The 72,089-nt window shown below is 33.7% G+C and overlaps 5 protein-coding genes and 2 long non-coding RNA genes across 11 annotated transcripts in view; 5 read left to right on the forward strand and 2 right to left on the reverse strand.

The window, feature by feature from the left end:
• Positions 1-10,418: 10,418 nt before the first annotated feature.
• On the reverse strand, positions 10,419-22,162 carry LOC109618332 (kappa-type opioid receptor). 2 transcript variants are annotated; one of them, XM_066079949.1, is made up of 3 exons: positions 21,917-22,162; positions 17,548-17,686; positions 10,419-12,272 (listed from the first exon to the last, which is right to left on the reverse strand). In XM_066079949.1, the coding sequence occupies exon 3, from the start codon at positions 12,245-12,247 to the stop codon at positions 11,276-11,278; it is 972 nt and encodes a 323-aa protein (XP_065936021.1). In that variant the 5' UTR covers positions 12,248-12,272; positions 17,548-17,686; positions 21,917-22,162; the 3' UTR covers positions 10,419-11,275. The 2 variants fall into 2 exon arrangements, with proteins under 2 accessions (XP_065936021.1, XP_019921353.3); XM_020065794.3 differs by lacking the exon at positions 17,548-17,686 and having other exon boundaries at positions 10,420-12,272; positions 21,917-22,161.
• A 6,913-nt stretch (positions 22,163-29,075) lies between these two features.
• On the forward strand, positions 29,076-30,572 carry LOC136273458 (uncharacterized). Its single transcript, XM_066077883.1, has 3 exons — positions 29,076-29,827; positions 30,061-30,445; positions 30,548-30,572. Exons 1-3 carry the CDS (start codon positions 29,551-29,553, stop codon positions 30,570-30,572), a joined length of 687 nt encoding a protein of 228 aa, XP_065933955.1. The 5' UTR covers positions 29,076-29,550.
• LOC136273999 (uncharacterized) lies at positions 30,571-31,485 on the forward strand. Its single transcript, XM_066079950.1, has 2 exons — positions 30,571-30,591; positions 30,798-31,485. Exon 2 carries the CDS (start codon positions 30,835-30,837, stop codon positions 31,363-31,365), a length of 531 nt encoding a protein of 176 aa, XP_065936022.1. The 5' UTR covers positions 30,571-30,591; positions 30,798-30,834; the 3' UTR covers positions 31,366-31,485.
• Positions 31,486-31,497: 12 nt separating this feature from the next.
• LOC105329775 (signal recognition particle receptor subunit beta) lies at positions 31,498-39,150 on the reverse strand. The gene is made up of 7 exons (XM_011431193.4): positions 38,988-39,150; positions 34,940-35,031; positions 33,558-33,638; positions 32,982-33,064; positions 32,345-32,404; positions 32,060-32,191; positions 31,498-31,811 (listed from the first exon to the last, which is right to left on the reverse strand). The coding sequence occupies exons 1-7, from the start codon at positions 39,091-39,093 to the stop codon at positions 31,595-31,597; spliced, it is 771 nt and encodes a 256-aa protein (XP_011429495.3). The 5' UTR covers positions 39,094-39,150; the 3' UTR covers positions 31,498-31,594.
• A 3,778-nt stretch (positions 39,151-42,928) lies between these two features.
• Positions 42,929-44,198, forward strand: LOC105329776 (uncharacterized). The gene is made up of 2 exons (XR_010711587.1): positions 42,929-43,069; positions 43,493-44,198. It is a non-coding gene; the product is annotated as an uncharacterized lncRNA (long non-coding RNA).
• A 1,503-nt stretch (positions 44,199-45,701) lies between these two features.
• Positions 45,702-48,868, forward strand: LOC136274000 (uncharacterized). Its single transcript, XR_010712250.1, has 2 exons — positions 45,702-46,030; positions 46,636-48,868. It is a non-coding gene; the product is annotated as an uncharacterized lncRNA (long non-coding RNA).
• Positions 48,869-57,643: 8,775 nt separating this feature from the next.
• Positions 57,644-72,089, forward strand: part of LOC105340406 (sodium-dependent serotonin transporter) — a 24,378-nt gene continuing 9,932 nt past the window's right edge. The window contains exons 1-2 of one of the 4 annotated variants that reach the window (XM_034443046.2): positions 57,644-57,733; positions 66,751-67,448. In XM_034443046.2, the coding sequence (XP_034298937.2) occupies positions 66,893-67,448 (556 nt within the window). In that variant the 5' untranslated portion in view covers positions 57,644-57,733; positions 66,751-66,892. Of the gene's footprint in view, positions 57,734-58,767; positions 58,861-63,066; positions 63,198-64,072; positions 64,202-66,750; positions 67,449-72,089 lie in introns of those variants that run through there. The other 3 variants (XM_066079951.1, XM_034443042.2, XM_034443043.2) reach the window with 3 other exon arrangements.

Here is a 72,089-nt window from a genome sequence, read left to right on the forward strand (position 1 = left end):
GTGAGCTTTTCTGATCAAGATTTGTCCGTTGTCTATCGACGTCGATGGCGTTGTCCGAAACTTTTCACATGTTCATCTTCTCTAGAACCACTGGGCCAATTTCAAACAAAACTTGGCACAAAGTATCCCTGTGCGAAGGACTGTACACTAATTAGGAGTAATGAAAAATAATTGACATTTTGACAAAAAAATCTATTTTCTAAATACCATTTGGGCACAAAGGTTGAAACTTATGTGGAAGCTTCCCAGGTAGTGTAAATTCAAGAGTATTTAAATAATGATCCCTGGAGGTAGGGTGGGGCCACCATGGAGAATCAAATTTTGATAAAAAAAAATTTTATGGAACATCTTTAAAAATCTTCTAAAAAAACCCTTTTTTTTTTTCTTTTTTTTTTATCTTTTATTAAAGTTTACAGAAAAGTTGAAATTCATGTTGTTCAAATCATCATTCCTGGAGGTAGGGTGGGGCCACAATTGGGGTTGGGTCAAGTTTTTACATGGGAATCTGTAAGGGAAAATCTTTAATACCATTTGGCCAGAAAAGTTTAAGCTTATGTGAAAACATCCCAAGGTAGTGTAGATTCAATTGATTTTTTTTTTCAAATCTTGATCACATGGGGTAGGGTGGGCCACAATGAAGGTGGTGGGTGTCAAATTTTTACATAAGAATTCGTAAGGAAAAATCATTAAAGATTTAAATCTCTAAAACTATTTGTCCAGAAATGTTATGTGTGAAAACTTTATAAGGTATTGTAGATTCAGGATTGCTCATAGCTTGATCACTGGGGGTAGGGTAATGATCACATTTTATTGGTGGGGGACATTTTTTTTTACATTTTTAAATCGGAATATATAAGGGGGGAAACTCTCATAAAACATTGCCAGAAACGTTGAAACCAATGTGGAAGTATTCTCAGGTGGTGTAGTATCAGGTTTGTTCAAATCATTACTCTTGAAGTTGAAGATAAGGTGGAGCCACAATGACATATATAAAATTGAGGAACGTGTCGTCTGACCTTAACACGCATAATTTAATTGCTACATTAAACTTTTCTAGTCAGGTTTTAGATCGGAATATATATAGAAGAAAACCATTCGAAATCTTCGTCTTTTCGGGGGTGTTGTAAAAAATGTGCCAGAATTTTTTTTTTAAACTTACTCTGCTAAATTGTACAGATATTTTTGTATATGATTTATTAAAATCGGAGATGTCAGTTTGCTATTATTGCTCAGGGGAGCTATGTGGCCCCTTGCCTGCTTGTTGAATCTTATGATAGCGTGAGTGACATGAATTATTAGAAAACCTTCTTTTTTCCGTAACAGCTAAACCGTCTACGTGGTTACTGGTTAAAATAAAGGAAGTCGTTTAGGCGAAAATTGTGAAATTAGATCTATAGTCTGTCCCAAGATATTTATGCTGCACATTTGGACGATTTTTAAAAAAAATACACATACCTGTGAAAGAAGTGCAATTGTAATAGTTGAAAGGGATAATTTCCAAGATAATTTCATTGACACATTTTCAACTGTCACTCAGAAAAATTCAAAGGAACGAAAACAGAATCCTTACGGAGATTTATAATGGGGAATGTTTACATATTTTCTCCATTCGGAATACACTCGGAATACATCGCGCAATTTTTCAACGTTATCATCCGGGCTTGCTGCAATACAAAATCTCCGTAGACATCACATTTTTTAGCATTGTATTGAAACCTGATAAGCTAACAGGGGCGTTTCGACTAAGAAATCTTGGAAATTTTTTATACTTTTGAATGAACATCGTTTGAACCCTGAGGTATTTATAAATATCAAGCAATTAAGCAAAATGTGAATCCAAGATATCTTGGGACAGACTTATATGATGAATATTGAGTTTGTGCTAGTCGCTAAAAAGGGGGTGGGGGGTTCTTACTGATCAAAAGGGGGGGGGGGTCATGTTGTGAAAAAGTACGATATGTTATGTAATGCAGCTTTTAGATCATCTGTTCAGACCCTTATTATACACTGTTAACCAACTTTTATTCGCGTACGAGAAATCGCGAGGTTCGCGAGAGCCTTGTCGTCGGGAATATTTCTCGTCGCGAACCAGTCCTTGTCAATATAAAAGAGGTTTGGAGTATAAGCAGCGGTCTGAGCAGATGATCTAAAAGCTGTATTGATCTAAAAGCTGTATTACATCATATATCGTACATCTCTCATTGTTAATTCATACATACATTATGAAATTCCTTCATGTAGCCCGTAATTGTTGACGTTGACTTCGTAATATAATCTCTCTCCTCTCTCTCTCTCTCTCTCTCTCTCTCTCTCTCTCTCTCTCTCTCTCTCTCTCTCTCTCTCTCTCTCTCTCTCTCTCTCTGACGATTTCTTCAATTATTTACATAAAGTGAGAAGTACGTTTATTCTATCAATATAACTTACTGAATGACAATAATGACAATACAGGATTGACTGTTCCTTCTGTGTTACGAACTGATCGACGATAAAGACGTTATTGTCATTCAGTAAGTTACATTGATAGAATTTATTATTTTTAAAAATGTTACTACCACTACTCGGAACTATTCCGAGCTTGACGACGTCCATGGAGTTCTTGCTTCCGATGTTTCTAAAGTTTTGATCAATGGCATTTAATAAAAAAAAAAACCCCACAAAATCTACATTCATCAAAAGTGTTAAAAAAGAACGTAAACGACGTTATTCATTATAATGAATTACGAATTTTTATTAGCGTTGATATTTTAAAATGAGCTATCAAAAGTTAAATGAATTAGTGTATGCATGCATACGCAGATGAATTGGATTTCTTACAAATATCGTGTAGAATATACTCAGTTAGTGTAAAAACTATTGAAATAATCTATTGAAATAAATATCAGGTATGTCATTCATCATTGCATAAGAGGTTTGTATGAAGTCCATAGGAGTATTAATGTTTTTAATATTTCAAATGACAATGCAGGTGTAGAATAGTCAAATCAACGTTGCATTTTACGATGAATTTGCGTTTCTGGACAGATTTCTCGAAGAATAATGGACAGGTGTATCGGTGTCACGTGAATCTCCGCCGAGTCCACCCACACGGAAAAATTTATACAGGATGTACCGAATCTCATTGTTCATCAAACCATAAAGAAACACATTGGAAACATAGTAGAGAAACGATAAAATCAGGAAGCTATGCATTATTACACTCACTTGGGACAAGTCTTGATTGTAAAAAAGGATCCCTAATCGAAAAGAATGCAAAGGAATATTCAATATGATGAACAGGACAACCATGACGAGCAAAAGACGCATGGATCTCCTCTTTTTCTTGGTGTGTAACGAAGCGTGACTTTGACTCAATGTTCGGAATGGTGTTCTCCTTAAGGTCTTGGACACTTTGACATTGGATATGATAAGTACCAAAGATGGAAGAATAAACAGCAATATAAAGTCGACAACCACAAACCCGAGGTGGATATTAAATGTATTATCAGAAACCATGCACGTGTACATTGTTTCTGTTGTATTTCCCTTGGTCATTTCCTTCTCGACCGGCTGATACAGAAGGAGACCACGGAGTCCATACAAAAGAGAAAGGAACATTATAGCACCTATCACAAACAGGTAGTTCCCCCGTCTCCTGAGTATTCTTGACTTCATTGGAAACCGGATTGCCAAAAATCTGTCCAATGCCAGTGCAGTTATGGTAAGGGTATGTGCTACCACTGCCATGTATTCCGCGAACATACACGCTTTGCAAATGTATCCACCCACTAGAGAATTGTTCAACGTCAGAAATATGACATTTGGAATCACAAGTACGCCAATCGCAAGGTCCGAAGTAGCAAGAAAAATCAGCATGAAATTCCGAGGATTGGTGAAGTTAGATTTTCGTGTGATGACAACAATTGACACAATGCTGAGAACTACTATCAAACACATTAGAATGGCACATAATGTTATAAACACAACAAGTTCCCGCGAATCCATGTAGATCCAATGACTGTCCACATAAATTAAGCAGCGTGGTTTTTTTTTTCTTTGTCTAAAACATTAAAACAGTATAGTTTGTTTCTCTGTCAAGTATCGGTTTTTCCCTTTGGTAAGAAAATGAACAATTCAACTCTTACTTCTCTGATTCGGTAATTGTTTACAGCGTGCTTCCTTTCCAGTTTAATTTGCTTTATTGTTCCCTATCCATTGGCTTACGTAACAAAACAGTTGATAGCGGTCTTTGAGTAAATATTTGTTTTGCGGCGACTATTCGGAAATCCTTTTTTTCTATATCCTGTTAGTAATATTCAAAGTTTATTTGTTAACTAATCAAAACCTGTGATAAAACATGACTGGAGGTTATATACTTACTTGTACATGTACAACAGTCAGAAATTTACATCCGTCCTTCTTTCAAAATGCATTATTCATTGTATAGATCCTGACATCTGAGTAAATCTAAATGAATTACCTCAGACTTACACCTCTTCGAACTGTTTAATGTCTGTAGTGATTTTAATTCTTTAAAAATGTGAAAAGGTGAAGGAAATCAATTATACTGACAGCAGATTAAATACTCACAATGAACAGAATTTAGTTTATCTCAGTTTAATTCACCCAAAACCATAGACTGGTACACAAAAATAGCGTATTTAGATATGTACAGTATCACTGTGAACCTCTTACAGAGAGTAAATGGGATACACAGACAATTTGATTAATTCTTATAATAAACATACACAATTTACTTTATGTTGCATCTTTAAGAAAAACGCTAATTATTTTCATAATTGTAAATGTGTTACATTAAAAGTTTAAAATCAGGTTTCTAAACCAGCTTCTATGAGAATATAAATTTGATTTTTTTTCCCTCAGATACGGTAAACGTACGTAATATTGTGTAAAAAAAACCCCCCAAAAAAACAACTTTGGTTCTTGCATGTGACAAATAACTTAATACCATTGACACTAGACTTTGATATATACTTAAGTTAATCCCCCGGCAAATTAAATAATTGCTGGACAATAGAAGTTCAAAAATATCATTAAAGCTAGATGTGTGAATGTTTATTTTTCTGGCATGTCTTTACCATTCTATTATTATAAAAAAGAAGCAATCAATACCTGTCAAAAAATGTAAAAAAAACAAAAACAAACAAACAAAAAAACAAACAAACAACAAGAGGCCCATGGGCCACATCGCTCACCTGAGGAACAATAGGTATGATAAAGTCAGCTTAATGGAGTCATAATACAATCTGAACAATGTACATTAATACATGTAGATCCTGTATAAATAAAATCCATTTTTCCCCCTTGGAACTCGGATAGCCCTGATTGCTGAAAATATTTACAAGAGCAGACTTTAATCACCGCTCCTGCACATATATAGGGACTCAACGTTATGCAGGCAGGGATGACCGCACACCTACGCAACTCAACAGGTACCAACGTTAATGCAAGCAGAGATAACGCAAGCAGGGATGACCTCACACTTGCGCCAACAGCTCAACCTAACGCAGGGAGTGCCGCGCACTTGCACTAGAAAGGCCAGAACACCAGCAGGGATGACCATACACTAGTGCTCCGCCGCAACCACCACCAATACAAGCAGGTATGACCGCACACTTGTATCAATGCGATACAGGGCAGAAATGACTGCACATTCTGCATCGTTGGTTAGAAAAACACGAAGACTAGAAAGAGCAGGGATGTCAACACCCTCAATCTCTCCGTACCTGTTCAAGTTTAACCCCAAACAGTCACTCATTGCAATGCAATAGACACTGTCCCTATATATGTGCCAGCCTAAAATAATTCATTGTATCTAAAAATTGGAAATCAAAAATAAACAAACTAATCCAGCCTAACCCAAAACTACTTATGCAGAACAACTAATATACATTGAATATTTATTATTGTATAAAAATAATCATCACATTAATTGGTTAACAGTGGATGCATTAATTAAAATAATCAAGAATCAATAAATCAAGGGCAATAACCCAAAACAGTAATACAAAAAGATTCTAATGAAAAAATAGCTGCCTGCTTCAATTTTATAGTCATATCACATGTTGAGTATTGCAGTTCTCAAAAAGATCCTTTACAATTGTTTATATATGGGATATTTAGCTACATCAAACTCTGAACCTTCTTGTGAGGCCGAAGAATTGTCCTGGAGCCAAAGTCTTAACAATTAAAAAGAATCATCTTGCTGATTAGTTTCTGAGAAGAAGATTTTTAAAGATTTACTCTTTATTCCTATGTAAAACTTTAACACCCCCCCCCCCCCCATGTGGCCTCACCCTACCCCCAAGAGTCATGATTTTCACAACTTTGAATCTACACTACCTGAGGATACTTCCCACAAGTTTCAGCTTTCCTGGCTGATTAGTTTCTGAGAAGAAGATTTTTAAAGATTTACTCTATATATTCCTATGTAAAATTTTAACACCCCCCCCCCCAATGTGGCCTCACCCTACCCCCAGGGATCATGATTTTCACAACTTTGAATCTACACTACCTGAGGATGCTTCCACACAAGTTTCAACATTCCTGGCTGATTTGTTACTGAGAAGAAGATTTTAAAATATTTACTCTATATATTCCTATGTAAAACTTTGACCCCCCATTGTGGCCCCAACCTAACCCCAGGGGTTATGATTTTCACAACTTTGAATCTACACTACCTGAGGATGCTTCCACACAAGTTTCAGCTTTCCTGGCTGATTAGTTTCTGAGAAGAAGATTTTTAAAGATTTACTCTATATATTCCTATGTAAAACTTCGACCCCCCATTGTGGCCCCAACCTAACCCCAGGGGTTATGATTTTCACAACTTTGAATCTACACTACCTGAGGATGCTTCCACACAAGTTTCAGCATTCCTGACTGATTTGTTACTGAGAAGAAGATTTTTAAAGATTTACTCTATATATTCCTATGTAAAACTTCGACCCCCCATTGTGGCCCCAACCTAACCCCAGGGGTTATGATTTTCACAACTTTGAATCTACACTACCTGAGGATGCTTCCACACAAGTTTCAGCTTTCCTGGCTGATTAGTTTCTGAGAAGAAGATTTTTAAAGATTTACTCTATATATTCCTATGTAAAACTTCGACCCCCCCATTGTGGCCCCACACTACCCTCGGGGGTTATGATTTTCACAACTTTGAATCTACACTACCTGAGGATGCTTCCACACAAGTTTCAGCATTCCTGACTGATTTGTTACTGAGAAGAAGATTTTTAAAGATTTACTCTATATATTCCTATGTAAAACTTCGACCCCCCATTGTGGCCCCAACCTAACCCCAGGGGTTATGATTTTCACAACTTTGAATCTACACTACCTGAGGATGCTTCCACACAAGTTTCAGCTTTCCTGGCTGATTAGTTTCTGAGAAGAAGATTTTTAAAGATTTACTCTATATATTCCTATGTAAAACTTCGACCCCCCCATTGTGGCCCCACACTACCCTCGGGGGTTATGATTTTCACAACTTTGAATCTACACTACCTGAGGATACTTCCACACAAGTTTCAGCTTTCCTGGCTGATTAGTTTCTGAGAAGAAGATTTTTAAAGATTTACTCTATATATTCCTATGTAAAACTTCGACCCCCCATTGTGGCCCCAACCTAACACCAGGGGTTATGATTTTCACAACTTTGAATCTACACTACCTGAGGATGCTTCCACACAAGTTTCAGCTTTCCTGGCTGATTAGTTTCTGAGAAGAAGATTTTTAAAGATTTACTCTATATATTCCTATGTAAAACTTCGACCCCCCATTGTGGCCCCACCCTACCCCCGGGGGTCATGAATTTCACAACTTTGAATCTACACTACCTGAGGATGCTTCCACACAAGTTTCAGCTTTCCTGGCTGTTTAGTTTCTGAGAAGAAGATTTTTAAAGATTTACTCTATATATTCCTATGTAAAACTTCGACCCCCATTGTGGCCCCACCCTACCCCCGGGGGTCATGAATTTCACAACTTTGAATCTACACTACCTGAGGATGCCTCCACACAAGTTTCAGCTTTCCTGGCTTTCTGGTTCTTGAGAAGAAGATTTTTGAAAATTTCTCGAAATTTTTCATTAATTTCTAATTATCTCCCCTTGAAAACGGGTGTGGCACTTAATTTTCACAACTTTGAATCCCCTTTGCCTAAGGATGATTTGTGCCAAGTTTGGTTGAAATTGGCCAAGTAGTTCTTGAGAAGATGTTGAAAATGTGAAAAGTTTACGGACAGACGGACGGACAGACGGACAGACGGACGACAGACAAAATGTGATCAGAATAGCTCACTTGAGCTTTCAGCTCAGGTGAGCTAAAAACCGGAAGAATGGTTTAAAATGTGCTGGAACCCCGCACGTTAGCATAGTGTGTGTTATATGTTGGGCTAACTGTGCTGAAGCCCAGCACGTTAGTCGAGTGTGTGTGGCTTGCTGTGCTAGATTTCCGCACCTTTGTGTCGCTAATTGTGTACAGAATTATATCGGACTGTCCGTGATGGAACCTCCGCACGTTATTAATTTATCGGAATTCCGAGAATCGGTTTCATTAGAATACCAAGTACCGTTATTTTATCCAACCTAAATACAACTTGTTGAACTTTTGTTTCGTTTTGGATTTTTTATTCAGCGTAAATTTAAGCGAGTATAACGAATTGGATTTCAAGAACTTATACGTTAACAATTTACAGTTTACAATTCAAATAAATACAAGATAGGTTCGTGAAAGTTCAGTAGTATCTCAGTAGAAAGCCGAGTGGCATCCTACCGGGCTAACCACATTTTCACGAAAATGGACGATAAAAAACTATACGCTTAGAATTCATTGATGAAATATTTCCAAATTACGTTGCAAAGTGAAAAGTTGAATAAAACTTGATTAAAATAGAAGTAAATGATGACAAACATAAGGTTAGATAAGGCTCCATTTCACATTTTAAAGACTTCTTACTCAATACTTTGATTAACCATGCGTATTTCCAGCAAAGAAACTAACTTAATTCTGGTCGTAAAAATCCATTTCATTTATTACATAATCAATAGTACTCCTTACCATTGCTTAGAAATCCCACCCATCGACGCCAGATTTTCTGCAGTTTCTCATCCTTTTATTGCAACCAGTCGCAAGATATTCAGTAAAGTTTTGAAATTATTTGCATATTTTATACCTTAAAAGAATGGACTTTGGAGGTTGGAAGGAGTGAAACATTTCGCAATCCAAAACCCCTTTTCTTTACACGATCCCATAAAAGTAAGGGGGCCAACTCCATGTCAATCAATTTTTTGTGTGTAGGTCCATTCTCGGATCTAGAGGGGAAATGGTCAAGGGTGATTACAAAAAAAATCCCTTCGAACCCACCCCCCCCCCACCCCCCCCCCCCCCCCCCCAAGCAAACTCAATTAACCGTCGGACGCCCCTCCCCCCTTCCTGGAAAAATTTTCTGGATGCTCGCATGATGTCTATTACAAAAGTACCTCTATTAAAGTCGTGCCTCTTTTTATAGTTTTTCGAGGACCTACATATGTAGACTACTCGAAGTGTTATTCCAAGTTTGGGACAAACAGTGCATGTACTTGTACATATCTTGGTATTCACCATGATGTACACAGGTCAGTCTAAAGGAATGGCAATTGCCGCTTTCTTTGAAGCGGATAAAACAAAGAGAAAGTGAAACAAATAATTATATCATATCCACGAGAGTACATGTATAAGCGAGGTTAAACCGGATGCTATGGGGAAAATTTAGCCTGCGCATGAGCTAGCCTGGTTCCTGTGCGTAATGGGTAGCTCAGGGAACTAGGCTAGCACACGTTTATCTGAAACGGGATCGGGATTCCGTGCCATATGCACACATAAGTTCAAAGGCGCTGTAATTGTAAAGTTGTCGGTAAACAGTACAGAAACAAAGTATTCCTTTCAAAGAAATGATTGGCATTAGATATGAACTATCGATATTATGAAATAAGGTAAATAAATGTTATGCCGAAACTACAACATGCATCAAATAACATATATTGTTATACTTTCATGTTAAATACTGAAATCTGATTGGTTAAGACGCAGTTAATAATATTTTATATTACCCTCAGCGTTAGCAACGCACTTAGCAACGGGTAACATTAAAAAATGTTACATGCGCGAAAATTATGCGCGTACGGTTCGCTGTAGAATTCACGTTATTCCTATATAAAAGCAGTAAAATTTTCTTAAAAATTTTAAAAAAGACATTCAGTATAACAAAATAAATAGTGCCTGTTTGGGAGGATAACAGTTGAAATTGACACCCCTCGAAAACCATTGTCAACCTCCGCTTCGCGTCGGTTGACAATGGTTTTCTCGGGGTGGCAATTTCAACTGTTACCCTCCCAAACAGGCACTATTTATATAATTTGCAATGTTTTGTTGTTTTCCAAATACACATGTAACTTTACTTTTATAGTAGGCAAGGCTAGAGACTTCCCGATTAAACTTTTTTAAGCATTTAAGTATGATTGAATAATTATGTCACTGTATAAAAGTTTAAATCTCAAGAAAAATGCATCAAAATATGAATTTTTTAATTTACACAAAGATGTCACTGCATAACGTTAGTTAACAAAGTAGTGCAAATCGTAATGTGTGCGCAAATAGTAGAATTTACCGAATGCCTGATACTATACATGCAAACTTCATTCATATATAGATCATAATTATTTTATAAGTCAGGGCTATACACACATGTATACGTAATGCAACGTACAAATTTAGTGGTTAAAAGCAGAGGGCTAGAGTCGGTGGAATCTCTGATAATCTTATGGCTTTCACGCTTTCGTTGGAAACACATGCAAATGGTCCACGTATTGTAGCCTTTTTTTTAAAGGACAGCAACTTGTTTTCTCTATTTATTTGGTATTAAGAGGGGAAATATGAAAAAAAGAAATCTCGGAACATCGATTGCAACTCTTCTTTGATGAATACCTATTTTTTAAAAAAAAATTAAACGGAAAGCATAATCTGGGACAGTCGATAAATATTTTTGATTTCTTTTGAAATCTCGACTTCAGTGTATCGTAAAGATCACAGGGAAGATTACAGTGTTCATCTGTCGACAAGTTACATGTATGAAGACGTGATATGCACTGTATAACATTCCTGTTTAAAATATTTATTTAAGTGTCGTCGACATTCTCCATTAACTACGGTTATCAACTTTGTACTTTAAAGAAAAAAATCTCTAGAGTCATATTTTTTTACAGTTCTAATTGGATTAAAAATACACAATCAAATCAATGTGATAAAGGCACAGTAATCTTTGTCATTTTTGTCCTCGTCGTCTTCGAGTCCGCTGTTGGCGCTACTCGGTTCTCCTTATAACAGATCGGACAAAAGCTCTTCATGTTCTCGTTTAGCAACCCGTAAAAGAATACATTCAAACAATTGTTGGTAAAAGTCAGAATTAGGAAAACATGGCCAATGGTGGAGGCCCCAGATACCGACTGTTTGAAAACATGCCTGGCCATTCGGAAATAATGTAACGGGAAGTTAAGGACGATAAATATCAGAATCATGATGAGTAGCGTGCGGACGGCCCTTCTGCGGCGTTTGTAAACCGATTCCGGCATTGCCGAGGAAACGGTGGTTTTATTGCTTAACTGTAACGAAACCTTAACATTGCAGGCAATCAAGATGAGCGCTGGTATGACAAACAGAAGAATAAAGTCGAGAACAATAAATCCAGAATGTAGGTCCAGGAGAGACTCCGGAACAGCGCAGCCATATTTCACGGTCGTGGAGTTCTTCCCAGTGCCAACTAGAAACATCCTTCCTCTATAAACGACTGGTGCTCGAACCGCGTATAGTAAGGAAAAAATCCAGATGAGAATGATAGCGCCGTATAAAACCTCCCGCTTTGAGTCCTTGTTCTGCAAAGGAAATACCAAAGCCCTGAATCTGTCTATAGCCAGAGTTGAGATCGAGAAAACATTCGCAGCGCTGGCCATGTATTCCGTATAGAGACAGATCTGACACAAAACTGGACTTATGGCCGAGTTTTGCACCTTCAAGAAAATAACATTCGGGATAACGAACACTGCAATAGCGATGTCTGACACTGACAGAGACACAAGCAATATGTTTTTTGAGTTCTTCTTTGACCTCTTCATAATGAGGACGATTGCAAATATGTTGGTGGAGATAATGATCAGAACCATCAGAATGTCTACAACAACCAGTGCTGCTGTCGTGGCGTCCATAACCATACCGCTTCCTGTTAGATATCTTTCTCTATTAAAACAAAACTATATTTTAAAATACAAGAAAACTCATGGTGATTTTGAAAAGTTTGCATTGTCAGTTTTAACACACATGTACTTAAGAACCAAGCGTTGTTAACGTTGCTTTTTGATAACTTCTATCGACATGATAGATCTCTCAAGATGCCATATACCAGCTTAAGACATGAAATTAGTAAAGGGCTAAAACAAATGTCTCTTTTGCCATCATTACGGGCCGCCAGGAGGCGGCTATTATTTGATACACATTTAAATATTGTAACTGCGTTTCTGCGGGATAGTTTTTTTTTTATTGAAATAATATTATGCTTATTTTTATGAATTAAAGGTAAATTTGCATGTAGAAATATGTTTTATGCCTTTTAAAACATTACATATTTTTTGTTTTACTCGTAAATGAAAAGTTGGTCATAGACTGTCGTGTTAGACGCGTTTTTATCGAGACGTTTATATATTCGGAAAGTTTCGGAGTTTTTCAATCTTTTCAAAACATGTATCGGGATCGGTATATGGGACATCCTTAAGACCTGAAATACTAAAGACCCGAATGATATGAAATTTTATATGTATTTCAATTTCTATGTGCTGCGTCTAAAAAGAACTTTGTGTGTATATTTATTATATTTCCATGTGGTATGCGTTAGAAAAAATAAAATCATGAAATGACATCCATATCAATTATTTACGCAAAAATATGAGAGAACTGAAATTTGAATTGACCTGAAAATTTGAGCTAACCTGATTTATTTTTAATTCTTTTGAAATAACTAAGATTATCTTTACAAACTGAAGTGTGGATGAAATTTATAATTCCATTTAGGAAAAAAATTATTCGGCTTATTTTTTACCCTTAAAATTGTGCAGATTCTACCGGATGAGTATGATCTTACACTGTACATGTACCTTTAATATAATCCATTTCTATATTATTATATGGTCCCTTGAAATCATATTAACTAATGCATTAAGTTTTAATCCAATATAACGCAACCAAAAAAATCGAAACGGTTTGAAATACATAATCTCCACAAGAATAATGATGAGTTGAACTTTGTATTCGAATAATGTACAAATCAATGTGTTCTGCATTACTTCATACTAAAGCAATGATCATACCATTACCGTTAGAAATGCTTATAGTAACGAACTCTATTCTTAATGATAACAGTAAAATGTAAAAACTCAAAACGTGTTGCTGAAAATATAGTAATTAGAATTTACCATTAAAATTATTACAACGTTAACCAACTCGTATTTTCTTCTTTGTGGTGTGTTTTTTTATGTTAACAACCAATGATGATTCATACAACAATAATATTTTTTGCGGCCCATTTGACGCTTGCGTCAATCTGATTTCTTGTTGTTTATTCATCATGCATGCACGAATCTTAAGAATGAGAACTCGTTCGCTTCAACCCCGGTCACATTTCTAAAAACACCAACGCCGACGGTATTTGAGGCAAAAATGGGATTATTTGGGCGACAGTCGACAGATCATAGCCTTTGTCGCGGTTGATATCGACCTCTTTTGTCGTCGGCCAACCAATTTTGAGTCCGTCGGGTCAAGTCATATTTTTTTCTGCGTCGGTGGCCGACTTCTTCAGTTAGAACAGTTGTTTTAAAATAGTCTGTCAAGCAAACCTGGATTATCGTCTGACCATCAGTAGACAATTTTTATGTCTGTCATCGGTTAGTCGACATTTAGGTATTTGGGTTTTTCTTGAATGTCGACAGGCTGACACCGATTGACGACTGAAAATCGACCGAAGAATTTTTTTCGCGTGTCTCTTAGACTAAATCTGCGAAAATTGGGAAAATAATGAATTCTTTTTTAATTTGCGTCAGTTATTTTTGCGATAATATTTTTAATTTTTGAACAGAAAATATTACGGAATATTATTTCTGTGTTTTCAAAAATTTGCTATGCAAAAGTGAGGATAGCGAAAATTTGCCTTTATGCTTTATAGAGAGGAATATCAGTATGTTGGGTACAGTTTAAAATTGTGAAATTGTTCATTGGTCAAACTGCGGTTCAACGTTCGATGATCAAGCGACGAGTCACTGACTAATAAACATTCAAACTTCTGAAGATTTTGGTGTTCCTAAAAATGTGACTGCTCCACTTCGTCCGATACCAGAGTCGGGCGATCATGTTTCTTTAGCCAACGGTACGAGGAAAATTTGTTCGCCCGACCATCGGTAAAGTGACCTAGGCATTAGTAGAATTTGAGTATGACTAAAACGACATAACATCCTTAGACCAAGCCAAATGGTCCTTACCGTATATCAAGGTTTTTTCTCGTGTCACTAAATCTGCAAAAATGGGAAAATGAGGAAAAAATGTTTTGCGATTATAAAAGGTTTTTTAATGGAAAATAATACGGAATAAAATATCTGCGTAATCAATAATTTATGATGTAAAAGTAATCGCGAAAATGTCAAAAATTAGACCATCGCAAAAATTACCGGATATACGATATTATTAGATAGATTTGCCTTTTTCTTTTTTTTAACAACTGTTTTTATTACCCCAGAACATGTAGAAGTATTCTTATAGCCGAGGTTGGGGAGCCTTGGAATCTATAAGTTGACTATATATAATGAATAAATTTTGATACAGGGTATTTTTACAAATAGCATCATTCATACACCCACTCCTTCAGTTGCATGTATATGCACATTACTCTGCATCATAATCAAGTACAAAAAATCAGCATTTTACAATGAAACAAAAATAAAGTACTTTGTAATATCGAAGATCATAGGGGCAAAAGGATCAACAATCATTATTAAAGGTCAGCCTCGCCCATCTTACATGAAATTTCTCTAATTCACAATTTTTCGTGTAAATAAATTTTTCACATTTGTAATAATAAAGTATTTCACGTTTGATTCCAGTAAAGGAGGGTAATTCTTTTCTACTCCTTTTTCTATATATATGTCTCTTTACAATACATATTATTATATTGAAAATGTTATAATATTTGTAGTATTTACCAAATATAACATCAGTTTTGTTCAATGGTATATCTAATTCAAATTCTTCCTTCATCCAAACTAGTAAATTATCCCAGTTTTCACTTACATATTCACATTCCCAAAAAAGATGACAAAGAGTTTCTGCATTACATCTACAAAATGTACATAACTCTGATTCAACAATTCCTATCTTACGTAAATAAGTATTAGTCGCAATAATTCGATGTACAATCCTGTATTGAAACCATCTTAGTTGCACGTGGTTAGTTATTTTGAAAAATAGTAAATTTTGTCTTTTCCACCATATGTTATTTACATTCATGTCTAGTTCCTTTTCCCATTTCAATTCTGATTTTGGTTTTTTCCATTTCTCGTCAATAAAAATGTCATAAAAGTCTCTTGAGCCATGTTTATTTTTCCTAATTATCCATAAAAAATCTGGATAATATGGAATATTTTGAAGAATAATTTCTGCATCATAGTTTAACCGTAACTTTTTCATACAATCTACAATTCCTAAAAAATGTGTAAACGGAGGTTTAATATCAAATTGGTTACAGAATTGTTCGTATTTCATTATTGTACCATCATTGTTGAAAAAATTTAGTATTTGATGCACACCTTTTAAAAACCATTGCTTATAAAAGACATATTTGTTATTAATACATATAGACTCATTAAACCATATCGGGCTTAAAAGAGATAGTTCACTGTCAGTACATTTTCTCAGTTCAAAGAATGACAAAAAAACATCTTTCCAAAATAGATTTTTACAAGTTTTTGACAGTTGATATAGTATTTGTCTTCCAACAATTGTCATATTTAAAATATTTGGAAAAGTACTTATTATCAAGTCTTTCCAACTTGACTGACAAGCATCATTAAAAAATCTACGTATCCAAGTGATTTTCAAGCTTTTGCAAAAAGAATCACGACATATCATTCGTAGCCCACCCTTTTCATAACTTTGAATAATGCTACTTTTGGCTACTCTTGATGTTTTTGAATTCCATATGTAATTATAAAAAATTGTTTCAATTTCGTTTATATGTTTTCTTGGAGAATTAGGAAGACTTATTAAGAGATGTGTAATTTTTGGAAGAATCAAATTTTTAATTACTGTGATACGTCCTGCTGTGGATAACATTCTTCTAGACCATGGGCTTATTGATAGTTTCATTTCATTGATTTTTGGTTTAAAGTTCAACTCGTACATATATGTATTATCTAAGTTTACACATTAAGTAATGCCTAAAACTGTAAATGGTTCCTGAGAACACTTAACTTTTTCAAAATCCTTGAAATATTCATTTGATTTGTGCGATAAGGGTCCTATTTTTACACACTTAGTTTTATCATAATTTGGTTTTAGTCCCAAGAATTTTGCATATTCATTAACCAGAGAAAGTGCTTACCTTATTGAATTTTTCGAACCTTTTAATAGATTTGCCTTTTGTGACATTACCCAATTGACAGAAAAAAAAATGCTTAGAGAGGAATACTAGTATGTTGGGTAATTTTTTGGTTTATTTCCAACAAATTCTCAAAAGGCCAAAAGTAAAAATTACAACTCCTGAGATAACCTACTAGAAAATCGAATTGGTAAACGTTGGGGGTTTTTCCATTTTAAAATATTACCGGTATACATCAGTATAGGTACTTTTTAAGAAAAATTAAAAAATATAAGGTAGAAATAATTGGATTCGGTCTCGTTATTTAAAAAGACAGTAGGGATAAACTTCATTGTTTTTAAATACATGTAGAGAAATTTTAGTACCCTAACTAACCACAGTAAAAATGATTGAAAGAGTTCACATTGGCCGTCTCTTTGAAGGTAAGCGTCTTCTAAAAAAAATTCAATAGATGATGTTTATAATTATACGTAATGAGTCTCATAAAATGCCAAGTCTTGATAAAATCGATAAAAAAGGATATAATTACCGGTACGGTATCTCATTAGTGACGGATACCTGCCATATTTCATTTATAAATGAATAAACAAGCACTCGTAAACACAATTGTGTATGAAACATCCAAAGAGTCAGGAATTACATGAACATGATCGAAAATAACAACAATCCGCCTACCTAAAATTTACACATTAATTACTAAGAGGAATATGAAATAATAATAACTAATGTACTTGCATAATCAGCAAGAAAACGAATCAAACACACTTCAAGGAAGATCATCAAGAAAACGAATCAAACGCACCTCAAGTAAAATCAGCAAGAAAACGAATCAAACGCACCTCAAGCAAAATCAGCATGAAAACGAATCAAACGCACCTCAAGTAAAATGCAGTTTACCCAGTTCTTGTATGTCGAACTGCATCAACAGCCGATACATCAATAGACGGTGTTTAAAGTGAAATGCTGTGGTCGTCTTCGCTTGTAATTATTGAATACCAATTGAAGCGGCTAGATCCTGCAATTAAAAAGTTGTTTCGGAGCAACTAAATGTATATTTATTACAGGTTAATTACGTACGTTAAGGGAATTGTGCAGATAAAAGGCACGCGTTGTTTGCTAACTAATTGTGCATCACTGTCCGAATTATTCCGGCTACATTATTATCATGAAATGTCATTCTGGTGTTGTAAATGTCGACATTACAATAGTGCGAATATGTATAAGGTATTACATGTATATGTTAGTAGCTGATGACATCTGTATTTCGTCCAAATAATATAAAGTATTTAACTGTCATTTATTCTTCTGATTTTCTTTAATGCTACAAAATAAAATGGCATTGATTTATTTTGTTGAAAATACTTTTATTCAATTTTGTTCATGAGTATTGTAACATTGTGAGAACCAAATAACAAATACATGTATATATAAAAATACTGAAACTGTATCTGTGCGTTTGTGTTTTCTTTCGAGTTTTTTCGTCCCTTTGTCAAACAGGTATCTATCAATTTTATATGTCATAATAAGATAATAAAACTGTATTACGCTATCTCTTTCAAAATTATTTACTATTAATTTTAACGCATCTGAAACTAATTTAGCTTATAAAGGCAATATCTGCTTCTATACAGGTTAAGTTTTGAGCATAATAAAATATGCACGATTGTATCAAAATTATAATAATTGTTTCGTGAAACTGGAGTCCTCTGTGCTATAAAGTACAAATAGTCTGTCCCAAGATATCTTGGATTCACATTTTGCTTAATTGCTTGATATTTATAAATACCTCAGGGTTCAAACGATGTTCATTCAAAAGTATAAAAAATTTCCAATATTTCTCAGTCGAAACGCCCCTGTTAGCTCATCAGGTTTCAATACAATGCTAAAAAATGTGATGTCTACGGAGATTTTGCGTTGCAGCAAGCCCGGATGATAACGTTGAAAAATTGCGCGATGTATTCCGAGTGTATTCCGAATGGAGAAAATATGTAAACATTCCCCATTATAAATCTCCGTAAGGAATCTGTTTTCGTTCCTGTGAATTTTTCTGAGTGACAGTTGAAAATGTTTCAATGAAATTATCTTGGAAATTATCCCTTTCAACTATTACAATTGCACTTCTTTCACAGGTATGTGTATTTTTTTTTTAAATCGTCCAAATGTGCTGCATAAATATCTTGGGACAGACTATAGCAGTCTCAGTCCTGATGACTTATACAGTTACAAAGCGCATCGGACCCCCCCCCCCCCCCAAAAAAAAAAAAAAAAAAAAGAAAGAAAATTGTTAAAGGTGGACATAAAGGATTTAAAAAAAATAATAAATAAAAAGGTTGGCATAAATATTTTTTTTTATCTAAAAGCAATGATATACAAACTCTATACTGTGGAATCATTAGATTTCGTGGTGGCTCAATTTTCATGAAAGTCGTGGGTACCTCTCATCCACGAATTAACATCCTCCACGAATTGATAAAGTGTTACCAAGTCATATTTCTTTTTGTAGATATAAGAAAATGCACGAAATTACGTCCACAAGAACCTTTAAAATGTATTTTAATGATTCCACAGTAATATATTTAGATTGTATCATAACTCACAAGTTAATAAATATATACTCTTTAGACAACAATGAAAACAGTATTTTCCGCGATTAAAAATTACGACAGCAATGACTTTGTGCACTAAGCTACAGTGTCGTAAGATAACCCAAAATATTACCCCATGAGTTACATTTGAGCTCGAGGCTGGCGTATACACCACTGCATGCTATGTTTTCCCTAAAAGCGTTTTTGGCTTTCAAAATGAAGTTTTATTCAGAATTGCAATTTTCTTTAACATATTTTTCAAAATGATGTCTTTAGAAATCTTGACTATACCATCGTTCATCATACTGAATTTCCATCACAAATCATTGAAACCCCACAATTAACTTGTTTCCTGATGAAATTTCATTTTCATGACATTTCATGAAATGTGGAATGGAATGCGATGAATTTGCAAACGTCTTGAAAGAAAGCACTAGCTTGACTTACACCCACATATGTTGACTAAGTTATGCTGTAATAAAAATAAATATGTTCTACATTTCAAAAAGGAAATGCATCACATAATGGAGATCTGTTGTCTCTCCTTCATTAAGTTAAAATGTCAAAAACGACGGCATTTTATTATGATTGAGCAGCAACAGTTTTTTATCGCTTTTTAATCCTGTGCAATCAATAGTCTTTTCATGATTGACAATTATTTAAAGAGCACTAGCTTTAAGTTCCAAACATGAACAAACAGTATCAAATTTGATAACTTTTTGTCTGAAAATGAATTAAGCGTTAAGAAATAGCAATCACTGTTAAATACCTTTTGGGAATCTGGTAGGTATTGTTCAAAGATTGTATAACTCTGAAAGTAATCACACTAAGATTCCCGCTCGTCAAATCAGCTAGCTGCAGAAATGTGGTTATACAGTAAATTGTCAACGTTAATCCAAATTTCCCCGTAGCTACAGATCTGAAGCTACATATTATCAAAAGAATACCAAAAGTCGATGACATGTTACATGTACGTATATTATAGCATTGAATGATTTATTTTTGACGTCGTCGTGTCAATAACTGCCGTCAGGTGAGCAGACAAATTGAATAACGCGCGTTAGCGCGTTATGATAATTTGTCTGCTCACCTGACGGCAGTTATTGACACGACGACGTCAAAAATAAATCATTCAATGCTTATATTTACATTCCCTTACTGAAGAAATCAATTGTTTACTTAAACAAATCTATATAAAGTGCAGATCATGGAGGGAGTGAATAAGTAACAGCAAGAACAGCTGTTTTGTAAAACCGGTTTAAACTGGTTTTCACATAGACTGTTGAGATGAGATCGACGAGCATGAAAATATAATCCATGATAAATAACTCTTGAAATGTTGCTTTTAACAACAAAATCAATTTTTTGTTGAATAATTATAAAACATGGTGTTTTGACAACATTCATGAAATACATTTTTTAACCGATAACATAGAAATCACTGTTTGAGAACTACTTATGTAAATTACTAGTAAATTCATACGCAGTGAATAGGAGTTGCATTTAGAGGCATTTAAACATCACGGAATTTAATGGAAAAACACAGTAGAATGTAAATATAACTTCATTCTTTTCACAAAACATGGCTTCAGTAGTAATTTAACAGATGTACCACTGTGGTTTGAGATTTAGAGACAGTCCCTGGAAATTACTTGAATAAAGAAATAAGAAACAGAAATTCATCTCATTTTCAGATTTTCTCATCGGGTGTATGCAGCTAAGTAACCTAGATTATCATTTTTGCAAATGGGTTTTAAATGAGGAATTTTGAACAGTAAAATCATCGCAGTAGGTAGTCTTGTTAGATCTTTGATTATCACTGATTTCTTGTTTTGGTTGTAAATCTCAAATACAAACTTCTACAACCATCCATAATCTTTATTTGAATATGCATGAGAACTACATAATTATTTACTAATGTCATATAACTGAATTGAATATTACAAGAACGTTTTCAGTGACAGATTATATCGTTTCAAATTCCAAGATGCATCGGTATACACTTGAAATTACTGTAGTTGCGAAAACGCATACACACCAGGCTTGGGGGAAATGTCATTGTAAAGTAGCGCATTACATTACCATTACTTATAATGTTAAATTTGTGGCATTACACGTCACTAGCATTACCTTAAAACCATGTAATGCATTGCAATGTATTACAATCACATTTAGCATTACCCCAAGCCTGATATACAAACTGTATAAAGTTCTTTTCCCAAAAAAAGGTTTGAGTAAACCATCTGTATTCATGAGCATTTATATCTACTTTAAAAAAGAGGATATTTTAGTTTCAATGATTCGTTCTAAAATTTACATATCGAATGGATATAAAATAAATACAAAATGTATACACATGCATCCAAACTGTAAAGGAATTTTGTTTTGATTGACAACTTACCATTATTGATTCCATTCAAAGTAAGTTAAATAAAATTTCAATATTCAAATTAACCATTGAAATTTCACAATATTTTTTCCCAACAAAATTCATTCATTGGGTTTCATTTCCGTCGTTTTAACTTTCATATCGTTTTTAACATTATTCATTTACTTTGTAGATGCAATTTGAAATTCAAATTCTCAGAATTGGTCCAGAAATGAAAATAAAAAGTATCCGCTGTTTCTTTGAATTCAACTTATACAAATCTGGTACTCACCAGTTTACAAACCGATCGGATTCAGCAATGTCGAGGATAATGTTATAGACGGGGCGATTCGCAAGCGACAGGTCTGGTCTGATCAGGTAGACCTGCGTTTGCTGCTGAGGCAGATGATAGAAGCAGACGATAGAAGCAGTGAACTGTCATCTGCTTCCGCCTGTGAGTGCATTCGCCTGGCTGTCTTCTGCTGTGATATATACATGCCTGATGTACCATTTGTCGGGTGTTAACACGCCCCTTGCGTATACTCTACCAATGGGGGAAAAACGAATTCGCGATTCGAAATTCTCACTTTGTTACAATTCCGTGGTTTTCATTGAAAATTTTTACAAACTTTGGCAAAATACAATTAAACATATATCTTCTCTATCCCATCTAATTATAATTGCCACCTCTTTTGATTTTGATGTAAATTATTTATTCAACACAGTATGAATATTGTACGAATTTAACATATTAATTTTCATTGAAGACAGTTTCTCTAGCTTCAACAAAATAATTAATGTGTACTAGCATAAACAGATACTAGTATATAACTAATAAAAATAAAAGTGGAGAATAGGATCGTAAGAAATTATTAATTTTATTGTAATCTATGTAATTTACATATTCATTTACCCCCCCCCCCCCCTTTTTTTTTTGTTGTTAAACATGAGAAAATATTAAAGAAAAACGAGACGAGAGGACGAGATTTTATTTTTTTTTCTATACAAGCTGCTGCAGACAGAGTCTGAGAGATAATATACATAAAAAATCAATTGTGAAGAAATAATCCACATTGTAATAAAGAGATTAATGAGAGACCTGACTGCAATCAAATTTGTATTAGGTATGGCGTTATTTAGCGAATTCTGATATTTATAATCAAGCATAGTCATCAAATAAATTAATCAGTGACATTAACTCGTGATCGTTATACGCTATGGACCTAGAGGACAGAGCAATGCAGTCTGTTAATGGTTTCCGATGTGTCCATTAACAACTTGATGTGCCGAATGTGGAAAGCGTTGTTCTCGGTCCTTTCTCCTATTGTTTATGGTGCAACTGGGGGTCGAACAGTGATACAGCAATTTTTAGAATGACCACTATAAATTATATAAATAGTGCCTTTTTGGGAGGGTAACAGTTGAAATTGACACCCCTCGAAATTGACACCCCTCGAAAACCATTGTCAACCGACCCGAAACAGAGTTTGACAATGGTTTTCGAGGGGTGTCAATTTCAACTGTTATCCTCCCAAACAGGCACTATTTATTTTATTATACTGAATGTCTTAATATTAAAGAATTTTTTACTGCTTTTATATAGAAATTGCGTGACTTCTACGCCGAACCGTACGCGCATAATTTACGCGCATGTAACAATTCGTTGTGTTACCCGTTGCTAAGTGTGTTGCTAACGTTGAGGGTAATAGAACGGATTGCCAACTGTGTCTTAACCAATCAGATTTCAGTATTTAACATGAAAGTATAATGAAATATGATGATGCATGAAACTGATCAATATGACGACGTGTACATTCAATTAGCCGACAAGGCAAACCGTGAGCAAAACTATATTTGTTGTACTATTCCTTTTGCAAATATATTACTTTTATCCAACCTAGAAGGCATTTTCTGTACAGTATAAATTTGTATTGATTGGTATATTAAGTACAGACTTTGCTCAAACATGTAGTTGTACTACCTGCCCATGTTGTCCTTTCCGATCCAATCTCACCACCATTACATTTTCAAAAGATCTGGAAGACACGGAAACACAGTATTTTGCTAATGGGTGATTCCACAATGGGAGAAATGTTCACGAACAATTCATTCACTCAAACCATTTATACGATGGTACATTCGTACATCCACATACTAGGTGTATCATTAGTAGGAAATAGAGGTGGGGGTATAAAGCATACAAAAGTTTTGGAGAATATTATAATGTAAACAATACATGTTTTTGGAGGATAGCACACATACATGTGTATTTCTAAATCTTAGTAATAAATATATATGGCATTTTTCAAATGTTTTGAATTACATTTAATTTGTTACATCATGACAATATCTACATTTAGGTAATGAAACTTCGTCTCAACAATGGTTAAGTTGATGGACATTTACATTCTAAGATAGGTCTGTAATTTCTATCCGTTACAAAGATTTCATACCAATTACCCTTTTCTATGGGCAAATTGTTGATTTGATGAAAACAAGTGGTTTCTAGTTTTATCAAATGCAATTGATTCCTTTTTCCTTAAATCACTCAATCAATTGCATTTGATAAAACTAGAAACCACTTGTTTTAAGCCCCTTTCACAAATGGCGCACGAGCACTTTACAACACTTTGCGATCGAAATTTTTGAGCTTCGAACGAGCTCTCGCATACGTTGCACGAAACCTCGCTTACGTTGCACCAGCTCTCGCATTCGTTGCATACGTTTTACTGGTCGCATCAAGTCTCCTCTGAATAGTGGACACGCACACTATTCAGACGCGACCGAACGCGATCCAAATTATCGCAGGGCAATGCATGGACATTAGTACGAACGTTTTATGACGTTTTGTGTACTCGCAAGAGTGATGCACGATTTTTAAAGGTCGCAAGATGAATCGCAGTTGTTTATGCGCGTATTGTGCGACCATGAGACTGTTGCTCAACATGTCTCATGTTATCTTGCAATGTTTTACTATCATTGCACGACTTATCAGTAATATGCCATGCTTTGCCACTAGTATATATACCATGTATAAGCATCTCTGTTTCAGACCACAGTTCAACAATATACATTTATTGCATGATGGTGAGGGAAATATGAACATTTATTTCTCCAAGAAAAATCATATTTCCCGAGGGAAATTGGTTTTTCTGGGGTAATAAATATTCATATTCCCTGAACATTAATGCAATAAACGTTTTATTATACCGAACAACATATGATTATACAAAATACGTTGATTTCTAAAAATTGTTTGACTTTTCAAAAGCAATAACGTCGTGATTGTTTTAATTCCTCTGTTACTGTCTCTCTTTTCTTTCATAATTTCGAATCATAGATAGTTAAGTTGGTTTTGACATATATAGAGAATCATAACGATTAAATTTTTTTTAATTCAATCATACTTGTTTACATCATATGCTCATACCTATGAAATCGCCCTGTCACCTGACTTTCTAGACCAATTAAATATAATAGAATAATCATATTGAGGTATAATAATATATGTTATTATACTTTCATGTTAAATACTGAAATCTAATTGGTTTAAACGCAGTTGGTAATCCGTTCTATTACCCTCAGCGTTAGCAACACACTTGGCAACGGGTAACACAACGAATTGTTAAATGCGCGTAAATTATGCGCGTACGGTTTGCCATAGAATTCACTTTATTTCTATATAAAAACAGTAAAATTTTCTTTAAAATCAAGACATTCAGTATAATAAAATAAATAGTGCCTGTTTGGGAGGGAAACTGTTTAAATTGACACCCCTCGAAAACCATTGTCAACTTCCGCTTCGCGTCGGTTGACAATGTTTTTCTCGGGATGTCTATTTCAACAGTTACCCTCCCAAACAGGCACTATTTATTTACTGCTGCATCTCTGTTTTTTCCTCGGCGGCATGTTCTCTCGCTTTCAACTATGTCTACTAAAGCGTCGGAAATGGGCGGTATATATACCCCCTCTGACTCGCACGAGCATTCGTACCATGGAACGCATGGTCGCAAGTCCAGTCGCATTGGCGCACGTTCAATCGTCCGATCACCTGGTCTTTCGTGCGATCCTATCGCATTATCTTTCAACAGTCGCTTTCATTGTACAACAGTCGTATATATATAGACGCAAGATATATCGCAAGATTTAATGCGTTTTACATCGCACAAAGCTCGCTTAGATCGTGTGCAAATTTCGTATGAATACTTTTTTCAAATGCGATTATTTCGGCAACAGTTTATCGGTCGCACGAATATTCAGTCGCTTCTGCTCGTGCGACAATTGTGAAAGGGGCTTTAGGGTTCAAAATTGATTCGTGATGTTATCACAGACAAATACAGTTGAAAATGTAAATATTCAGGGATATAATTATTTAAATATTAAAAGTAAAATTCTTGGCGTTTCATATGGACAACGAAGGAAGCAGTCATTGCTTTAAAAAAAACAAGAGGCCCAGGGGCCACATCGCTCACCTGAGCAACAATTGCCTTAATTCTGATCAAATTAGCATTACAGTATCAAAATATTTTGACAACTGAGTACAGTAGATCTTGCTAAAAAAAATTGAAAATCTGCCAATTTTTATCCACCTCTTATTTTTTGGTAAATACCAAGCCCCTTTTGTTGTTGTACCTCTAAGATTTGCTCTATTCCTATATACCCCCCCCCCCCATTTCGTGGCCCCACTATTCTATAGGGAATCATGGTTTCATCAAACTTAAATATACCTTTTATCTCATAACCTGTGCTTTCACACTAGGTACTGAGTTTAAGACCAAAAACTTTCCCAGAATATTTTTAAAGATTTTCTCTATATATTCCTATGTAAAAATTCAAACCGCCATCACGGTCCCGCCCTACCACTAGGGACTGTGATTTTTGCAAACTTGAATTTACAATACCCGAGGATGCCTCTACACAAGTTTAAGCTTTTCTGGCCAAATAGTCTTTAAAAAGAAGATTTTGAAAGATTTTCTCTATATATTCCTAAGTAAAATTTCATCCCCCATTGTGGCCCCACCCTACCCCTGGACTATTATTTAAACAAACTTGAATCTATATGATCTGGGGATGCCTCCACTCAAATTTGGGCTCTCCTGGCCTAATACTTTTGAGAAAAAGACTTTTATAGATTTTCTCTATATATAAAAATGTATCCCCCATTGTGGCCCCGCCCTACCCCCCCCCCCCCCCCCCCCCCCAGGGACCATGATTTGAACAATTTTGAATCTACATTATCTGAGGATGGTTTCATGCCAATTTGAGATTTCTTGGCTAAATAGTTATTAAAAGAAATTTTTTAAAAGATTTTCTCTATATACTCTTATGTAAAAATTGATCCCCCAATTGTGGCCCCACCCTACCCCGGGGACTATGATTTGAGAAACGTGAATCTAAACTACCTGAGGATGCTTCCATTTTAATTTGAGCTTATCTGGCCTAATAGATTTTGAGAATAAGATTTTTAAAGATTTTCTCTATATACATGTATATTCCTATGTAAAACTTGATCCCCCAATTGTGACCTCATCCTACCCCCGGGGACCATGATTTGAACAGACTTAAATCTACACTACCTGAGGATGCTTCCATTTTAATTTGAGCTTTTCTGGCCAAATAGTTTTTGAGAAGAGGATTTTTAAAGATTTTATCTATATATTCCTATCTAAAACACGATCCCACTATTGTGGCCCCACCCTACCCCCGGGGACCATGATTTGAACAAACTTGAATCTACACTACCTGAGGATGCTTCCACTCAAAGTTGAGCTTTCCTGGCCTTATAGTTTTTGAGAAGATGATTTTTAAAGATTTTCTCTATATATTCCTATGTAAAACTTGATCCCCCAATTGTGGCCCCATCCTACCCCCGGGGACCATGATTTGAACAAACTTAAATCTTCACTTTCTGAGCATGCTTCCAATTTAATTTGAGCTTTTCTGGCCTAATAGTTTTTGAGAATAAGATTCTTTAAGATTTTCTCTATATATTACTATGTAAAACTTGATCCCCCAATTGTGGCCCCACCCTACCCCCGGGGACCATGATTTGAACAATTTTGAATCTACACTTCCTGAGGATGCTTCCATTTAAATTTGAGCTTTTCTGGCCTAATAGTTTTTGAGAAGAAGATTTTTAAAGATTTTCTCCATATATTCCTATGTACAACTTGATCCCCCAATTGTGGCCCCACCCTACCCCCCGGAACCACGATTTGAACAAACTTGAATCTACACTACCTGAGGATGCTCCCATTTTAATTTGAGCTTTTCTGGCCTGATAGTTTTTGAGAAGAAGATTTTTAAAGATTTTCTCTATATATTCCTATGTAAAACTGGATCCCCCTCTTGTAGCCCCTCCCTACCCCCGGGGACCATGATTTGAACAAACGTGAATCTACACTACCTGAGGATGCACAAGTTTAAGCTTTTCCGGCTGAATAATTTTTGAGAAGAAGATTTTTGAAAAATACCAACAAATTTTTAATTATTCACAATTATCTCCCCTTTAAAAAGGGCGTGGCACTTCATTTGAACAAACTTGAATCCCCTTCACCTAGTGGTGCTTTGTGCCAAATTTGGTTCAAATCTGTCCAGTGGTTCTTGAGAAGAAGATGAAAATGTGAAAAGTTAACAACGATGACGATAACGACAACGACAGACAACGGACAAATTGTGATCAGAAAAGCTCACTTGAGCAGTTTGGCTCAGGTGAGCTAATAATTACTAACGGGAGTTATGTATATTTTGCAATGCTCGATTATGTACTTTAAACCACAGAAAACACCAAAGAAAAACTAGTATTTCATTCAATAATATTTAAGATATGTTTCAGAGGCGTCGGAACCGGAGGAGGGGGGGGAGGGGCTTATAAATAACCGTAACCAAAGACCTTTTTTCTATTTTTCGCCCCCCCCCCCCCTTTTAAATTTGCTTGCGACACCATTGTATTTTGAGACAAGCAAGAATTTTGTTAGTTTACAAATTAATGGTATGGAATCAAGTGCACATAAAACCACACCCACACTTATATATACCAAAAGCAGATATTAATCACAATTGACCAAAGCCCCAAGACTAAAATTTGAGAAAAGAATTCAGTCAAAATACATGTATTTGATTAATTTTAAACATTAGAATGTTCAAAAAGTTGCAATTTATGTAATTTACAAATGCAATCACATATCAAAAGTTTTATTTCATTTTCAGAACTATTTCAAAAATTATTCTTATTCAAAACTTTGACTGAAGTTTATTTTAAGTTTAGGGTCTTGGGACCTGATTACATAAAAAACACAAAATTCTTGTACATAAAACACCAATTTATTTTATAATCCTATACCAAAAACATACAAATGAAAAAATGAACACAAAATGACAAAATAATGAGATTTTTAAAATTTGAACAAAGTCCTTTCGTACCACATTATTGTTTAAGTATGACTTCATACCTGTCAACTCTCCCGATTTTTTCGGGAGTCTACCGATTTTGAACCCATTCTACCGCTTGTCTACCGATATATTTTTTACCCCCAATTTCTACCGATTTTTAAGAAATCCGGAATTTTTACCGTTTTCGCTTTGAATAATACCGTATTTCCTGTGAAAGAGAAGATGGCAGTTCATTGTTTATCGGTAGATACATGTTTATTGCCGCTGATAACAGGTAATCAACAAGGTGTCAACTGTGCTACCAGTGATTACTGGGATTGTAATTGCTTCCGATTCTCATTAGCAGAGTTTATTAACAGAGACAGGCATGCCAGATGTGGAAATTTTAGAAATACACATTAGAAAAATGACAACGGGATACTAGCTTGACACCCTGCAGCAAAATATGACAATATACTAATAAACGGCTATAAATGGAATTAAGTTTTGGAAATATGGCATTCCTTATTATAATCTCGTACGAAGTTTTTAAGCATGGAAAATACACCACCAAAGCCAAAAAAGAAAAGATACGTCTGCAAGTACCTAAATTCTTGGGAAAAGGAAGAAGAATTCCAAGGTTGGCTTACAAAAAGTGTGAAAGGCGAAGATCATGCTTTCTGCAGACTATGTTTGAAAAATATAAAGATTGACCACGGTGGAAAAAATGATCTGATGAAGCATGTTTCATCAGCAACTCATCAGAGCAGCAAAAAATCACAGAATGTCACAGTGCCGATACAACATTTCTTGACAACTTCAAGTGATGAAGGTAAGACATATCAAAATTTAAAGAACTGCAAATTGCACTTGTTTGAAATTGGTGAAATATGTACTGAAATTAATGAAAATGTAAATTTTAATGAATGTAACGTGCATATATAATGACATGAGGGAGAATGCAGTTAAATGATTTTGTAATATTTTAACATGCAAAAAATACATATTTATTGTTTATATTTTCAAGTACATTAAGTTGATCTGACAAAATAATTTTAATTTCAGGAGTGGTGAAAGCAGAATTTTTATTTTCAAATTTTATTGCGGAGCACAACATCCCATTTGCTGTTGCAGACCATTTCACCAAACTCTGCAAGTCCATGTTTTCTGACAGCCAGATTGCTAGAAAATTTGCCTGTGGCCGCACAAAGACTACCATGATTGTCAAGAATGCCCTTGCCCCTCAGCTTCACAAGGAAGTAGTTCAAAATTGCAGGACAAAGCCATTTTCCTTAGCCTGTGATGAAAGCAATGATAGAAACTCTGAGAAAACCCTTGCTATACTTGTCCGATATTTTGACAATCAGGCAGTAACTCGATTTTTGGACATGCCAATTTGCAATGTGGGAACTTCCCAGAATATATTTGACCACCTTGAACAAGTTTTTATGTAAGTTCAGTGTGTGTAGATTTTATTTTGAATATCTTTTTTTTTTTACAGATAAAAATTTCAATAAGGGAATTGTTCTTAATTTATTAATGTATTTTGTAGAAACAACAATATTCCTTGGAAGTAGACTTGGCAAATTTTTTCCAGTAAGTTTAGATTATGACCTATTAAGTTTTTTAAGCTGCCAGTTCTTAGCTCAGTTTAAGTGAAGAAAGTAAATAAATTAGTTGCTAAAACAAACTTCCTTCAAATATTTGTGGTATGCAGTGTTCATCATATATTAAGGAATGTTGTATTAATATACAAAAACTCATATTGATATTATACCTCTTTAGTTTTTGTCTAATTCTAGGAATGTAAGGAGGTTCTACTGTGCCATCACAAAGAAAATGCTAAAGAACTTTCCATTCAAGGACCCAGTTGTCAACAATTTAGGATTCTTGAATCCTCACAGAAGGGAAGAGACCACCTTACAGTCTATAGTGGAGATTGCCAGAAGATTCCCTGCCATAGTTCAGGAAAAGGACTTCCCAAAGTTGGAAGAGGAGTTTCTGGATTTCAGTGTTTCTCCTGACTGTGACCTTCCAAACTTTGAGAAGGGGCATACAAGAATAGACTCATTTTGGGGAGAGATGGGGAAAATCAACAACAAAGTCTCTGGAACACCAAGATTCCCAATTCTTTGTAAAATTGCTCAGTCTATGTGCTGTATCCCAAACAGCAATGCAGATTGTGAGAGGGTGTTCTCCCTTGTGAGAAAAATACAGACAGAACAAAGAGCTTCAATGGACAATCAGACACTATGTAGTCTTCTTTGTGCTAAAATAAACTGTAAAGAGGAATGCCATCAAGTGAAACCTTCTAAGGACACTCTAAAACTGACTAAATCAGCAGCCTATAATTACAATAAAGAACATTAAAGTGTATCATTTGTTATTTCTTAGTTATCAGTATGAACTAAAAGAACGCGCGATGACTTTTTACTATCAAAAAAGGTCGTCGCGCGTTTTCTCCCCCAAAAAATATTTGGAATGTTGACAGGTATGTGACTTTGATTCTCACAACTTATACATCTTACAAACAGTCCTAAACCACTCATACATATACACAACACATTGCACAAGTAGTTCAGTTCATAAACAACCAGTTTTACACTAAGGTGGAGAGCCAGTTTTCCACTTCCATCAGCCCAGGCTGATCTTTGTCAGAAGTATCCACTGCACTACATTCAACAAATTGCACTTTCATTGGCTTCAGATCAGAAAATTCAAAATCCTTGCTCCGCTTGCCGAGATAGCTGTTGTTGTTGCCAGCGGTTCCGTCCAGTTGTTGGAGGGCAGCCGACCGAGTCACCCTCAGAGTGTTCCTTAATGAAAGATAGCAAACCAATGGATATAATCTTAATGCTCGGTTCAGTCAGTATCACAATATCATAAAGCTTTCTGTTTACTAAGCTAAGAAGGTTTTTAATACAATCAATGTAAAGATCTGTATATTTTATTAACATTATCAAATTAAACAGGATAACAAGGTTGTTTACAAAAAAATGCAGAAATTTATAATAGCCCAGATCGAATTACTTGCACATTTTCACTGGTAAACTCTTTGACTTACATTTCTTTCTGTAACTGTTTCTCGATGAATCCTGCTCCTTTGACAAGGTGTTGGTCTTGTTTGTTACAAGCGATCAGGACGGGCGGGGCATTAGCCAGGACCACGGGGTCACTCAGCACAGTGTACAGGAACCTGTCAATCCACGGAGGTCAAGGTTACCAACACAAATATTGCAACATTAAACACTACTAAACTAACATTAATATAGAAGATGTAACAAGTAACACAGGGAAATAATGGAAGTTGAAATTCCAAGTTGACTACATTTACAAAAGTGTGACTTACTCCGCAACTTCTTTGATGTCCTTTTGGAGGGAAGTACTATCTATCACATACACAATACCCCTGTAAATGATTAGATGCCATGGTAAGAAACTTTTCAACAAAACTTGTGATATCAAATTATGCAGTTTATAGTTTTATACATGACCATTACAAAGCATAAACCATTACACAGTTTTATATTTCATTTAAATAATGTTATCATAAGACACATCATTTATGAATAGATAAGAATATACATTCAAGATCAAACACAACAGTTTAAACAAAATGGAACACAAGTCCATATGTTTACATCTTTTTTTCTTTTAAACAGATCTGAGAAGATTTCTTTTCAAAAATAGTTTGTTTCTCACACACTGTATTGAAATGATTTAATCATGAAACAATTACAGGAATGACAGGTAAGTTTGTATAAAGCCTTAATTAAGACAGGATTCTCAAAATACAAAAGCTAACTTTTTTGTGTAACAGTAGTCTTATTCTTTATTGGCATCAGTTTCTTTCATAAGAAATGAAAAAGGGCAAAGCCTGTTATCTTGATATGGCTAGCTTCTAATCAAAATTAATTAAGCAGACTTGATCCTGTGTAAAGTGATGTCTAACACACTCATCTAGCTGTCTTCATTTGATAAGTTACCTAGCGAGTCCTCTGAACTGGTCAAGGACCTGGTGCCGGAGTCTCTCGTGGCCAGGGAGGTCATAGATTTTCAATGACTTGTTCTGAGAAAAATACCAATCACAATAAAAATAAGATACATATAAACAAGCAGTGATACCACTATATTGGTACAGTGTATTATGAACATTATTCTTCCCACTAATTAATCCTGAGAAAGACATTGTATCAGCCTTCTTACTCCCATATCTTGATTAAATCAAAAGACAAAGCAAAAACCTAGTACATATACATGTACTTATTCATCTACACAAATTTTTTCTATTACGGTAATTGTGATTTTTTGGCTTAACAAGAGACCAGGTAGCCGCACTGCTCATCTGTGCAACAGTGGATTTCTTTCAACCAAGTGCATATATATATAACTTTACTATATCTAATAAAATACTTGAGCATGTATAAATGCAATGTGATTTGGTGAAAAACTGTTTATCTCTAAAATGTTCACAAGGTTTCACATACTTTTGATACCATTAAGTACCATTGAGGTAGTCTTAGGTACAATTTATAAATAATATCATTTTCTGGTACATTTACCTTTTTAGGGACAGTGTAGTCGCCACTGTTAGGAGATATTGAGGTTACTGTGTGTAATGGTTTGTCACTCTTGAAAACAAGCTGTAAAATACAAATAATGAAAATTCAAAAAAAAATTTAATTGATTTAAAATTGATTTTAATTTAACATGTGTATAGTTTTTTTATACACAGCTCACATGAGCAACAAAGCCAAGATGTTCTTCATTTTTCAATGTTGTTTTAGTATGATCAGGATGTTATGGCCAAAACACCAAAATACTCTGTAACCCTTCCCAATAATTCAATGTCCAATGACAAGTTCATATAACTGTATTGCTATTCAAGGGAGATTATTTGGCATGACTTAACCCATGAAGTTATGAGATTTTATTGCAAAAAACAAAATCAGGTAATCTGTGACTGAAAAGTTGATTTTAATGGATTTTCAGAGGAAAACCTACAAAATCATTATTTTAAAAAGTCTAAAGTATGTGAAAAATAATGATTATTATTGATTTTTCTACAGAATAATATTATGATATGATCATTAAAATTTAATAAAATATTCACATCAAAAACTTTGGAGTTTTAGAGGCAAATTTTGATCAGGGTTTTACAGTCCAAATAATTTACTGGGTTGCTGAATAAATAATTAACTTAAAATAACCACAACAATCATTATTACAATCTAAGATTTTAAGAAAAAATACTCCTCTGAAATTTTACAATGTATATAAAATTTCAAAACCATCATGTCTGCAAGTGTATTTGATTTTTTTTATAAACTTATAATAACATGGCACTTATACAAAGCACTACATAAAACATCAAAATTTCACAAAACTAACTGGCACTTTAAATCAGGAATAAGGAATCATTCTTTGAGTATTATGAGGTGATAATTTTGGAAGGGCTTTATGATAGATTTGATCACGCCCTGACCGAAATTATCACCTCATAATATTCAAAGAATGATTCCTTATTACTTATATTTATATGATTTTGAGCCATCGTTCGATTGAATATTTAAATATAAAATAGCAAACCCCGCTGGCGCCTCAATTTAGCGTCATTTGTATTATGGGTTATATATTACAAAATTGATACGTACTGTTATTACAGGCAAAGACACTAGAAAATGTAAATATATCAGGATAAAACCCAGTCATTCATTCAACTGAAAGATGACTGAAGATGACTTTGACTGATTGACTGTCACCTTCCAAGACCACTCAGTTAACATTCAGTTGACTAAATGGCCCAGCTTCATACTTAGTTACTTAACTTTATTGATTGGTCCTATATTTTTTGTTTGCCAATACATAGATCATAAACTGTTAACACATACTTTCTATAAAATATATAAATTCTATACCTGAATATCTTGGAAATATGTTTTACCTTATGGAACATGAGAGTTTTTCCAGTGTCACACACTCCAAGCAGAAGGACACCTTGTCTTTTGTTGCCTTTACCCTTTAGAAGAAGCACCACTAAAAATAAAATCAAAAATACAAATATAATGAAACACTTACATTGTAAATACAGCATTAAGATAAAAAATAATTGTGAAAAGTATGCATGATCATTACATTCAATTCATTATTATCATTAGAGAAACAAAACCTATCATTTTTACAACACCAAGAGGGGTTTCATTTATTTGTGTCTCTGCAGTCCATGGAATATTTCAATACCCTGTACATGTATATGCTATATATCTTTTTATAATTGTTTGTTGTGAATATTGCAAAAATAATGTAAATCTGTTTCTGTGGGGTTTTTTTCATGAGAATGATATTATATTGCTATAAACTCTAAAAGTAAACAAAGAACACATAACAGAAATAATTTCAGCATGTCCTTTTTTTTAAAATAAAAATGATTGCTAAAATAAAACAAAAAAGAAATTTCACCAAAATTGCAAGATATTTGGTAATACATATACAAGTGTAGCAGGAGAAGAGGAATGATCAAGTAAATATAATGTTACATAAGGCTGGATCGGGAATCAAACCAGTGACCTCTTCAACTCTAGTCAGTTCTACCACTGAGCTACCTAGGTCAATATCTATGGTCTATGTAGCCCCAATTACATGTAGTTCATTCCTCCCTCCTTAAATAGCCTTAGACCTAAAGACAACACAAGTTCTGTCAGGACTTATTAATCATATCTTTATTGCCTGAGAAAGGAAGGTCCTGGCATCATTTGTAAAATGTAGTAGGAAAGAATATCAGCAAATAAATATGAAAACATATACTGCATACAGGGGAATATTCACCCCCATTTATTTTTTGCCCCTTTTGCTCTCATTGTCAGCGGGCAAAAATAGGACTTGTTGAATTCTGATGCCTCAAATTATCTTGATCTCTGAAACACAACTGTGTATTGGCAAGTTCAAGATGGTGTGAAACTGTTGCAAGTGTAGAAAGGCAAAAATTAAACGATGAGAAAATAACCCTGTGTACAGAAGCTGGACTGGTATTAAATCAAAACATTTTCACATACTTGAACACTTTTATTTCAGGTACATGTACTAAATTTCCATACCATTCAAGAGTCAACATCTTCAAATGCTTGCACCTTATCATTAACAGCTATCAGCAAATTTATTGTATTAATTTGATTAAAAATCTTTACCACTTTAATAATTATCTATTAATTGTCTTAACAATTATACAACAATTTTTATTTTTAAAAATGGTTATTGCAATTCAGTATGAACATATTTTTCAAAGAAGGTTGAAAAACATTTGATTCAAACCCAGGTACATATATGCTAATTATATCCAGATGAGTTTACATAGTTTTGTTTGTCTGCATCCCCCCCCCCCCCCCCCCCAAAAAATAAATGGCCACCACCCTTGCTGATGTATAGATCTAGCTTATACAAACAGCATAAGACATTAGTTTCTTTGGATTTTATTTTTTAATTACTTTAATTGGGAACAGCTAACTTCAATCCTGCAGAAGACATACTTAAAATGAGTTGAATTTATTAGGTAAAATCGACCCAGACTGATACAATGCACATGTGCCAATGCTTGAAAGCAGCCATTGTTGTCATGCAGGTGTCGTGGATTAGCCTCAATTTACTGCTAATCAACCCAATATTTCTTCCTGTCATAAACTTCAAAGGAAATGTATTGGTTATGTTTTTTTTTATTGGGGAATAATTTTAAACATGTAGAATCATTCAGAATATCTTAAACCAATCTCTGTTATACTCGTCGGATGCCGCCATTTTTTTTACCTCAGAGGCGTGTGTAGCACATGATATCTGTCAAACCATATTGCATAACCTGACTGCGTATAATTATATGCTTTAAGTGGATATTATTCTAGGTTTTATTGTAAAATTTGCATCATATCATAACATTAGGGGTATAGGGTATAATGTTATAGGGGTAAAAGAATTAATATATCTAAAACAAAAATTGTTTACTTCCAGAAAAAATCTCTGCAAATAGCAATGAAAATATTTAAGCTCAAGCCATCATTAAAAATATCTGTTTCCCCTTACCCAACTCTAAATTTTGAAGTTGGGTAGGTAGGTAGGTAAATAATTTTTATGTGATAGGGCAAAATATAAAATATATTATATATTAAATGAAAGAGAAATAAATTCTTTAAGTGATTTCAAAACTAAAAAAAGGTGATCAGTTGTAAAACAAATTGTTATACTTGTACTAATGGAATGTAAAACGAATTTAATGTCAAATTCACATGTTTGATTCAATGACTACATGTGCATGAATACATTCATTATCATTTGTATGTTGATGTACAAGTCAATCTATATTTAAATATCATTTTAATAATCATAATGTATTCACTTAAAAGTATCAATTAATTTTTTCAAAATTTGGTTTATAAAATGTCTTAAAGTATATTAAAACAATAATTTGATAAACTTAAGGTAGTGTAATCAATGTAAATATTTGTGAAGTCATATTTAATGATTCTACAATAATAAGGTTACACAAAATCACTACACTTGCAGGGAATGTTCTTCTTTGACAAGAAAATTTTAACCCAAATTTGAAACATAATGCTAGGGAAGAAATAAAATATTTAGATAATAATTTTTTTTTGATTTTAATACCTAATTTCCCTTTAATTATAGTCATAACCAAAACCAGCTCTTTTGTTTCAGTTGATTTGAAATTTGAAGAATTTAAGCAAACTTTTTAAATTTTTCAAAACATTTCACAAGTACCAACCTAAATTTTGGGAGTCAGATCTCAGATTTGTTTCTCCCTAACAGAAATGTAGGAAGAAGTTTACATCAAGGAAACTGTCAATATTTGATACAGCATATTCTACAGGAATGATGATATACACAGATTTAACCTTAATTAATATTGAATTAACCAAGTTAATAAAATAATAAAACAACTTACTAAAGTTTTAAAAACTTATTATCCAATCTTTTAAATTTATTCTATGTATTTATACATTTTATAGATGAAATGTTTATAATTGTATTAGCTAAATGACAAATAAAACCAGCCACTGTACTTCTGTGTATTTTAAGGGTCCAACCTTTTGACCCAATTACAACCGTTGTGTTAAGGATCGATCATTTTAATTTTTAAGATAAATGTAAAAAGACGGTTTTATGATTATTTTGGCATTAATTTGGCAGAGTTGTTAACTAACTACAAGTTACCAACCAATTGTTGTATCAACACTAAAAGAAATAAACATCTTTTGAAATAAATGATTAATTATTAATTAACACGATCGTGAACTCAGAATACAAGACGACTTCAACTCTTTCGGAGGGAATTCCGGCGAAGTTACCGATCATAAAACGAGTATTTCGCCCATGTTGATGATCGAGACTATCAAAATGATTGTAAAACGAAAAAGATGTGGGTCAGCTTCTGAAAACGAATTTGGATAAAATCAGGTTTCTTTAAAAAAAAATCATTTCAATGTGTTAAAAAAAACAAATCAGTTGGCGGGATTTAATTGGGACGGTCACGTTAGTGGAAACATAGATATTTTTAATTTTGGCCTTAGCTCATAAAATTTAGGGTCGGTCAGGGAACCAAAAATGACATTATATATTTATCTTGGCCTAATTTCTGAGTTCCAATGCAGCAGGGAATTTATTTTTGAAAATTACACTTTTCCCTGAAATAATATGCTAGTTTTCAAAAATTTCAACAAAACAAATATGAATACCTAAGAACAAATATTTTGTTCTGAGGGTATTCATATTTATTTTTTGTTAAAAAATTATTAAACATTTAACAAAAATGAATGAGCTTATTTTATTACTGTTAATAGCTTGTTTCAAATAGTGATCGACGACCTTCAGTTTGAGTTTGCTTGCTACAAAATGTATATGTAATTAAACAAGCAATTTCCATATGGACAAATGTGACACGATGTGAAGTCCGTCAACACATCTTGTAATCACACATATTATACACTTACATATAGTTAAAATCACCACAAGTAGGGCTACAGCTATTCCGATTGCTCCATTATCTCCATTCTGAAGCCTGGTTACAAAATCGCTCAGTAAATCTGCCAAATTCATCGTTCACTTTTCTTCAACGTGCGTCAAGGAAGCCGATGACATAGAAACTTCCGGATAACATTAATAGAACTTCTAACCCGATCTAATAGAGATTAGGGGTCGGTTAGGCTAGATAACTTTTTTAAAAAAATTTTTAAAATACTAGTAAACTTACAAGATACTAAAGAAAAAATATGATCCTAAATGAACGCTTTGAAATAATTCATGTACGTAAATGCATTCCATTGTTCGTCAAATTACATCAACTGAGTTGCTTTTTTTATAGGATATTGAACTATACATGTATTTACCACAATGTTTAAAAATATGCTTTTACTGTTCTATTTTGAAAAAAATATATATATCCCTGTTGTGAAATTGTGCAGAAAAAAGTAAAAGGGATAAGATGTTATTACATGTATCTGCTTTTCAATTAGTCTAGAGACATGTTTATTGAATTATAAAATATACATGTACATATACATGTATTCCTGGTAAAAAAAAAAAAAAAAGAAGTTAAATTGCTTTGAATATGTTAAATTTGCTTTGTACAAGAGTTGACTTACGATATTTTTTTTGTTTATTAGTCTCATCTATATTTATTTGCACTCTTGGCTTGCATGTGTACATATGTATCTGTAGCAAATGAATTATCTAACCCAAAGCAAAGTAACTTAAACAGGTGAGATGACCCTATGTTGTTGATATACGATTATCTTTATTGGTCGGCTTAATCTTCAGTAATCAGGGACGTATATAGTACTAAGAGTAATCAGGGACGTATATACTAAGTAAATACGTCCCTGCAGTAATTACATACATGTAATTCTCGTACACGTGTGTACGAGTTGCTTTTTTTCTGTGGTTCATTAAATACGGTCTATCGTTGCAGGAAAAATAGATAATTCACAAATACCTCCTTGAAAGCTCGCTACCTTCATATCACTATAAACCACGAGAGACAGCGTTTTATTGCTTAATAAATGTACATCATTAACAATTACATGTATTTCATCAATTCCCCTTTCAATAGTGTATATTTAAATACTTAAAATGTCATCTGTAAATCAAACGATCTATAGCAAACCAGCAATTCTGACGTCGATACATGAACTTACAAAGGCATACGCTAAATCTCAACGTCCAGAATAATGAGATTCATTGTGTACTAGGCAATTCTACCATGACAGGGTAATTACATGACCCAGCATATACTTCTATAACAATACAGAAAGCTCCAATATATGTATATATGATGTATATTACATCATAAGGCTTCTAATTATCATTCTTTGAGGAGACACGAGTTTATTTGATTTCAGTTGAAGTATAGGGAATCATGTTATGTTCATTCTTCAAGTAGTCACGAAACTGTTGATTTTTAAAACATAATACAAATCAGAACACGCGCTTTCTAACAGAACTGAGGGTATCTGTTATTACATGTATTGTGCTCATGTAGAGGTTCTAAAAAATCTTAATCCCCTGTTTAATATATACATTTTCATACACGATGAGTTTACAATCTGAGCCAGTTAAGTGTCTAGTACATACATGTACAATGTCGTATTTATACCCTTCGATTTAATCTTCAAAATTAATTTTGACCATAGATGTTTAACCCAAAGCTACAGTTTGATTTGCAATTTGTAAGCAATGGATAGACACAAAATTATTACGAAATAAAACATTTATTATGAAAACCACCCGACTGACCGATCGAGATACTATAGCAGTCCTTCGCACGGTTGAAAATGCTTGCTACATGTGAATGATTAAATGCTGCAGCTTTAGGCTATTGATACCTACAACGTAGCGTGTTTTGTTTATCTTCAAAATTAAGATACCGATCGGTATTCGAAGGAAAGTCGAGAATAATCCCATTATAAAATACCCCTCCAGAAAATCTCTATATGTAAATAATAACAATATGTATCATCTTGTTCAATCTACGTCATCAAAGTTTCATGAATTTTATTTTGTATCCTTCACGTGAATTTATTTATCTGAATACGTTGGCAAAAATGTTGAACCACATATTAAAATCAATGTACACTATATTCTTCATATGTAGGCCAGGACCATGCTGACTGGTCTACCTATAGATTTTGATTTTTAACTGTTATCAACACCCAATCATTATTGAATTGCCTATTTGACTAAAATTAAAAAAATGCACAGAGTAACTGATACATGTATTGACTAAAATAATTCTTAGAATTACCAACAGAGCGAATTTCAATTTTTGAGCAAGCATGAAGTCAAATACTAGTACCTGGAGAATACTTTTTTTTATAATGAATGCTTAAAAACTGGATTCGATCTTTAGGCTGGAATGCAAAACCCAGATTAGAGTTCGCAAAAATTTTCATATAAAATATGATCGTCAGTTATAGTTTTATATTCTAAACATGTAATTTTAGAGTTAACAAAAAAGATTTGGTTCTGTTAAATGCACCATAAAAAAACACAGCTTAATTATTATGATAAGATATATACTTCATGTAGGTATTTGATTTTTTTTTTATTTTGTACTCATTTTTCCTTTGTAAAATATGATCAAATTTAAGCGCATAGCAATGCATGATATTTCATAACACGTCACAATAACTTATGAAGGTCAGTTGTGAAAGTTTCAATTCAATTGAAGAAATTTTGACCGTTTTATCGCCGAATTTTATGTGCAAGCAGGAACATCTCCGATGGAGACCAAAAGGTTCTTTGGCAGTGGCGTCGGAAGCAGATTGAAAGGAGGAGAAGGGGGGGGGGGCTAGACTATTCATCAGAAATCTTGACAACCCAAAAAAAAAACTAATCTCCAAAATCAGGAAAATCCTAATCTGTCGCGTGTGTGTGGGGGGGGGGGGGGGGGGGTAGTATACCTATGACTCCAATTTTCAATATCACAATATATAAATTTAAGAACAATTATGTTTGATGTGAGAAAAAATTGGGGGCTGGCCCCTTCCTGATGCTATGTTTTTAATGGTTAGATCTTACTTTTGCAAAAAAGTGGGGGGGGGGGGTGGTAAGCCCCCTTAGACCCCCCCCCCCCCCCGCGGTTCCGACGCCTATGTTTGCTGTTACTTAAGATGGCCTGCATGTGACTTTTATTTATAATAAAAAGGTTTACAATTAGAATCAGAGGTTTAAAGATGGAAAAAACTGCTATTTTGAGCACCTCATTCCCATTTAACCGGGAATTTGCATTTATGGATTTCGCTTTATTTTTTCATCTAAAGTCGAAACTGTGTGAACAGAGATTTTCGGTTGTTTGACATCCCCTGACGTCGCAGAAGTATGAAATGGTGCTCCGTAATTAAATCTAAACATGCAAAGTAAAAATTGCGATATATTTTGAAAAAATTATTAAAATAATACAATTTTTTGAACACTTATTTTCAATTAATAGTGATTTAATAAAACATACGTAATCCTACAAAGTACAAAGTAATTTTGTCGTAAATCACTTTGTCCGCACAGCCCTCGTATGCCGCTCGTTTTAGCCCAGCAACTTGCAATTTGATCCACATGTTAAGATGTCCTATATATACTTTTTATCATTGTCTAAAAAGTGTAGGAGGAGCAGTTTGTTGAGAGTTCTTTATCATGTGTACATTTTAAGAAATATGCCAAATGTCGGACCCTGTTGTTATACGTGGTCTTTTAATTAGAAAGTATGTTAAGCAACTGAAACGTTCTCATATGCACGATGATTGTCAAGGGTCTGTAGGATTACTGTCTTCCAAAATATATGCTTATATTTCACTGCATTAAAGCGTTCCGTACATGAATGTACAAATGTACACCATCGGGGGCATCCTGAATAGTACTTATCCTAATCTATCCCAAGCAATGGTTTTACCATACACTGTAGATAAGACTTCTGCACTAACTCACATAGTCTGCGACAAAATGTTGCGACTTGTTTTTCTCTGTGTAATTTCTATCACCGAACTGTTGGCTGAAAACGTAAGATGTGGGAATCTTCAACCTGGTAAGCCATCAAATGTTAATTGTATGGATGTAATACTGCCAGATGCTATTGATGACCATTTGTACCTATTTCTTAACCCGAGATAGACATTGACCTCTCCTGAATGTACTAGTAAATGTCCATCAACTAGACCAAAAGTGGGGGGGGGTGTATCCAGTGCATATATATGTATAAGTGTAAATTAAGAATTATGAATTAATCAAAATGTGTAATTCATAATAGACATTCTTCAGACAACAAAAATCTAAATAACTTCAAAAGATAATATCATTATTAATTAAGCACTAATTAAGTTAGTGTTTGTATAACATATACACATGTATATAAAGAGATTCAATCTAGGTTATAGTTTATGAAACACTACGTATGTAATACCAATTGCTTCCAACGTCATTAGACTAAGATCTTTTTTTTCTGATGAAGGCAACTGCTGTGCTTATGGAAAGGAATATGAAGTTGGGGAATTCGTTCTGGGATTTCCAGACAACACTGGTAGTTGTCAAAGACTGGTTTGTATCTTCGGGCACCTGATTCAGGTTGAAAGATTTCCATGCATTCAAGGCCAGTATCCAGAAAATGACAAAATGAGCATGGAAAAAGTCATTCAACGCCGATCCATCCTTACCACCATTCCACCAACTTTTACAACACATGATTTTAAGACAACAGATTTTACGACAATCCCCTCTAACATGTGTCAATATAACGGAAGGTGGTATATGCCAGGAACATTGATCGAAAAAGGTCAAAGTGGAAACTGGTGTTATTCTACATACTGCTCACATGACGGCCATTTGCTTCATGGTGACAACTTCCATTGTATGACAACCATCCCTGTTTTTACCACTGTTCCTACCACTCTTCCCACCACTACCACCCCTCCCACCACTACCACCCCCACGCCCACATCAACACAGTTCTTCATCACTCCCATGCATTGCTTTTTCAAAGACCCAACCACCGGAGAAACGGTTGTCTGGCGAGGTGGAACCGAGGGCAATTTGAGTGATGGTACCGCGTGCAGATGTGAATACTGGGGTCGACTGTCTTGTCCTGAAAACAATGTCGGCAAATGAATATCTAGGTGTCTCCATCTGATTGTACTTCAATAAAGTTTTATTTCAAGTATTTTTTTTCACAGTTTACCCCCGACTTCCGCAACAAAAACAAGTCCAATATTTAAAAATAAAAACAAAACAAACAGTAAACAGCACAAATGTCAAGAATCACGCGAATCAGTGATCCACAGTCATTGTGTCATTTGTGTTAGTTGTTCAAATCAGTGATCCACAGTCATTGTGTCATTTGTGTTAGTTGTTCAAATCAGTGATCCACTGTCATTGTGTCATTTGTGTTAGTTGTTCAAATCAGTGATCCACTGTCATTGTGTCATTTGTGTTCGTTGTTCAAATCAGTGATCCACAGTCATTGTGTCATTTGTGTAAGTTGTTCAAATCAGTGATCCACAGTCATTGTGTCATTTGTGTTAGTTGTTCAAATCAGTGATCCACAGTAATTGTGTCATTTGTGTTCGTTGTTCAAATCATTGATCCACTGGCATTGTGTCATTTGTGTTAGTTGTTAAAATCAGTGATCCACTGTCATTGTGTCATTTGTGTTAGTTGTTCAAATCAGTGATCCACGGTCATTATGTCATTTGTGTTAGTTGTTCAAATAAGTGATCCACTGTCATTGTGTCATTTGTGTAAGTTGTTCAAATCAGTGATCCACTGTCATTGTGTCATTTGTGTAAGTTCTTCAAATCAGTGATCCACAGTCATTGTGTCATTTGTGTTAGTTGTTCAAATCAGTGATCCACAGTCATTGTGTCATTTGTGTTAGTTGTTCAAATCAGTGATCCACAGTAATTGTGTCATTTGTGTTCGTTGTTCAAATCATTGATCCACTGGCATTGTGTCATTTGTGTTAGTTGTTCAAATCAGTGATCCACAGTCATTGTGTCATTTGTGTTAGTTGTTCAAATCAGTGATCCACGGTCATTATGTCATTTTTATTAGTTGTTCAAGACGGACCAATCCAAGTTTTCTAGAGTTCGTGAAAAAAATCTTTTGTATAATCAGGTGAATGAATGAATCAGAGCCATCATATTATTCAATTGAAAAATCAACATAAATAAAATGAGATTTCAACAAATTTCAAAAGAGGAAATCTGGGAAGGGAAATATTTTCAAGCTGTATAGTATTGGGTTGTGGTGGGTGGTTGTATTAGTTAATATTATATTGATGATTTGTGTGAAAATGGTTTTTTTTACCTAACGACCCAATCTATTTTGAAAAAGTGTTGCAAAAAAATATATGGCTTAAAAGATGTACCAAAGAAACACAAACAACTCATTATCATCCTATGATCTATCATGGTCACCTATTAGTGACCCTTGCTCCCAAGTAAACCGCCTGGAACTCATGAGGCATCATTTTGTTTTATAACAAATACAAATATGTGATTACTTTGTTTATCATATTCTGAAAAAAAATTCGATGTTTTGCTTAGTTAAAAAAAAAATACAACATATACATTAACAACGGCATGGACAACTTGAAGAACCCTTTCATAAACGGACCATCAGCTTAGAACGGACCGATAAGATAAATCATTAAAATTGGCCACTGATATGGTTCAATTACTTCCGATCGCAAACTAATGGTATCTTGACACAGAAAGCTCAATACAGTCAAAATTACATGTGCTTCTCGAGCGATTGGACCTAGATTCGTCGGAGTAGAAATTATAATACAGCGCTTCTAATTGAGTAGATTTGTGATAATGTCAGAGTATTAATGAGCTTGCAACACTGTTGAGAAAACAAGAAAAGCCTGCCCCAGGATAACTGCATCTAAGAAAGACGTATCGAAGCGAACATTTTCATTTAAGATGTTTAAAATGTTGCCATTCAATTTACAAGGAAATTGTTGTCGTTAGCAAAAACAAACGTTCACACGGTGAGTAAAAATTTTTCCTGTCAGTTTTGCTAGAATTAACTTTTGTTTTGCCCGCAAAGTAGATAAAATGTCACATCCTACCAATAATTTCGGGGGGAAAATGTATGAAAAGAAGACAAATATTGGAATGAATAGAATTAAAATACTGTTTGGTACAAAAATAAGATGTGGGGATAAATAATATATCAACTTCTTTTTTGCAGATATCAAATCTTACTTTTACAAACTGTTTATAGATTTGTAAACTTAAAATTTAAACTCATTCAATCATACTTTTTTTAATACATGTACCTTTAACTTTTCAAAATCCTTTTTGAAAAACCCTTGAAAAATTGATATCATGAATGCCTTTGTAATGTTAATGTAGTTGTACAGTGTACATGTATATAAGTAAAAATGAGAAAGAATAAATAGACTTTAACTTCGTTATCTCGAACTAGATGCTATCCGAGTATTGGAGATATCGAGGGTAAAATACTTAAAAAATAAGTGGTTGGGACTTACAAAGGACTTCGACATATCCATTGTATTCCAGATGTCAGTGTTCGAGATATCGAAGTTTAATTGTAAATGTTTTGTGATCACAAAGGAATTTTTTTCTTCAGAAATCAGTCCAACCAATTCACGAACATGGTGCAAACACAGCTCACAAATTTTACTTCGCAGAACACCAGTTTTCAAAATGTGTCTCGTTCAAGACCCCCGAGGCCACAGCGTTTGGAGGATCATCCTGAATATGAGTTTATGAAAATTTCACTAGGATATATATCTGTGGTTGGTTCCTGTGTAATTTTTTCAATAAATATTTTCATGATTACGGTATTTTTTCGTGCGGGGCTTCGCAAGCCTGTCCACAAGATTCTGATATCAATTGCGCTGATAGAGAACTTAAGTATTATTGTAAATCTGATTCCTTCCATCTACTTTTATACACTGGGACATGGAGAAGAATACACACACTTTGACTGGTGTTTGCCGCAAGTGTTGCTTTCAAGGACCATCCCTGGACTTTGTCGAGCATGGTCATTGAACTTGATGGTTCTCCTCGCTTTACAGGGGCTGCTAGTATTAGTGCGACCTTATCACGTTAATTCTTATTTCACACCAAAGAAAACCGTTGCTATGATTTTTGTTGTTGGGATTGTCGCTTGTGGGGCAAATGTTCCAATGATATTAAAACTAGATAAACACTCAAAGTATACTGTCCAATCTTTCATTCTGCCAAATATAACCATCTTAGGTTGCCTGCGGGAGCGCACTAAGATATTAGGTGTTCAGATTTCCGACATTTTGTTTGTTTTGTTTTCCAAAGTAATACCGATTGCCACACTAGTTTTCCTTGATATTTGTTTATTGGTGAAACTACATAGAATAACGCGTAGAAGATCGACCAAACTCGGAATGCAAAAACAGCAGATATGTCGACATAATAGTCAATCCAACAGACTTACTTCAATCATATCGATCATTGTCTCGTGTATTCTGTTAGTCGACGTACCAGGGCTAGTACTTCATACTTACATTTTGTACTCGGGGAACATTTCTTGTCGAATGTGCCAACTTGACAAACTGTTCAGTGTTATATACGTTTTGGAGCTAATGGCGTTTTCATCTAGCTTTACCATATTTTCTTGTATGAGCAGAAGTTTCCGTATGTCTATTTCTCGGTGTCTTACTCCTTAAAGTAGACTCAAGGAACGATCTTCGAACTCTTTGTCAATTAAGACTTTGTCAGTAAATAACAAATCATGAACAGAGTATATATCATAAAACTTGTAAAAGTCGTCATATGGCATTTTGAGTGGATCTTTTAAATTTTTTATTTCAAATTGAAAGTTTTATGCATCACGTAACATCCTAAAGGGAAAAGAAGTAGCAATATACCTACTATTTTCTTAGTATATACGTCAAATAGGATTTATTTTTAGATAAAGGAATTTATGTTAAACCTAAAGCTAGATATGTTATTTGTTAAACCTTTAGCTAGATATATTATTTTTGCATTTTTATGTCCACTCTCTTTTCAATATACTCGATTGCTTAATTCTTATGATAATTATTATTTTTTTTCAATATATCCACCAATTTAAAATTTCTTTAAGCTTAATCTAAGTCTCTTATAAAAGTGGCTTTTTTTATGCACCATTTTGTTCCATTGTATTAAAAAATTTATCATGTGTACTAGTGCTAGCATTTTTGTGGCAGGAGACCCCTTTTGTTTTATCTTCTTCTGTAATTTGTTTTTCTAGTCAACTGCTTGTGGGTTTTCCAGCCACTTTTGATGTAGTTAATAATATTCTATATTTTTGTGTCCTTTTTGTGAATGACAATATTTTTACACGTACGAGATTTTACTATCTTTTTTACGTTAACGAGAAAAAAGGACACAAACGAGCTTCCATGTTCCTTTGACGGTTAAAAAATAAAATGTTTTATCCTACAATCGCCCTTTTATTGGCTGAACAAAGGTAATCAATTCAAGAGCTTTACCCCATCAGTGCCGAAGTATTAGTATTTATAACGTTCAGTATGATGTCATCTTGATTTCACCGTTCACGCAAAGGCACCATAGTTGAATTTCTACTGCAGATTTGAAGACTTTAATAATGTATTCTTATCGATCGAGAATCCTTTAAACCAACTGCTCACCGTTTTGTAACATGCACAATCTGAATAATGTTTCAATTCCAGTTTTCAAATGTTTAATTAACTTGTTTTATTTTTTTTTATTATCATGTTGTAATCAAGTAACATTGTTTGTTTGCCACGTACACCAGACGAATTTTTTATTGTCCTGATTTTTACATGTTTTAGGTATCAATGATTCTTCTTTACTATCATACAAATAAAACTATCCTTCTATGTTTCTATGAGCTATTAAAGAATTAAGCTGAGATTTAGACTACAAGCAATCTAAAAGGAAATGTGTGATAAAAGATAAAGTTTGTTTTATTACTATCCCTTAATGATAAAGGAAAAGTCATTGTGATTATCCATAAGGGAGTAGAAAATAAAAAGTTTATCAGATTTAATAACGATAATCATTTTTATAGGACTGCAGACTTACAAGCAATTTATTGCAGCTTATTATCAAATTGTGACCATATATCCATTTATGGTGTTTTCCCCTGGAAGCAGAGTCTGTTGTATATGCATAAATATTAGCCAGCTAATTGCTGTAGAGATCCCACAAACTAAGTTTTTTCTTCTTCCAAAAACACTGTTCGTAAAATACACTTTGAATTATTAAAATAAACATTCATATTTTGCTGCACAACTATTATATTATGTATAGAAATATATTCAACTCAACTTATTTTGCCGTTTACGTACTAGCATCGTAAAGGGGCATGGTCACGATTTTGGTCAAAAATTATTTTTTCGATTTTAATGTTTACAATGCTTTAGTAAGGCATTTTTAATAGGCAACCAAAATTTGAGTGTCATTTGATGAGTTATAAGCGAGTTACAGAGCTTACAATTCTTCGCTATGTAAACAAAGCGTTTGTTTACATTTCGAAAGTTGAAGTGAAAATTCCAGTTTTAGACCTAAAATAAATGTGATAATCGTTAGGAACTGTTTATTTATGCTTTAAATGAATAATAAGATAGACAAACCAGCTTTAAAAAGATTTTTTACTGGTATGTTGAACCTATGTAAACAAAAACAAGGCACGAGCCTTGTTTACATGACGAAAAATTATGAGCCCTGTATCTTGCTTAAAACTCAACGACTGGCACCCAAATTTCATTTGATAATTAGAAATGCATTCCCAAAGCATTGCAAATAATAAAAACAGATAAATAAAATTTGACCAAAATCGTGACCATGCCCCTTTAATTGGAAATTTTGTTTATCTGTTAAAATCTTGTACACAGATTCAGTTATCCTGATAAGTTTTGAGTCGTTGTAAGTTTTGAATGAACTGTAAGGCAGTAAATTCAACATTTATTCTTTTTGTTTCTCTTTCACATGTGCCGACATTTGTGTGTTCGATTTTGTTATTTTTCATTTGTTTGGGGGTTTTTTTGTTTTGTTTTTGTTTTGTTTTTTTTTTTTGTTTTTGCACCTATGCTGAACCGATTTTGATGAAAAAAATGTATCTTTTGTATTTTGTAAAAAAAAAGTGTTTAAAATATGTTTATGACAAATAAACTTTATATGGTTAAAGTATTCACGTATGTTTGGTCTCATTTTCTTTGTCCTACATGTATGTAGTTAGATATTTGAAGAAAATACACCATATACGAGGGTTGGCCTAAAATAGCGTAGACAAGTGGCGTTGCGTTATTCAGTTAATCGAAGACACAGGATGATGAAAATTGTGTCACAAAGGGTTCAAGTATTTGCACTCAAATTATATTTCGAAATCAAATATTGTTTGAGATTAAATGTCTAATGAAAGCATGCTAGATCATAAATTCGACAATTTGGCGCAATGTCAAAAAAAAAAAGAGTTAAAATCAACATAATGAAATGAAAATTGCAAGTAAAAGTACTTTTTTCAAATGAAAAAATTCAAATAAACAACAGGCCAATTGGCCTTAACGGTCACCTGAGTAGCATACGTGTATAACCCATACACAAACTTGTCGAGCAGTCTCATATATGCATTTAATTGATTAGAAGATTTTTTAAGATTTAAAACATTTTTACTATATGGCCATATTGGCCCCACCCTAGAGCCATGTCAAAGTGCAAAGTTGCGAAGGCGAAGAAGCGATACTACTATCGCTCCTTCGTCATCGCAACTTTGCACTCTCGCCTTCGCATCTTAGCGCTTTCGCCTTCGCTTTTTTATAATTGTGGAGCTCTCTATCGTTAAAGACAATTTTAGCTGTATAAAAGGACATCTGAGGCAGACGATGAACTTTTTAGAATTTATTTTCAACGGCCTGCGCAGATCAATTACTCGGGGGGGGGGGGGGGGTCGATGGATAATTATATTGTATATAATATTCCACATAAAATGTAATGTCCGCCATAATGTATACATATGCTCAACCAGAATCAAGTCACTTACCAGCTGTCTGTTTACCGTGGATCAAACACAGTGACATAATTTCATTTTTTATTAGCGACATTCCTTGCTCATGCATGGATCTAGAGGGGGAGAGGGGACACCCCCCCCCCGGAAAATTCAATATTAATTACTTCACAAAGTAAAGGGGAGAGGGGGTCCGGATCCCATCTCCTTGGGAAATATAATTTTATTAATTATATTAATGAAATTTCCAAAATATGACTCGGACCCCTCCCCCCTCCCCGACAAATACAATTATCCCTCGAACCTCGAACCCCTCCCCCCCCCCCCCCCCCCCCGGCCGAGAAAAAAGTTATGGATCTGTTCGTCTCCTGCCTCAGATGACATTTTATACAGCTAAAATTGTCTCCAAACAATAGAGAGCTCTACAATTATAGAAAGGCGAATGTGAGTGTGCGAAGTTGCGAAGGCGAAGGAGCGATAGTAGTATCACTTCTTCGCCTTCGCAACTTCGCACTTTCGTCTTCGCATCTTTGCGCTTCGTCGTCGCATCTTCGCACTTTCGCTCCTTCGCCGTCGCACCTTCGCACTTTCGCCTTCGCAACTTCGCACCCTCGTGTCTTCGCCCTATAGGCGAAAGTGCGACGGTCGAAGTGGCCCCATCGGAACACCATAGTTTTGTCTATGCTATTTTGGGACAACCCTCGTATCTTATTATTCTAAAAAGGATTAGCCTTAAACACAAGTTCTATTCAAGTGCTATTTCTAGCAATTTCGTACAAAAGCTAACAACTGTTAGACAATAAAAAGTTCTTTTAATTCTTGTAAAAATAAAGAGAAAAAAAATAAGTGTAGCATTGTATCAAAAATCTATACTTAATTAATTCTTATAGGTATTTGAACAATCGAAAATACTTGATCCTTACAATATCTAAGCTCAGTTTTTTTCTTCAAAATTTGGTTTCACTTTTACTATTTTGATAAATAAATTTAAATGGTACGGATGTTCAACCAAAATATGTTTGTCAAAAGTTGATTGACAAGCTACAGTGCTAAACGAAAATTCATTTCATATGTTTTTCCCTTGTCTTTTTGTGGCTGTCAAGAAAATGCATGAATGAATGCAGCAATTTATAGAAGTGAATCAAATGAAAGGAGTGCTTTATAAAACACAAGGTTTATCTTCTATCTTGGGGTATTAAGGGGAATCAAATGGTTTTTTTTTTAGATGTACACATGTTGTTTTGATGAAAATAGTCAAGGGATTGTTGGTCATTGTAACTTAAAGGCATGTCCTAGGCAGCAACGTTTGGTAAACCTGTACTTGTATTTTAAGCTTTACCTACTGGTAGGGCATCGTAGGATAATTTATAAGGCATTGCGAGGTGTTACTAGATCGTTCATGTACATGTTTTTAAGAGTATTAATACATGAAATAAAGTTTCACTGTACCAGATAAGAAGTGCTGTATACACAAAAAGGAAAATGTAGTTGCTAAGCGATGCAGTTTATGTCATATTTGGATAATTCAAATCTTCCGAGTTGTTCTTTACGCACTTTGAAAATAATTTTTTTTTCAAAGTGCGATGACTTGGTCCCAATATTTACGCACTTTGAAGTGCATAATTTTTAAAAGTAACACAGCTGTCCCTATGTTATCGTTGAATTATAGAAAAATATACCATGATTTTGATATATTTTAAATGAGAGTGAAAAGAGTGGAACATCTTGTGTGAACAGCTTTAAACGCTTTATATTTTAATTAGATATTTATTTATTTTAATTAGACTATATAACTCAACTTATACTTAAGGATCTCATATTTTTGAAAAATTATTTCAAGTATGAAAAATGTTTTCTTTCAAATCCTGTCCTCAAATGAATATACTAGGAACAGCTGAATAATCAAAGGCCGGAACGGCCACAAAGGCGTCGAGCTGACATTTTCTTTTATACAGATTGATAAAATGATATCAATAATTTGAATTTTTGTACTAATAGTCGTATATCAAATAATACATATTAGAATAAAAAAAGTAAATGAATTATGTTTTGCGTTCTTTAAAAACAAAAATCACTATATTTCCATATATAATAGGTTGTGATGCGTTTATTATACAATAACTCATCATAGTTACAAAAATCAAAGAAATTTCAAAGTTAAAAAAAAATTATATTTTCTTTCTGCTTTAAACAGTCTTTGAACAATTTTCAAGGTGAATAAATTGATTACAGTGTGTCTCTAATTATAATAAAAAAACATACCTTTATTTATTCCAATTCCCGTTTGAAACAAGATTACCTATGGTATGGTTGTTTACAAACAAATCCACAACACGTGCTATTTTTTGCTCGACCAAACCGACTATAGGAATGAGAGTACCAAACCCCCGGATGTTTACATCAGAGAAAAGTTATAGAACGTTGTAATAAGGAATGAATGGGTAGGCGTTAGGCGATTGGCTGAATTCAGGTATGTGACAATTGTCATTTTGTAGTAAAATTATTAGTTTTTAAAATAAATGATGGAATGGGGGAATATTTTAAAGAATATAGCAACACTAGGAAAAATTGTAGGGGTGGGGGTTGATTTTTTATGTAGAGTGACATTTACTGCCGATCGCTGTAAGTTGTAAACAACTGCAAATTTGACCTATAAACGCCACGGGACCCTATATTTTTTTTGTCATTTCCTGAAAGGTCTTGAATTGAAGTTTCAAATGATACCAAAGATTTGACTGAAACTATTATAGTAAAGTACTGAGAGGTCATAACATTTGTATGGAGTTCTATGGGAAAATAATTGGTAGGCTTTTCCCTGCATTATCGTGTATATTTATTGCAACAAAATCACTAGATACGTTTATCGTTTACATTCATTTTGGAGGCCGTGCCCGATTAAAAAATAAATTTACATATCAAATTTTATTTCTATCGGGCACGGTCTCCAGTTACAATGTAATCGATAAACTAAAATAATATTTAGTGAATGTTTACACCTTTTGTATTCATCCGCCATTCTTGAATAGGCAAATTTATACTTATGCAAAGAGTTATTAATAACCAGGGAGGCAAAGTTGGATTTTTTGTACACAATGTAGTTGAATAAATGGAATAAAAATCTTGTATTACGTTTAATACTTTAAGGAACTTATTTTTTGTGCCCATTTAAAAGGCGGTGCATGAATTTTTGGACGATTGCCAATCCAGACGATCGCTAGAAGGCTGTCGAGCATTAGCTCGACGCCTTAAAAAATGAAATGCATCTTCAATTGCTCCAGTGTTACAACAATTACAAATTCTTTCATGCATTAGAATAGATAAAGCATCTACCTTTATCTATGGCAAGATTGTATGAATTTGATTGTAAACTACAAAAATCTGGCGTCCCAGCTTTCTTTTAAATGCATTGGCAACAAAGTTTTATACACATATCGGCAGCTAAATAATATTTTTCTAAATCATAGAGACCGATTTCACTGAAGAAATTTTTAGACCCCTGTAAGCAAATCTTTCGTTTAAAAAATAATTATTCGACTACCCCTTTTAAACTGTTTTGCTACGGTATTAATTGTTTCAGTGTTTAAGTATGAACTTGTTATAAACATGTTATTCATGTTGTATTCAGTGCAGTTATATATGAGAAGTCATGTACATGTAGAACGTTCGTTAAGAGTTCACTAAGAATGGTAATTATGTGCGCGATGGGTTTTCATACGTACTCGAATGGGTTTCGGGTCACGTGGTCAGGTAATATAAATAGTAGGACCATGCGGTGGCGTGGCACTCTAAGCTCGCTCGCTAGTAGCGATTTAAGTTAAAATGGCTGCAGATGATATGGAAAGTGTTGATTTTTGGCTGACAGATGGTTGTTTAATATGTGTTTTTGTGTAAATATAAAATAACGCTAGCGAGGAGCGTACCCATGTAGTACTTGTTGGTTTTATTCATTTAGCACTTTATTGTTTTATATTCGGACGAACATAGTGAGGGAGAATATAATGTCCCTTTACAAGTACAAGAGTTAAATATTTTTACGTTAATGTATGCTGATGACATGGTGTGTTTTGCCAAATCTGTACATGAACTTCAACTAATGTTGAACACGTTGTATGATTACACTGCAAAATGGGACTTGGCTATTAATACAGATAAAACAAAAATTGTAGTATTTGGAAATGGAGGTAAAATCCATGAAAACGAAAAATGGCATATACATACTGACCAAATAGAAGTGGTAGATAAGTTTATGTATTTTGGTGTTTTATTGAACTATAATGGAAAGTTTAATGTATCACAAAACAATTAGCCAGTCAAGGTAGAAAAGCAATGTTTTGTCTATGATCTAAGGTTAGTCAATTGAATTTAATTGTTGAAACTATGTTCTCTCTTTTTGACACTTATGTAAGTATCATATTGAATTACGGATGTGAAGTCTGATGAAACCACAGTGCGTGTGACATTCAGAAAATACATTTGAAACTGGCAGGTTGCCTTTGAAGATTGTACGCTATTTTCGGTTTTTAAATTTTGGTTTAAATTATTACAAAGTAAAAAAAATGAGGTCATGGTATGACAAAATGTTAGAAGAGTGTGAACACAAATTGAAAAATGTATCAAACTGGGTGTCAAATATCAAAGACAAATTGTTTGAAATTGGTTTAGGCTACATCTGGGCTGACCAACACAAAATATGTTATAAAAGCCATTTTTTACTTATTAAGCAAAGAATAATTGATACTTTTGTACAAAATCTTTTCGCAGATATAAATAATTCATCTAGATGTATGCTATTTAGAAATATTATTGACCATTTTTTCCCTACAATATTATTTGGTGAAACCCATTCCTTGTATTTACAAAAAAACAACTCAGTAAAATCAGAATGTCATCACATCCATGGAAAGTGGACGTCACAGAAATATTTTGCGAAATAACAGAATATGTGAATTTTGTAGATCCGAAATTGAGGATGAATATCACTTTGTCTTAATATGTCCACGATACCAGCGATTAAGAGCCAAATACATTAAAAAATACTATTGGAAAAAACCATCAATGTATTAATTTATACAGCTATTATGTGTAAACAATGTTAGAGAAATCTGTAACTTAGGGAAATTCTTGCATCATGCCTTCAAACTACATGTTGACTGATATACTATTTTTAAAACAATTGTTGTAATTAAATCGACGTGTTGAATTGTACATTCTTCAATGCTATTATCACTGTACTAAATATTCATTGCTATTACCATTCTGTTAGTAAATCCATGCAATGTGCTGCACATATTCTGTTTAAAAAATTTCATATGCTTTAAGATGTATGCCTTACGCAATAAAGAGAGTTACAGAAAGTTGAATGTTCGTAGTTGAAATTTGTATTGATTTTCACATGTTGATCGAACCAAATGATATATCCTTATTACCATACAAATGAAACCTATCTTTCTATAGTATTTCAAAAAGAAATAAGCTGTGATCGAGACGATAAGCATTATGTACAAATTAATCTGTGATGAATGATAAGGTCTGTTTCATTGATTATCTCTTAATCAAAGAAAGGTTACAGAAAACTTCAAGAGCTTTTATTAAGAATAATGATTTAATTGCATAAATTCTTGTCGGCAATCGTTTCCAGTTCACCGGAAGGTAAGACAGCCTTGACCATGCTCGTTTAAATTTCTCAGAAGTATGCATATCAATTATGTTATCTAGTTTAAAATATTCCAGTATGCATATCAATTATGTTATCTAGTTTAAAATATTCCAGTATGCATCACAATTATGTTATCTAGTTTAAAATATTCCAGTATGCATCACAATTATGTTATCTAGTTTAAAATATTCCAGTATGCATATCAATTATGTTATCTAGTTTAAAATATTCCAGTATGCATAACAATTATGTTATCTAGTTTAAAATATTCCAGTATGCATATCAATTATGTTATCTAGTTTAAAATATTCCAGTATGCATATCAATTATGTTATCTAGTTTAAAATATTCCAGTATGCATATCAATTATGTTATCTAGTTTAAAATATTCCAGTATGCATAACAATTATGTTATCTAGTTTAAAATATTCCAGTATGCATATCAATTATGTTATCTAGTTTAAAATATTCCAGAGATCCCACTTTTCGTAAGCTTCTCAAAACTGTCATTCGTTAATTATGACTAGTGTTACATGTTTATTGAAATATACCTTCATACCCACAGGAAACACCATAGAAGGCATTTTATTGTTTAATTGAAGGGATACGTAGCAAAGTTTACCTTCCCCCAGCAGATACCCGGTACTTACATGTAATTGTAAATGTAGTACCCAAGAATTATTTACAAAACGTACTTAACATCGATGGCGTTCTAAATTTTGGGTTGAATTCATCGACATAGAACCAAGTTTAACAATTCTTTTCAAAACACATTTTGTTTTTTCATAGTTTTTATTAATTTTGTTGGGTTTATTTTTGGAGTGGATCGATTTACCTGTCTACCATGCTCTTACATATGGAAAACGTCTACAAGTCATGCTTCGATTCATGACAATTCAAAAGATCTCAGGAGGGTTAGGTTTCTAATGGGCCTTAATAGCTTAAATCTCAAGGCTACGGTGTTCTATCCCGGCCAGTCCATGACAAATAAACACGTATAGGAGAACGGCCAGCGAACTATCCAGGCGCTGCTACTGACCTGTTTGTCCTGCCTCTGTGGTTTGTGCATTTTTGATTCATGATTTTACTGAAATACATGAATGTATTGCTTTAAATTTGTTGTAAATTCGTTTCAAATACTATGCCTAAATTGTACTGATAAATACATATATATTGTAGGCAAGTGTAAAGACACATTTTAAGTTCTGAGGCAAAAGCGTGCAAAAATATATCGAACGTGGCACTTGTCTTTCATCAAACTCATGTAGATATTGGTGTTTTGGGTTAATAAATTTTTGATGTAAGCGCTTTGGACCAATACAACAAGATCAAAGAAGTATTGATGCAATGTGCTCTTAATCAGATATAATATAGCCTGTGAATGTTTAGAGTGCACAATGAATATTAAAAAGGCATACTATGCTTTTCACTCTTAAGAAGGCCAGGGAATTGTAATTTATGTAAAATATTATGATATTAGTTCAGTGCATTAATGGTTTTATGTAAGATCGTTATTTTCATCATTTGAAATAAAAGTAAGTCCAAACAAATTTTTTGTACCTTTTATAGCCTGAATTCAGCGTTGTTGCAACATAATTTCCCCCAAAAAATTCTCAACGACTCTCATTTACTCTATAATGACGGGAAAAATCAGTGTTATGTGACAGTAACATTTCAGTACTACAGCAGGACCTTAATGACCGCGCGCAAACAAAATCAATGTTCATCACATTTCGTGTTTTATAGACTGTTTTCATAAAAGTAGTTCTATTTTTGAAGGGTTGGAAACTACAGTAAGTTTTTAAAATTATATTTGAAAGTACATGTATATATTGAACGATGCATGCAAAATCCCAGTATACTTTCAACAACTGATTTATAAATCATAGATTTGTTGTACGTACGCGAATAGGCGATGGCATGAAAAGGATTGAGGGAACGTATATTTTTAGGTTCCGCTTCTGTTCACAAATTGAATAGGGGCGGATCTATTTAACGGCATGCATGAAATGTCATATAGCTATATGGCGTGGAAGGACTGCATCTCTTTACCTTAATATGGGCAAAGCACATTAATTTATCTTTTATTGTAGGTCATCTACAAACCATCAGCCATTAAAGATGGCACGGTCTCATACATGCTTTTAAGGAATAAAAAGAAACATTCCTGTCTTTCCTGTTCAGATGTAAGCATTTATTTATTTTGGATACCTTGTTTGTCAGTTCATAAGGTTACATTGAGACATTCGCATTGACATGCAAGATAAATATGTTGACATGCAAGATAAATGTGTCAATATGCAACATAACTACATGTATGTTGACATGCAAGAAAATTACAATCAAATTAGAATTATAAAAAAATCTTAAAAAACCGCGAATATCGCCTACATGTGACATCCTAGATGCTAGATGGTACTTATTTATGCTTATTTATGTTCACATGCTTTTTATTTATATCAACATGCAACTTAGTTATGTTGACACCCGAGATAAATATGTTGACATTCAACTTAGTCAGGTAAACAAGCGATAAAAATATGTTGACGTGCAAATTATAAGTTGCATGTTAACATTACTAAGTTGACATAGATATGTTGCATGTTACCGTAAATAAGTTGCATGTCAACATATTTATTTTGCATGTCAACATTATGGTGGCATATCTCTACCCATTGTGTGCAAGTTATTTTTCTATCAAATGTGTCGACATGCACTACAGATATGTTGACATGCAAGATAATTATGTCAACATGCAACAGAATTATGTTGACATGCAAGAAAATTGCAATCAGATAAGAATTATACAAAATCTCAAAAAATCTCAAATATCGCCCACCTGTGACCCAAGATGCTAGCTGGTACTCATTTATGTTGACATACAACTTATTCATGTTAACATGCAAGATAAATATGCTGATATGTACGGAAACGTATAACCGCCTTTTGATGTTGTGTTTAAGCTCTAAACGGCAAATTAAAATTAGTGTCATATTCCTATAAAATGTATATATTGTCAAAATTATGTCGTCTTGTACAAAGAAAAAACATACAAATCAAAATATTTTGGATGATTTAACCGCTCATTTCAAGCTTTGTTAACTTTGATTAAGTCAAAATATTATTTTATGTTATAATTTTGTCGCATTTATATAAATGCGTGGAAATTTTCTCGCTATCTTTTTATATTGAAAATTTATTATGTTGAAATTGTATAATTTTTGGAGCTTTCGCGTCCATGTTTTGATGACTTCTTGTCTGTTTACAAGGAATGTCAACTTAAGTATGTCGAATTAATGTCAATTATAAACACAATAATGCAAAGCAGTAAACGTAATAGCTCACTGCAAAGCTCTATCAGCGTGAGAAACAGGGGCGTGGCACATTCTTTAGTAATAAAAAAAAACAACAGCTTTAAAGTGTCAATAAACGAATGCAAAGATAAAACAAATATGATACAACAAAGATTTAAACAGGTTTTTTTAATTATTTCAGTAAATACTTTAATCAATACATGATTTTAGTGAAACTAAATTTGTAATACAAAATGGAGAAACTTTTTGTAGATTTTAATTAGGCTTCAAATAATTCATGTATAAATGTATACGTGAAGAGTTTTATATCTACCCAATTAATGATGATTCTACATAATTCGAAGTGCTTTTGAAAGATTAAATATAAAATTACTGAGAAAAATATGCATTTCCGAATGCTCTACATACTTCTTAAAGTTCAATTTAAAAGTAAAAAAAAAAGAAAGACTAAACCTTTAAGTTGGGAACCTTAATAGCTGAGATTATTTGATGGTAACGGAAAAAGGATATAACAAATCCCAAAGAATGCAGTTTGGTGAACTTATTTATGTCGACATGCAACTTATATATATCAACATGCTACTTACTTATGTTGACATGCAAGATGAATGTGTTGTCATGCAACTCAGTTATGTTAACATGCGAGATAAATGTGTTGCAATGCAACTTATAAGTTGTATGTCAATATAGCTAAGTTGCATGTTGACATAAATATGTTGCATGTCAACATATTTATCTTGCATGTTAACATAACTAAGTTGCATGTTGACATAAATAAGTTGCATGTTAACATAAATAAGTTGCATGTTGACATTAATAGGTAGCGTATCTAGCATATCTTCGATGCCACATGTTAGCGATATTTGAGATTTTTTATAACTCTTATTTGATTGCAGTTTTCTTGCATTTCAACATACTTATGTTGCATTTTGACATAACTATCTTGCATGTCAACAAATTGATCTGGCATGTCGACATAATTCATTAAAAATAACTTTCACACAAGGGGCAGAGATATGTCACCATACAACATAACTAAGTTGCATGCCGACAGAAATAAGTAACATGTGAACATAACTAAGTTGCATGTTGACATAAAAAAGTTGCATGTCAACATATTTATCTCGCATGTTAATATTTCGCTTGAAACCAGCGTCATTTCAACTTGTTTTGAAGCAAGAAATAGATAGTTACATTCTACTGAAAGTCCAAGGACTTGTTAAAACGGTTCTATTTATCTTGCATGTAGACATATTGATAGAAAAATAACTTGCAGACAAGGGACAGAGATATGCCACCATTAGGACCAGTTCTGGAGGTAAGCAAACAAATACATCCTAGATATCAAGAAGATTATTATGATTAGCAAGATTATGGGTTTAGCGGTCGGACGTACCTTTATTGTTCTAATATTTTTTTTGGTTTGCTATTCGTTGACATCCAACAAGCAAACTATGTGGACATATGAGGCTCTATCGATAATACAGTGAAAAATGTGAGTAGCTGCAGGTCTATAGCTCATGGTCTAAAAAAATCGGATTGACGACTTTGGTAAAAACTGTAAATCACAATGCAATCTTTTAGGAATGTATGTAAACCCGAATTTTCTCCCACATAGCTACAGATCTCCAGCTAAAATGAATGACGCTTATCATTTAATGCATTGTTACGAATTCCTAAGTCCATAATGCTGTGGCTCTTGGCTCTTGGGGTTTTATAAGACAACGTCCTACCTTTCCTGCTTACTCTCCCAAATTATGTCTCTTACGAATATTACGTCTTAATTTTTTTCCTCAAATCTGCCACCGTAATCACTCTTTACATGTAAATGTTTTTATCCATTCATCATTTAAACAATAAAATGCTTTCCTTTGTGATTCATGCAGGATATGAAGGTGGCGACATTACCAAAAACAAAAAACAAAAACAAAACTTTAATAGAGGGCGATATCATTTTTTCCTGCAATGATCGTTACCTTCATAACCCGCATGAATCATCAAAGAAAGCATTTCATAGTTTATATTTACATCTTTCTCTTAAAAAATTGATAAATTGATTGTAACAAGTAAGTAAAATTTACTAGATTACTGTTAAAGTACATCAGTACCTAAGCTAAAAGAAACAGCCAAATCGTGTCCTTTGGGAATTTGAGTCTGACATCATCATGATTATTGATTTTTTTTCCTAGGTCGCTGTAGGTTTCGACCAATCGAAGAAAGGGGCGTGTAAATTTCAGTCTTGTCAGTTTTCTGTCAGTTTCAGTCGCCGAAGGTTTCGACCAATCGATAAACGGGGCGTATAGATTGCTTCTATATAGCTATGAATTAATGATGAGTTTTCCTAAGAAATAGAGGGAATAATACTTGGTATATGTAAATATATAACTAATGATTATTAGGTAAATGGTATTTATTTTAATTGTGACAAACATTTATAACACCAGGTGCATGTGGTTAAGTGGTACATCGTACGCTTTTCAAAATGGCAATGAAGCAAACATTTACATTAGCAGGCTCATTATTTGAACAGAAAAGTAAGAAAGAAATACTGTTTATCCATGTTTTTTCGCGTGTCTCATTGCGAAAAAAGGTAACATATTGATCGCATCATTCATTTTTTGCAATTTAAAAAGTTTCTTGTAGCAAATGAAGCACAGGATATCATTTCTGCTTATTTGATATTATTGCGATGTGAGAGTGATCGCAAAAAAAGCGAAAATTATACCACTGCGAAAATTGCCGGATATACGGTATAGTGTCAGTATATGGGCTAATACGTACATACTCTGCCTTTGCATCATAAAGGCATTCAAATTTAAAAGGCTACCCATGTCCTTGATTGGTGTATGTTCTAGATATGGACATGTACTTTATGGCGCTCTCCCGGCAACAGAAAATTGAAGGTTGAGAAAATGGTAGGCGCTCTACATGATTTCTTACCTTTCCAGAAGCAAAAGACCGGCTCTTATTTTTTTATCTATCTATTCTTTTTAAAACTGATGACAGTATGGAATTTTAAACGCAAGACGATTTGCAAAATATGCACACTGAATTCCTGCATTTCTGCAGGCTAGAGTAAGAGAGGAAAATTTATGAAAAGACATTAACAAAACTTGATGGCCAGTCGTCCGTGCAGTAATGCATGACTGTGCATGTTATGAAAGGCGTTATGGAAATATATGAAGACTTACATTTAACAACATGTACAGGTAAAGTCATGTAATGCGATCTTAAGAGGGCATTATCTTATAATAGTGGTTAAATATATATTGCATTTTGTATAGACCTGTATATATTAATGGCAATCATTTTACTAGGGAGAGTTATCAATCTTTCTTTGCTTGTCTACATGCACATGGTGTATATCAATATATATAATAATTACACGTAAAGTATCCATGTGGTTATATGACCGTCAATTAACCTAGTTACGTGTATATGTATAAATCCTTAACAGGGTGCTTTGTGAAATGCCAGCAAGTCCATAACTAAATTAAATGAAATGAACAGGTAAACTGACAACATGCCACGTCCATCAACTCTCCCGTTCTATAAATGCTTACAGATTTGAGAGTTATCCCCCTTTAATTTCTGTACTCTCTCTCCTCTCAGTGATGACGTCTCCCAACAAAGCCCTGAATACATCTTCGTGGTGTTCCTCTTTTTTGCGCTGCTACAATAAATGGATGTTAGGATGAAATTTGAAAACTGAGAATACTCGCTTGTTTTCTTGTTGAATGATTTAAAAATGATTATTTCTTACATTATTCTTGTAACACATTATGCAACTTTAATGCATGGATAAGTTTATTTTTAAAATACATAGTAGATGTGTTACTTTGTTTTACCAAATAATATATTTATTAAGCTTTTCCTTGGTTATACATTTTTATGACAAAAACTCGATCTAAATGATCAGCAATATTGCTTAGAGTATCGATACATGAACGTTACCATACCGTGAGTTCCAATTCTTACGAGTATTTGCCTGTTAACACAGTGTTTATCTGGTTCCCTCACTCCTCATCACATCCTCCCAGTTACCTCACTTACTACTCGCACTTCCGAATTCTTACGAGGGCTTTTACTGTCAATGAATTCATTTTACGTGGTTGGAACATATCGGTGTAGTTCAAGTGCATCTTCGCACATGGACGCACTAGTTCAACAAGTGATTTCGGGTTTGGAATTCAATGATGTTTTTATTATTTAGGTAAGAAATGATTACACTTTTTGGTATTTTTTCCTTAATTCTGTTTCAATGAATCTTACATTTTTGTAATTCCTTGTAGACCTTCAAAATCATACCGCTGATTATTGAACAATTAATTTCTACTTTTTTTTTGAAAAAAAAAATCCGACATTTTTTATTAAATAATATAAAATATTTAATGTCCTGAAGTAAAAAAGTGATTAATTAATTCTGCAATTTATCTTTTTGATTAAACACTACAGTACCAGGCAATTGAGTAAGTTAATAGATTAAACACTATCGGATTGTGTAACTTTCTATGTCTTTTAGACAGAGTTGATGTAATAATGAAATGATCCTTGACCAACCTATATTTAGGTCTTTGGTATACATTTACCACTTCTACAGACGAATCAACAGGAAACTAATGCGAAGAGTACTTGAATCTAATCACCGTAATTCCAAGCAAATCACAGAAAGGCTGCTATTTTTGAACACTTTCAACTTTCTGAGAGACTGTCAGCTGATCCGCGAAAAATATCTGTGTCAACTGAAGAAATAGGTCACATAATAGTGTAATGATTTGATGCGGGTCTGTAGAGGACAGTAGCATTTTAATGGTACTACTACTATTGTTATTCTCCAGTTTGTCCTTGACATTCGAAGATCTGCGGATATTAACGGTATATCACATTGTCTACAGTTGTTTATGCTTCGTAATGTAGCATTCCGTACGATTCATAGGAAACGGAAGATGACAAATAACGAAAATAATTTCACGCTGCGTGTTTTATGTCCCTTCAAGAAATTTCCATTTTTAAAGTCTGGGTGTTACGACGAGTTTTGCAATAAAGACGAAATGTGACAAATGTATTCCCTTGTCATGGACACCTACTTATTAAATCAATATCTCATTTATATTTAGAATTAGGTCTTTGACTCCTTCGGAAAAAGTTTTTTAATTAAATTAGAACGAGATAGTTTGATCTACTGAATTTCTACACATTGTGGTACAAAGATTTAATTGCAATTCTTGGGGTGGGAGGGGGGGGGGTAAAAATATGCAATTCGAGTTTTGTCTATGTCAGTTGTCTAACCAGCAAGCTCCATGTGAAGTACTGTATCATAAGTCAAGGGGTATATAGAGGACCATCTGATTAAATAACTATCGCAAAAAAATGTTATTCTTCATATAAAATTGATAAGTGAAATGAGATTTTAGTCATCTCATTTCCTGATAAGTTGACCTTTTTCAAGACCTCGTCCGATGGGGTATTGACCACTTTAAAACACTCACTGGTGAAATAGCCACATTATTTCTAAACTTCGAATCCTTCTCAATTCGATATATCTTGGAGGCTCGTGATTATAACAGAATGCTTATTATCATTTCTGCGTTATATTTTATCATTTTTGTAAATATATGTTAGATGGTTAGGATTAAAGTGGGATAATCCTATTGATTTTATCTATATATTCTCTACATTTATCATCAAACGGTGTGTGAATAAAAGGGGCTATCAACGACAGACAATGAAAAAAATCAGTCTGTGAATTTCAGTAAATTAATCCTCTTAAAGGCTATCTTTATACTATTATATAGATAGTGTTTCTACCATTACACCTTATTACCTAAACAGAAAGAGAACACATTAAAGGCGCTAATGCATGTAAGGAAAACTTTATCGGTTTTTTTAAACGCGTGAAAACTGTAAAGATTACTACACGGCTGAGGATTTATTTGCTTAAATCTTTAAGATTCTGCATACTTGTGGGGTTTTTCCTAATAGTTGTAAGTTGAAAATAGATCGAGAATTTTGCGTCAACTTCGTAAAATGTAAGATGCATAAAATACGGAATAAATGAAAAACTCATTAACTGGTCTACACTAACAGCTGTGTATTAATTGCTTTTCTAGTAATATGGTGTTGAAACCTGAACATCAGCTACGGCTTATATCATATTTTCGACCATTGAAACCTTATTTTGCATAAAACACAACTAAATATATAGTGGAACTGTCATGGCTAGATACAAAATGTCAGTAAATTATTAAACGCAAATTTATCACTTTCGAACTTAAAAAAAAATGACAAATGACGGACATTAGGAATGTGGTATATGATTTACTTGCTCATTTTCAAAACTCTTTAGCTGTTTATCATTTAATACTAATTCACTTTTCGAAGTCGGTGACCTTTTTATGATATATTTTTAATTATATGATAAATACAAAATCTTAACATTTTTAGCGACTATAATGCTTTTATAAATTATGTTCTTAATGAACTCTCAAAGAGTTGCTGATGAACACTTCCATAATTAAAATAGAGTTAATCTTACACTTTTGAGAAGAATTTGCCTTGATAAAATGTACAGTGATGAATATGATGTATACAGTTCTATAATTTAAATAAAGGCAATTATATCTTTTTTATGATGAAATTTATTTTTCTCTCCAGCAATATGATGATATAACAGTTTAAGTTACCATACGGCCATTTACAGTTTATATATAAATGTATCCTTTTAATAAATTGATAGCTATATCATTTTTTTTCTCTTGGCAGGTCGTATTAATAATTAAATAGAGAGAAATATCCAGTGTAGAAGAAGGCGAATGTATGAAAAGTGAGAAAATTAACAATCGGATAAATTCTTAATTCGTTGTAATAAATCCTCTGTATTTTACGGGGCCATAACCTTCCAAAAATGCACCAACCAATGAAAACAGAGGACAAGAATTCCATTCATTTAAGCTACGATAACGCGGCATATAGTAATACCTGTACAGTTGATGCAAACACAGGTGACAGGGGGTATCGCTTACAAGAGAATGACACAACCTTTCAATGCAGTCGGGAATCCGTGACTCCAGCTGACCAAGATGACGTCAGCAATAACATTCATTTCAGTTTAGCTTCAAGTGATAATGAAACGCAAAATTCTGATTTGGGGATCTATCAGATAGAGAAAAATATTACATCAAGCGACGGACGCGCGGATGCTGACGACAATTCGCCCTCGAATGAAAAAGTGAAAAAGGGAAATTCTAAAATAATAACATTCATGTCGTACATTAAGGAGAAATTATTGTCCAGTAAAGCTAGCCCGAATGTGGACAACAAGGAGAAAGAGTTGGAGACGGATGACGTGGGGAGGGAGACTTGGGGTAAGAAGATAGACTTCCTGCTGTCCGTGATAGGGTTCGCCGTGGACCTCGGGAATGTCTGGAGATTCCCCTATATCTGCTACAATAACGGCGGGGGTACGTATATCTAGAACCAGGTGTGAAATGGTTCGTTTAATAGGTTTTTTGAAATGAAATATCTATCGCTTGCGCTTGATTTATGCGGTATTTTGATGTCTATCGTATGAAGAGAGAGAACTTGGTATCGGGCGCTTTGCAATGCGCACAGCAGTATCCATCTTGGGTTTAATCAGCAATCAACGAAAGCGTTTACTCAAAAGCATATTCAATTTTTGTTTAAAAAAGTTTTATTAAATATCTCAAAAGCGCCATGATAAGAATTTTAATGTGTATGTCTCGCTTGCCTTAAATATGTATATTTATATTTAAACTGTGTTGTGGAATAGAGCCAAACTTGTTGACGTCCAAAGCTAGATATACTTTGTACATGAATTTTACTTACACAAAACCTTTAGAGGATTACTACATTCATTACGCAGGCCAGCTATTGATTTGAGCTTTAAAGATGTGATGAAATGAAGTAGCCTAATGGACCTCTTCTCTATTTTTTTTATTATGTTAAGTACTTCTTAACACACTTGTTATAAAAATATACAATCTTCGAATGATTTTTGACCACATATACAAACGCCACCCGATGCAAGTCTATGGGATTAAACCCGAGTGACGTCAAAGTTTCGAAAGAGAGAAGAAAAAGCATTGTTAATTATTAATATGGGAACCTCTTTAATGCAGAACACCATTGTAATCCCCTTGTTATCAAACGAACAAATTTGCAATACCAAAAACAATTGCATGTAGATATTTACTTTGCAATCAAATATATCTGAATAGGCATTTTCTTTGGCTCAATTTATGAGATATTCAAAAACTATTCATTCGGTTGCACTCTACATTGATCATTGCTGATTTTATAAGTCTCAGCTATTTTATGCGTATGAAACATCCTCCACCAATGAAACTATTTTTTCGATGTTTTCCTTTGGTCCCTGCTTTACACCTACCCACTGGCTACGGTTTGGTTGTCACCTACTGCACTAACTCTTTAACCAGTTATTTACTCTCGTTTGTTTTTGTTTTGGTTGTATTTGGGTCAAGGAACTTGCCCCTTTTGATTGACTATGATTTTCAAATAATGCAGATCATATCTTTAAGAGACGTAGTCTTCAACACGTTTAAGTAATGCATGAAAAATATTTCTGAACATAAATGTTTACAAATAAACAATATTCCAATTTCATAAGCCCTACTGAGCATGATATTTAACAATTCCATTGCTGACTAACTCGTTTTTTAAATGAAAGTTGCTTTTAACTGTAAAAATATTTAGATTTGACTTTTCAGTATTTTAAAGAAATAGGCCGACACATATAAATTTAATCAAACATTTTCATGAATTGTTTAATAATAGAAACAAAAAAAAATAATTGTGTGGGGGTGTGTGTATTTCTCTTTTTCTCAATTTCTCTACTCTCCCTCTCTCCGTGCATAAAAGACGTCTATCATCTTAGTTAAGCTCGGAGAAAACAGTGATTTTTGCATCACGAGTCATGAGTGACAATCGTACCTCGCTCTAGCAAGGTCGCTAAGAGCACTTTTATGCAGTTTATAATTAATCATTTTCTTCATCAGACGAGTCTAGCACAAATTGTTCTATCTAACACTAACATTTATTTTATAAGCGACGGACGATCTCACAAAAAACGGTGACCTTTTTTTCTTTTTGCTAGACTTGAGGTAGGAACCTGTTGCTGGCAAAAAGCGATTTCCTTTCTTGTTAAATAATAATTTTGCTGTGAAATAAATTGGAATTTGGTAGTTCAAAAACTTACGATAGACATTTCCACATTTTGAGCTATGATTTTAGAAGAGATGATATCTTTGATTTTAAAAAAGATGTGATTCAAATGTAATAAACTTTGACAAGTTCTTCCTGAAAAAATAAATTTGACTTCCATGAACGATATGTTAAATAAGTGAAATGTATGTAAATTGAAGATTTGATAAGAACAAAAATTGGCTTATAAGAAATTCATCAATTGAATGGCAAGAATTTGCAAGCATGCACTAAAAATATTTAGTCATTCTTGGCTATGAAAGAGATTATTCATATTCTGCGACTGATTCTTTATTAAAATGGCTAGAAATTCTTCATCAAATACACGTTCTTCCTTCAATGCAATAACTGTTTTCGCGGCTGGAATGAGTGACGTGTAATCTGACCCCCTGTTAACCCTAGTCCTAGGAGTTCCAATACGAAGCATCCCAAACTGACATCTTTGGGAGTGATATGGGCTCAGCATTCCTGATGCTTCCCACAAGAAGTATTATTCTTAATACAAATGTACCATTAATTTTGATTAGTTTCTCGGTTTCCTCATCCAAACTTTGATGTCCATATCTAATTTTAGAAACTGTAAAGGACCAAAATTCACAAGATATGTGAGAACTAGTTATGCCGAAATTAAAAATATTGTGTTGGGTAACAAGTTGATTTTATCCCTCGACACTGTCATACCAATCTTAAATAACATCATATGAATTTTGTATTACACATTGTATCACTTGCACTTTTTGTGCAGATTATTTTCGGATTGTGCACTATCAGCCGTCTGCTTGCACTGTTTCGCTCTTCGAGTTGAGTGCTTACGCGTTCATACTTTTAAAATAATGAAAGACTCTTTGATCACCATATGAAAGCACTAACAATTTTCACTTATTTCATATGGCCCCCAGTTTTCTTAGTAAAATATGTTTATTTATAATCAATGGAAATTTTACAAGCAACCATAACATTTGTTGTTAGTTTATGCTATAATTACAATATCTATTTGTATCAGTGCTAGACGTCTAAAAATATGGTTCTTAGTTGTTGGTTTTTTTTGGGGGGGGTAGGGGTAGGGAGGCGACTCTAACGCAGAACGCTTGATTTTTTTTTATTCCTCAGCATCGGTAACGCAAGAGTATTACGTCTGCAGTGCTTTCCCTTGGTTGTGATCGAAGTATGTGTACTGTAAATTGAGAGTTTTACTTTCCTTGGTCAATCACCAATCATCTGCTTTAAATGAAGTGAAATTTGGACTCCATTTGCATTTGTCAAAAAATGATTTTTAACGTCTGTAATATAAATAAGAAATGATAATTTTTTTCAACACAATTCAGATTTCGTAACTAATATCCATATAAACGTTAGCAAACTTTTGGTATCTGGATATAGTTTCACTACAAACTGCGCAGATCATTTTTGTCGTAGTTAAAACTGCTAAAATACCGTACTGTCAATCACTGACAATCTTTTAAACCAAGAGTTTAAATACAACATGATATAGTGCTGTATAAGAATTATTTCATAATTGATTAAAGCAAACAGCAAAACGGCATCACAAAAACATTACGCTGAAATATGTAACGAATATAATCTCTTTGCTGGATGTAATTCACTTAATTCCTGTTATTCGAATTAAAAGGGAAAACTCTACAATAAGGGATTCAAAAAGCCATAACGCCCACTCTAAGCTAACACGTTTATGAAATACATGTCTTATGGTTATTACAGATAGAGATCTCGGCATGCTAGACAATTCACTTTTAGCTCTTGATACAAACCATTTAGTTTTCCATCTTAAGTAACCACTGCTATCTTTAATCAAATTGGATAAATGGAATAAATAATACGTATCGAAAAGACGATCAAATTTAATGCTTACAGAACAGCAAGACAGAAAGATTTCAGGATTTATAAACGAGATATGGTTTTAATTTACTTGTATGAAATCTTAATCTACAATGAAATCGATTTTTCCATGGGAGTTTTGCCTGAGTTCGATGTTTATTAATGCAAGACATTATACGTTTCTGATACTTAATGTTTAATATGGAGATTGGGAACCGCAATAGTATTCCAGTGGCAGTGTTAACATGCGGCACTTGCACAACAGAAATGCTCTCGAGTGAATTTTTTTAAAATCAAACTGATAAAAATATTTATACGAGAATAATGGTCCATATTTCAGTTTAATTATACACATTTATATAAGGAATATACGAAGAAAACAGGTTATTCGGACATTATTTTTTCTTTCTAAATTCACAAATGTACAATCAATTCCCCCACCTCCCCGATTGTCGTATGGTATTTTTAAATCAAAGTTTTGGTTTGGGTATTGTTGGAATTTGGATGGAGGATTGAGTTCCTGGAATAAATTCCCGGATTTGCGCCTGCATCATACTTAACGAATAGTTTTCGACAATCTATTTGTTCCGTGCAAACAATCAGTCAATCGTGTGATTGGATTATTTAACATAAATTAGAATTAATACTTTACAGAGTCAAAGAATAACCAGATATAGTGTGTCCCGTTTAAAAGACTTTAAAAGACTATCCAACTGCCTATTCACGTGAACATTGAAACGTGTTTCGGATAAAGTAATTTACATGATTATTTTACTTAGAAGATCTTATTGCAATATGGTTATAGGATTTTTATTATAATTATTATTTTTCATTTCAACAATATCTTTTTCCACTTTGGTGCACTGCAGAACAGACGGACTGTCGTAAAACACTTTATGATTTATTGACACGTAAAAATGACAATAATGTATTTTTAAAACCACTCACTAGGATAAAAATATATAACCGATTCGCCTTCTTTTTTGAACAATTCTTTTCTGATGTGGTGTTTCTTTGCTAATCTT

Source organism: Magallana gigas, chromosome 3 (assembly GCF_963853765.1).
Source record: "Magallana gigas chromosome 3, xbMagGiga1.1, whole genome shotgun sequence".
In the NCBI taxonomy this organism is placed as follows: Eukaryota; Metazoa; Mollusca; class Bivalvia; order Ostreida; family Ostreidae; genus Magallana; species Magallana gigas.

Bases quoted from the DNA above. Each gene is read 5' to 3' on its own strand.
- LOC136273458 (XM_066077883.1), top strand. From the start codon at position 29,551: ATGGAAAATACACCACCAAAGCCAAAAAAGAAAAGATACGTCTGCAAG. The intron at 29,828-30,060 runs GTAAGACATATC...TTTTAATTTCAG, and splicing joins GACAACTTCAAGTGATGAAG to GAGTGGTGAAAGCAGAATTT. The intron at 30,446-30,547 runs GTAAGTTCAGTG...TGTATTTTGTAG, and splicing joins CACCTTGAACAAGTTTTTAT to AAACAACAATATTCCTTGGA.
- LOC105329775 (XM_011431193.4), bottom strand. From the start codon at position 39,093: ATGAATTTGGCAGATTTACTGAGCGATTTTGTAACCAGGCTTCAGAAT. The intron at 33,639-34,939 runs GTAAAACATATT...TGTATTTTACAG, and splicing joins AAACTCTCATGTTCCATAAG to CTTGTTTTCAAGAGTGACAA. The intron at 32,192-32,344 runs GTAAGTCACACT...GTGGATTGACAG, and splicing joins GACATCAAAGAAGTTGCGGA to GTTCCTGTACACTGTGCTGA.
- LOC136273999 (XM_066079950.1), top strand. From the start codon at position 30,835: ATGCTAAAGAACTTTCCATTCAAGGACCCAGTTGTCAACAATTTAGGA.
- LOC109618332 (XM_066079949.1), bottom strand. From the start codon at position 12,247: ATGGTTATGGACGCCACGACAGCAGCACTGGTTGTTGTAGACATTCTG.